Consider the following 72,089-nt stretch of genomic DNA (forward strand, 5'->3'; position numbering starts at 1 on the left):
ATGCCTGTAAATTGGGATTTGTGTCACGTGGCTATGCATCTAGCTGCTGGGTTACTGGCTGGTGAGACATGACGAGTACTTTGAACAAGTTCCATCGACCCACATGTGACTTGGGCAGATGTCTCCCTTTCTGAGCTGCCATTTCCTCATGTCTTAAATGATGTGATCACACTATTGTCTTTCAAGGTCCACTCCAGCATGTGTTATGAATCCACCAGCGAATGTCTCTTACCAAAGACATGTACCAAGACTACGTTGGCACCCTCGGGCGGATATGGAAACGTCTCTCAGTGTGAGACAGAGCTGCTCTGTGGCACAAGTCAAGCTCACCGTTTTACTTGGATGGCGGGCTTACAGAGACCATTTGCCAACCTAACGGAATGGGGTCAGCGGTTCATGGCAACTCCCAATCCTTTGGAGATGTTGGGAGATTTTTTGTTGGTTTTGACACCTAATAAAAAGCAATTTCCTCTTTTCAAAAGGTATTTTCTTTCCCTGTTTTGGAAGTTTAGTGGGTTTGGGTTTACATTTAGTTTTTGTTTTTCAAATTAAAAGGGCATCATCTCTTAAGGCTGAAGATATGGGTAACACAAAGGACACATAGACCAGCCCAGGTTACACCACAAGACAAGAGCAGAGCAAGGGGTAAAACCCACTGCCCCTGGATGGGCCTCATCCCCAGGCAGGAAATCACTCTTGGATCAAAACTCTTGCCAAATGGTCGGTGATGAATGAGTGTTAATACGTCCCAAACATGGATTTCATATCCTTTTGAACACATGAAGAAAAGGAGACTTGGTAGAGTAGATTTTGGCCCAATCTAGCCCATTAAAAAAAAAAAAAAAACTCTAGTTGAGACACAACCCTGAACCAACCTAGGGGACAGCTCCTCTCTGGCACCTCCTGGGAGTAGAGCAATTTTGCCTTTTCTGGAAATGGAATTAAGGGCAGGTATAAGGAGTGGGCAGTTGCACACTGGCCAGCTCCCCTTCCTTCAAAGCTATCGGCTACTGGCTACCTTTAGACCAGACAGCGAACAGCTCACACACCATGTTGTGTCCACACTGTGTGCTCCCCACCACCTTATCATACAGGCCCCTAAAGAAACATTCGCACACCAGCAAAGCCAGCCTGGCATGGGAGAGAGAAAATCAGCAGCAGTCTCACCCTCTTGCCTGGCAATGTGAATACTCCCCAGGTGTATCTAAAGGGCAAGCTACTTAAGCCACTTCCTTCTCTGTTGCCCCAAGTAACAGCTTGCCATCCAGGACAGCATAGTTACCAGAGGTTTGAAGGGACAGCCAAGCTGACACAGTTGTACCTTAGGGGACTTGACAATATCCCAAAAGTTGCACAATAGCAGTAACTGAGCCGTCAGTGCTCCTCCTTTGCCCAAATAAGCCATGATGTTACAGTAAGAAAGGGATCTTATATTTTACCACGCTTGATGATTTAAAATCACTTCCTCAAACAGATATCATCTGATCTTCACCTTGAGGGCTAGGGAGTAGGGGATAGGGGGACACAGAGATTATCACTTATTTTAAGTCATGGAATCTGCAGCTTATAATGTTTTGAGTGGCCAGCCAGCCTTGCCCGGTGCTCCCAGGACACTTCCAGGTGCTGAGGGCTTCAGCTAGGTCTTCAGCTAGGACATTCTAGTTACAGATCCAAGTTCTTCTGCCGTTTGTTTGGCATTCACATAGATCTTGGGTTGGGGGTCATGAACCTGACTCCCCTACTGAGAAAGGAGGACCCAAATCAAGGTTCTCCCACAAGTTCCATAAATAGAAGCCAGTCCTTCACGTGTCAGGGAGAGGGGCTGCCTGGAAATAATTAGGACAGTGAAGGAAACCGAAGACAGAACAATCCAGGTCCTCAGCTCACATCCAGCCATGCGCCAGGAGGATGTTCTGACTACTCAATGACTCTACCCTAGTGGGAGGCCCAGCAGACAGCCAACCCACCCCCCAGACCATCCTGCTTCTGGGGGACCATATGACTGGGGCAACAGGGCTTCCTGTCAGGGTCAGATGCTCCAGGACTCTCCCGGTAAGCAGTCTGTTTTCCCAGGTCTCCACGATACTGAGACCCCAGGGAGCATTAGCGCACAGGATTAGACTGGTGGCAACTTCCCCAGAAGCCCCCTCGGGCCTTGGAGCTCCCCTCCCAACAACGGTCCATCAGCCTCAATAGCACATAGTCACAGAGCCAGCCAAAAGTGCATAGACACCCACTTCAACTGCTCTTACATGGGAGGAAAGACCCACTTGAGGAAAAACAGGCAACTCTGCTGACTGAAAGCAAATTAGCTGGTTATCTGGAAAAAGCACACCAGTTCATATGGAAAGACACGAAGGTTGCTTCTTTTTGCATGAAGCTTCAATGCTCTCAAGGACACACGCAGGTATCATCGCATTAGATGCTATACAATACTCTATGGAGTGCAGGGACATGAGTTCCAGAAAGATGGGGGTGCCTGGGTGGCTCAGTCGGTTAAGCAGCTGCCTTTGGCTCAGGTCATGATCCCAGGGTCCTGGGATCAAGCCCCACATCGGGCTCCTTGCTCAGGGGGGTCTGCTTCTCCCTCTGCCTCTCCCCCCTTCTCATGCTCTCTTTCTCTCTCTCTCTCTCAAATAAATAAATAATATCTTAAAAAAAAAAAAAAAAGATGGATTTGCCCCTGGATACCCCTTGGATAGTTTCACAGCTGGCTCAGTCGAGCCAGAGCTAGAACTTGAGAGTCTTCACTCTCCCTTCAGCCCCCTTTTCCTGTTTCACTCACTCAATCCCTGTATCCACTCAACCGCAAGGTGCTGAGACCCACCAAAGAACTCTTCATGGGCACAAAGAACTCCCAATGATGGGCTTCCCAAATGACTGGACTCCCCCACTTTGCCATCAGGTGTGGATGGAGAATGTTCAGTTACACTGCTGCCTGGAATACTCCTTTCTTCTTCCCATGTCTGCTCCCATCCCTTACTCTTATCAAAACTTTTCCTTAAAAAGGTCTAAAATTGAGCAAATTTTTGACCAGAATAAAAACAGGAGCTCTCAACCAAGGGATAAGTCTAACACAGAATGATTTTTTTTCTTGTTGTATGATGCAGAACATATCATTTAGCTTCCCATCATCTGCTTTCAGCTAAACAATGCAGAAAATGTACCATCAAGAACTGAAGATCAACAAGAAGCTGATATCCAGTCAGGCCTCTCTGGTGTAGCTGCACTAGCTGTTAAGATATTTAGATGTTTCCCTAAAGGCAGTTTTTTTGCTTTGTTTTGTTTTGTTTTCAAAGATTTATTCATTTATTTCAGTAATCTCTACACCCAACATGGAGCTTGAACTCACAACCCAAGATCAAGAGTCACATGCTCCACCCATGGAATCAGCTAGGCGCCCCCCCCCACAAAGGTACTTTTTTAAAAAGCCTGCTAAATTGCCACTTCTCTGGCCACCTCCCAAAACTCCCCCAGCATCACCCACACGTCCCATGATCCAGCCAGTAAAAGTTTAGCTGCTGAACCTGAGGGGACTCAGGAATCTGCTCGGCACAAGCACGTCCTTTCTGATTGGTTGATGCAAGGACATAGGATAGGGCTACAAAAATCATCATCATCATCATCACCATCACCATCATCATCATCGTCATCACCATCACCATCATCATTGTCATCATCACCATCATCATCATCATCACCATCATCATCATCATCACCATCATCGTCATCACCATCATCGTCGTCACCATCATCATCACCATCACCATCATCATCATCACCATCATCATCATTACCATCATCATCATCATCACTTGATAAATCAGAAAAATAAAGTCTAAGAGGAAGAAGCAGCTTCAAGCCAAATCACAGCGTGCCAGAGTTCAGCAAGGTAGTTGGTACATTGTTGAACTGCAGCGAAACCCTGGGTCATAAAGTGATTTCCACAAAACCACAAAATCTCTTCTTTAAACATGTCACCTCCCCCTTTCAGAAGCATTCAACCACCCCGTTTCCTGTTGCGTTTTGGTTTGTTTTTAGCTTCTGCGCCTGCCCCCTCGGCCTATTCCCCACAGGTCTTAGACTGCTGTTGCCTGGCTAGTTCCCACACTGGCCACCCTCAGCCTCATCCCTGAGCCTTGCTCTGTCCTTCTTGGGTCTGCAGTGTCCTCCCAAAGCCTTCAAGGTAAAGTTCATGAGCAACTTCTCCAAGAAGCTTTGCCATGCCACTCAGTGCTCCCTGGGTCCTTTCTCCTTTGAGTTCCTACAGCATCTACAATTTGGAATAATATAAGCTTACCCTCCCTTGTACTGTGTTTCTTTAATTCCGTGCACGTTGATCACTTCTCCTCAGTTACACCAAAAGGTCAAGAACCAATCCTTGGCCTTCTTCTGGACACCCCCCCACCCCGAGAGCACTGGTAAAAAGCTAACAACTTAGAAATGACATGGTAACTGCTGTCGCTTGAAGCAATGCTTAAAATCTAGCCTCGTTGGGGCACCTGGGTGGCACAGTGGTTGGGCGTCTGCCTTCGGCTCAGGGCGTGATCCCGGCGTTACGGGATCGAGCCCCACATCAGGCTCCTCTGCTGTGAGCCTGCTTCTTCCTCTCCCACTCCCCCTGCTTGTGTTCCCTCTCTCGCTGGCTGTCTCTATCTCTGTCGAATAAATAAATAAAAAAAATCTTTAAAAAAAAAAAAAATCTAGCCTCGTCAGTCTGCAGAGGGCCCCTGGATGCAATGCTTCCATGGCACTGGGGCAGATTTTGCAAGACACAGTGGGCATTTTCCATATCCCAGAGCATACTCATTCACGTTGCTTAATCCCCACTCCAACCTCATGAATTGCTGCTGGAATATCCCAAAACCTGCTTTTAAAACCCCAGTGGCTACAGAAACCACCAGCTCGGGTGACAGTCTTTGCCTAAAGCAGAATAAATATATGCATAAACTCACTGACTGTGTAACTGGTCCGGGGAGAAAGACAAGATCTGCCTTTTCCTTTCCTGACAAAATAATTAGTACCTCATTCCAACCTTCCCATCAAGAAGGGGGAAAGGAGCAAAGGAGGCTGACTTTCTTTTTCTTTCTTTCTTTCTTTTCAGCCATTGAGCCTCAGAAGAGGAAAGGTCTCCTCCGTAGCCAAGAAAATGAGACCAAAGACTGCCTCTGTGCCTCCCCTTTGGGAAGGGCTTGTGTTTATTCTCAGCCAGTCTGAGACAATGAAAAGGATGACTGCCCAGGCCAAGTTGAAGTTGATGACCTCAAAATGTCACACAGTAATAAGAAGAGGCTACCTTCAAGACAGCACATCATAAAAGCAAAGGTGGGGGAAGGGTAAGGACGGCAGGAAGTAAATGCAGTCACATTACAAGGGTCCCCTTAGAAATGGAGAAAGCCACTCGGGGAGTGATCCTAGAACCTCAGTGAGCTTCATCCGAGTAATCTGAGAAGCCTGTTAAAAGTCAGACACCAGGCCCCACCCCAGGGATTCTGACTCAACGGGTCTCAAGGAAGGCTCAGAAACCTGCATTTTTAACAAGCTCCCCAGAACACCACTCCCAGAAATACTATACTAACAAAAGGAAAAATACAAAGATGATGGAAGCTCAGTGCTACAGAGAACACTAAAGTAGTCAGAGAATTTAGGAGTCCACGTGACCTGCAGAGAGGTATTAACAAGATGAGTCACATATTCACAGACACACCGGGCTGATCTTCTGTGTGGATGCACCTGCATGAACACTTGGCCGAACCAGCACACCAGTGCTCTCTCTCTAGAAGTTGTCATGACTGGCAGCGGAGCCGGGCTGTGTCAGCTGTTAGACACTGTGCATGTCACCATTGCTTGGATACATGAAAACTAACCGAATACCAGCAAAAAGAGATCTCAAAAACATTTAAGAGCCTCTATTTGTAAAAATGGCAGATATGCAGAGCAGAAGTTATACAATGTTCAAAGGAGCTTTTGTTTCTTTTAATCTTTGCTTTGGCTGATGTATTTGGTGATTTATGAAAAGTCAAAGAAAGCAGCGTATGTGACAATGTTTCTGTCTTAAAACCGAGAGTCAATCTCTTGGCATACTGGCTGCTTTTCTCCATTCTCCATGTTTGAAGTAAATCCAGCCACCAGGGCAGTGCTATTTCATTCACTAAGAAATCAGAAATTATCCTTGGACTCGCCCCACAACCTGGCCTTCCTCAGGATGATGGAGCTGTCGCAGTGCATGCCCTCCTTCCCACCCTCCTTAGTTATGTCCTCCCCCCTGCTCTCCTGCCCCGACTTTGATCTGACCCACCCTTAATCACCATGGGTCTGGTTATCTAAACATCACTGGGCTTTGGAGAAATTACACGACAGAAGCCAAACAGATAAATAAACTCTGATCTTAGGCCTCAACTGGATGATGCTTACTGCTCCCATGGGGATGTTTATCTTGGAGAAGTGCAACTTCAGATCTGGGTTCATTATTTGCAGAGGCTGCCAAATCAGTACATGGTAAGGAGATGGGGAAAAGGACTAGTGGGGACGGCTCTAGTCCAGTGCTCAGGTTAGACCGGCCCAATAAATAGCATCTCCCCTACCTGCCTGCATTCTGGTCCAACTGAGAAATGAGACAAAAACCTGTCCTTGGTGGGATACTAAATTATCACCTTGATTACTGTTATTACTGATAAAATGATGGTAGAGGATGCGACTTTTAAAAGGAACAAATGGACTTCCTCGGTCCAGCTCCTAGAATGCTCCAAGTTTGACCAACCAGTCACCGAAAGAGACTCTCCAGGTTTTAGCACTGAAAGCCCCACATCCCAGGAAACCCCACAGCCTGCGCAAACAAGAATGACTGGTCCCCCCATCTGGGCCAGGGTGTTGTTGGGCAGATTGCTCCCAACAGCATGGGGGAGAAGAGCAGATGGTACTTCCCATGGACAGCTCCTTCTCATGAGGAAGGAAAAAGGAAGGCCTAGGCAATGGTGCCCAATTTCTCCTTCCAAACTCACCAATCAAATTAAGTCACTAGAGGACAAGAGTGTTAAATGGACGGGTCCCTCAAACCATAGAAGGAAACATCTGGAGTGGGAAAAATGCATACTTTCCAACCAGATATAATAAATAAGACCAACACAAATTAACTCTCAGCCATCTAAGAAGACCTAATTGAAAGTCTGAACTATAGACACATTTGAAAAGAAACATAACTTTGTGAGTTTCACACAATTCAACTTAAGCGCTAAAAGTATTGTTGACTACTAATGGTAATGTTTAATAAAGCTTATGTGATGTAAAGACGGCCTGTGGTTGATAAGACCATGGAACTGGTTCCTGCTATTGATTTGTGAGCAGAATATGTGAGATCTCCTGTGCGAGCACTCTATCTCCACTGTGTGGCCAGTCAGAGCACTCTTTCCATCCTGCTGTGGTTACCAGAAATGTTCCAGATCGTCACGATCACTCTGAATGATGACAGCCACGATATGGGGGCAGGATCCCCGACAGACCTGTAATGGACAAGCGACGTGAGTGAGAAACACCTATCCAGTTTTATACAATCACAACTCGGACGTGCTTCTTGTCATATCATAACCAAGCCTATCCTGACTGACATGACATGGCATATCATGGCAACCACCTAAAACATGAAGGAGATGTTAATGGTGATTGCTTCTCTGACAGAGAATTTCAGGCCTTTAATTTCTGCCCCTTTATACTTTTTTATACCTCCAAGTTTGTTTTATTGAGCTTTTTAAATTTGTGATTTAAAAATTTCAACAAAAATGACTGACGCAAAATAATAATAATGATAATAATAATAATAAAATCTGGTAATTGCTTCTCTTTAAAAAAAAATTTTAAAAAATTTCAACAAAAACAGATGCCTTTAGACTACCTGCTTTTAAAAAAATACAGTGGGATGCTTTAAAAGCATTCTATCCTTTTTATATGCAAACCATATGTCATGATGCTACTTTGAATCTGAATTTTCATTCTTATTTAAATTCAGTTCAAAATTCTGTTCTGTGTCGCACATATAAAGAAATACCTTCCAAAAAACTTCCCGAGATCTCTATAAAACATAAAATGTTTTGGTTGCTAAGGAATGCTAAAGCTACTTAGCGAGTTAAGTATACTGTCCAAAATATTCCCATAAATTCCCAACTTGAAAAGGAATTCAGAAATGTTTTACTTTCTTATAAAGGCACCAAGAAATCTACATTTGAAAAGAATAAGTGACATGAAGTACATGCTTCCTATCATTAGACACCTTCTATCCGCTGTTCTCTTCCTCTCTTTTTAGAGAGAGAGGGGGAAAGTGAGTGGGAGCAGTGGGGAGGAGCAGAGGGAGAAGGAGAGAGAGAATCCTAAGCAGGCTCCACACTCAGCACGGAGCCTGAGGCAGGGCTCAATCTCACGACCCTGAGATCATGACCTGAGCCAAAATCAAGAGTCAGATGCTTAACTCACTGAACCACCCAGGTTCTCCATTTTTTTGGACTCTATATGGGAAGATCGATGTTAGCTGAATCTATTGTGGTAATCATTTCATACTGTGGAAGGCTCCCCAACTTAGGATGACTTGACTTACGATTTTTTTACTTCAGGCTATTGCATTCAGTATAAACTGCACTTTGAATTTTGAATTTGGCTCTTCTCCCAAGCTAGCGATATGCGTGCGGTAGAATCCTCTCTCCTGATGCTGGGCGGTGGCAGCGAGCCACAGCTCCCGGTCTGCCACACAATGACAATGGCCAACAAGCAATACAATGACAACCATTCTGTACCCAGACAACCGTTCTACTTTTTACTTGCAGCACAGTATTCAATACATGACATCAGATATTCAACACTGCATTATAAAATAGAGTCTGCACGAGATGACTTTACCAAACTGTAGGCTCATATGAGTGCTCTGAGCACGTTTAAGTTTGGTTTGGCTGACCTATAATGTAAGGTAGGTAAGGTATATTAAATGCGTTTTTGATTTACAATATTATCAACTTGTGATGGGTTCATCGGGGCATAAACCCATTATAAATAGAGGAAGATCTGTACGTGTAAGTCAAACCATCATGCTGTGCATCTCCCTCCTTTTCTTGTGTGATATGTACGAGGAAAGAGCAGGAGAAAGAGAGGCAGCTGGGAAGAGCGGGAACTACAATTATTGGGTAGTTGGTCCAGAGCAGACTGTTCAAAAAGGTGGTGGCCGGGGTCATTACAAAGATCTCAACAAAGCCCACTGCCGAGTAAGAGGGAAACTGCTGGAAGCATTCTACTACTGAACACTGTACACGTATCTTTCTTACTCAAGAAGAGTATTGGGCCTGCAATGCTTCTTGGCAATATTTTTTTAATTTATTTTTTAATTGAGATATAACTAACATACAACATGGTATTAATTTTAGGTGTACCACCTAATGATTGCATATATGCACAAAGATACCAAATGCTTACCACAAGATTACCACAAGAAGTTAACAGCTATCTTTTAAGATCTCCTTCCTGAGCAACCGTGAAATGTACGATACAGCTCCGGGACTCCCCTCGCCGTGCTGACCGTCACATCCCCAGGACTCATTCATCGGATACTAGAAGGCATTTCGTTTTCTAGGTCTGTCATTTCTCTCCCGCAGATCCTCTGCAGCTGTTCTCTCAAAGCCCCTCTACCCTCTCAAACCTGGGAGTCAACAATCCTTCCTCAAAGGGCAGGGCAGCTTTGGCTTCCAAGAGAGGATAACCAGGCAGAGCTGCAGACTCGAGTTTGTGCCACGGATTAGAAGAAGTCGGCCAGAGACAGCTTGGATGAGGAAGTGCCAGTTTGCCTTCTGGGAACCAGACCGGGCTGACAGTAAGGGCCACACACCTTAGGCTCCCGGAGACCCGGAGTCAAGCTCTCTCGCTACAGCTGCGTGGCTGCATAACTTCAGACCAGTGGGAAACCATACTGAGCCTCAGTTTTCCCAACTATAAATATAAAACAGTCCCCACTGCATTTTCAGATTAAAAACAATAATGCAGGGGCGCCTGGGGGGCTCAGTCGGTTAAGCGTCTGCCTTTGGCTCAGGTCATGATCCCAGGGTCCTGGGATCGAGTCCCTAGTTGGGCTCCCTGCTCAGCGGGGAGCCTGCTTCTCCCTCTCCCTCTGCCATTCCCCTCACTTGTCATTCTCTCTCTCTGTGTCTCAAATAAATAAATCTTTAAAAAAAGAAAAAATAAAAATAAAACCAATAATGCATATAAAATACTTAGCACAGTGCCTGGAACACAGTAAGTGTCTCATATACATTAACAGCTGTTACCTATCTTTTAAAAAGCTGTTCCATAACATTAATGTTTAAATACAGGTGCTGATAAGACATCATTATCTGCAAATATCGTTATTGCCATGCTGAATATGCCTTTTTAAGTTGTCGGGGTTTTTTTAAGAGGAAAAGTGAGTTTGCCGTTTTCTCGAATACTTCTGTGACTGCTCTTCGGTTTGAATCCCACAGGTATGTCTGAGGTACCACTACTTCTGGGGGGCAGAATCCAAAACGAAAACCCGCCCGCCTGCCTGCCCGCCTGCCTTCCTTCCATGCTTTCTTCCATCCTTCCTCCTTTCTCTTTCCCTTGTGTTCTTCTGTTTGCACAGTGAAAAACACCATACTTCCTGAGAGACTGAAAACGAAATCTCAGTGAAAGCAAGTTTCCAAGATGCTTGAGCGAGTCTGAGAGCTTTTTTTCCCCTTGCTTGGATGTCCTAAGCATTCTTTTTTCAGTCTTTTACATACTATGTATCCAGATTCTTCCAATACAATAGATTTGCTAAAAAACCAACATGACAGGCCGGCCTCCTTTAAATCTCACAACTTTCCAATGATTCAGGCAGAACAGACCTGCTTTCACAGACAATGCAAAACGCACTCGCATCATTAATTTCAACACATTTTTACTGAGCACTGTGATGATTTGTGCAGGCAACCTGACCCCAGGGAAGATTCGTGAATTGTTGGTCCTCCTGATACAGACATGGCTCCCTCGAGCACATTCAGACAGATGACTTAAGAAGCCCATTGTCACCTGGCAGAGAAAAGGGTAAATGTCCATGGGACAGGGTGAGCAGAGGGAGAGGTAGGTACTCCTAGAATGTGGAACGTGCCAGTTTATGATGACATCTTGACCAAGAAGGCTTACCAGTTAAAAATATCCAACAAGGAGTAGAGAGACACCATGTGGCTGGAGGCAAGCCTTCTTACCTCATAATTAGACACCCCACACGGCCATAATCATTCAAGAAGATTCTCCTTCTAGTCTCGTCTTCCTCTCTCCTACCTAGAAATTTACAGAACATCAGAGCTACAAGACACCTCAGAGCTTGACCACCAAAAACACCATTATCTGTGGTGGTAGGAACACTGGTGACAGTGCTTGAATGCAGATGGCATGACAACCTAACTGATGACTTTGGTCTGACTCACCAAGTGATCTCCAGGAAGGCTGTCCTTCACAGCCAAACACCACCTCTGGGCAGCATGCAACAGCACTAACGCATGGTCATGACCTGATTTCGCCAACAGCAAAGAGCCTTTGCTTTCTTTAACTTGTGTGGCCATACCACAGGTAACTTGTGATTCCTAGGAGTCATTTTTAAATACTGAAAAAAATCTCATGGATCTGTGAGCATCTTAGAGCCTACAGTAAATGTCATTTACTAGTTTAAGTCTGTCATTTGATGGATAAGCAAATTACCTAAGGTCACATAGCTCGTAAGAAAGTCAGGCCCTAGTCCCTCATCTGGTGACCTTTCTGCTGTGCCGCATCCACACAGAAAAGAATGAACCCTCAAACAAAACACCACACTGAAGAGGCAGCCAATTTCAAATGGATGCACATAGGTGTTCCAACATCCATCAGTCAAACCTTGGAGAATTTTTTGAATAGCAAAATAACAGACCTTCAGTGAAGGCTGGAGGCATGCCAGAAATTTCTGGGGAAACAGACCTAAGTACAGATCACCTTTAACTGGCCTGACCCCTGACTGTGGACTCCGGAACTCCGCTTTGCTGTTACTGAACCTAACACGGCATGCTGGCCAGGGCACCTACAGATGTTCTGACAACTCCAGCCACCTCTGCATTCTCTGTGGCCTTGCTCCTGTTGTAACCCTCCTCAAAGGACCGATGCTCCAAGACCCAGCCAAGGCTGCAGGAAGCAGTTAGTCTGGTCCAAAACAAACTTTGTAGCAGCTCATTACCCCTTCCGTATCAGTCCAGGGTAATCTGGACTCACCCAAAGTGAGATATGGGGGTGGACAGGGGAATACGCCGTATTCCAAACTCATTACTTTCATCCTTTAGATAAACTTTTAAAGCCTACCACCAGTCAGACCCCCTCAACATGAAGCTCACTTTAGAAAGTAGATGCAAATTTATATGTAAGTACTTCTTTTGTTTGTGGGGGGAGGGGCATGCCTTCTGTATTTGTAGGGTTTTGGGGGTTTGGGTTTTTGATAGATGGGAAGGGAGAGAGAGGAGCAGAAAGGAAATGGAGCTAGGCCTTGAAGGAGCCCAGAAACATAAACACGGATGGTTGTGCCTTAAGATAAACAGGAACTAACTTGTATGATGCTTGTAAACAGTGACCCGGGCAGGGATCAGTCTGTGTCCATGATTATGATTAAATGAGGTGTCAACTTTGGCCTCACTCTTCATATTGAAAAGTGATTCTTCATACAACTCAGTAGCAAGAAAACAAACAATCCAATTAGAAAATGGGCAGAGGAACTGAATGGGTATGTTTCTGAAGAAGATTTACAGAGAGCCAACAGACACATGAGCCTATGTTCAACAACACTCATCAACAGGGCAATGAAATCAAAACACAATGAGCTATCATCTCTCACCTGTTAGAATGGCTATCATCAAAAAGACAAGAGAAAGTGTTGGCCAGGAAGTGGGGAAAAAGGAACCGTTGTGCACTGTTGGTGGGAACATAAGTTGGTGCAGCCACGATGGGAAACAGTATGGAGGGGCTTTAAAAATATTTAAATACAATTCCATATAATCCGGCAATCCCACCTCTGGATATATATCCAAAGGAAATGAAAACAGGATATCGAAGATATATCTGGACTCCCATGTCCACTGCAGCGTTATTCCCAACAGCCAAGATATGGAAACAGCCTGAGTATCCATCAGCAGATGAATGGATAAAGAAGATGTGAAATATACATACATACACAATGGGATATCTTCAGCCAACACTGAAATGGGAGCACCAGCTTCCATTCTTGTTTTGAGAATTAGAGCCTATCTCCACCCCAACCAGAGGTAGCAATGAAAACCGGGACAACTTCATCCCCACCCAGCCAAAGCAAGAGGCACTCAGATGCGTGAAGCGTGGGAGCGGGGGGCCGACACATCCCGTGGGCGGAGGGACCGTGGGAGGGAATGGGAGCATAGCTGAGGGGACATTAAGAGGGCAGAGGAGGAGAAGATCGTTGGCAGACAGGGAGCAGCCACACTGGACACCCTCTTTGCCAAGGCCCCCATGTGTAACACCCTTCCCAGGCATGTGCAAGGAAGCACGCAAACTAGACACAGACGTCATCTCCATTCCTGTTCCTTTGACAGCTATGCCATCCCTCAATAAAGACTTCCTGTTCTTCCACAGAGATACAGTGTCTTGCCTGAAGAAGACTGGAGAGACTCCGGGAAGACGTGGGAGGTGCCCCCCAGGCATGTTGCAGAGCCAGGGCTGAAGAGGCACCCCTGTCTCACCCTCCACATTCCCCCTCCCCGCGGGGCAGAGTCCCATTAATTAGCCTGAGCTGCCTGGAAGAGCCCTGTGTCTCGGAGGCAATAAGACTAACTTCCCAGGGAACCCTCCATGATTCAATAACGAGAGTTTGAAAGGATGAAGAGAAGGATCCCTCCCACACCTAGATTTTATAAAATATAATAGCAGATACAGTGATAAAGATGTAAATAATAATAATAATAGCTATCATTTTTGAGCACCTACTATAATGTCTGGCACTGAATACACATTTTTTTACTAATCCTTCCACCATCCTTATGAATTAAATGCTACTATCATCCCCAATCAACAGATGACAAAACTCAGGTTCAGAATTAAAAGTATCTTGCCCAAGACCTCGAGTGCTACTAACTGACATCCCAGCCAGTCTTCCTGTAAAGTCCCTGTTCTGTTTATTAGAGCAAGTGCTCACATGTATGTGGACTTTGGAGGAATCTGGGCAGAAGCAGGCTGAGGGCTCAAGGGAGGCTTTCCAGAGAAGGTTTCACCCAAACTGGATCTTAAAGGATGACTATGAATTATTCAAAGAAAGGGTAGGCTGAGGAAAGGGACCATCTTCACCAAGGGGACAATCCAGGCAAAAGCATGATGGAGGCAGGAGCCTGGTATGAACTGAACGTGCCGAGGCAGCCGATATTCTTAGAGCGTAGCCTTGAGAGAGGCAGGCGGGAAGAGCAGATGAGACAGAAAGATCTGGAGAGCCTATTTGTGTTGGGCCTTGTATGCTGTGTTAAGAAGTCTGAACTTTATCCTACAGGCAGTGTGGAGCCATTAGAAAGTTCTAGAAAGGGGGGCGCCTGGGTGGCACAGCAGTTAAGCGCCTGCCTTAGGCTCAGGTCGTGATCCCGGCGTTCTGGGATCGAGCCCCACATCAGGCTCCTCTGCTATGAGCCTGCTTCTTCCTCTCCCACTCCCCCTGCTTGTGCTCCCTCTCTCGCTGGCTGTCTCTATCTCTGTCAAATAAATAAATAAAATCTTTAAAAAAAAAAAAAGAAAGAAAGAAAGTTCTAGAAAGGGGAATGATACAGTCACATCAGCATTTTAAACAGATCACCATGGCAGATGTGTGAAGGGTAGATTTAACAGGGACAAGATTAGAGGCAGAGATAAGTTGGTAAATTGTTACAACAGTAAGTTGAAAATTAATAAAGACCTGAATTGGGATGTTTACAACAGGAATGGAGATGGGGGACAAATTCAAAAATAAATTAGAAAAATTGTTGGGTCTTGGCTGATTGTTTAGATGTGTATGACAAAGAGCCACTTATGGCATCCAAGTCCTCAGGAGTCGAGCTGCTTTAAGGAGACAAGAAGTCAAGTGTGGAAGATGTTGAGTTGAGATGCCTGTGGGCCCTCGTGTAGAGATGGAGCAGAATACACACATCTGGTACTGCCCAAAGGAACTTGCCTACATCTAGGCAGTAAGCGAAGTCATACATATGCATGAGCTCTTCCAGGAGGAAGGGCAGTGGGCCAAGGACAGGTTCCAGGGCACCCAAACACTGAAAAGGTAGACAGAAGAAGAGGTCCTAGAGGAGACAGTTAGTAAGTGATTGGAAAGACATGAGAAAAATCAGGAGATTGTAGAGTTCTGGGAGCCAAAGTGCCATACTTAAAGAAAGCAAGGGATACCAATAGTGTCAGATTCTGAAGAAGCTGGAGAAAATTCAGGATTTAAAAAAAAAAAAAAAAGTCCCCTGGATACAGCCATTAGGGAGACATGGATGCCATCCAAACAGCAATGTCAGTATGAGTCTGAAGGAGAAGAAAGCAGCCTTGGGAGTTAGAGATTGAGGAAGAGCGTGTGGGACCTGGGTGTTTTTAGGATGGGAAAGAATGAACTATGTTCAGAGACTGAGAGGAAGGAACTGTTAAAAGAAAGACTGAGGACATGAGCCAAGATGGGGAGGAGGGGAAGGCATTGACTGACACAGCAGGGCCTCGTGTGGCAGGGGATGTGGCCAGAAGCGCCGGCCAAACAGTTGCCCCGAACATGAAGCCCAGGTGAGCTCTGAGACCACAGAGAACAGCTGTAGGCTGTTAGGAAAGTTTAGAGGAAAAATAAAGATATTGAGGAAAACCATACCTTTTGGCCTCAGTTTTCCTTGATGCAGTAGGAAGCAAGCCCTCATGAATTTGAAGTGATATTAATCCGCCCCCCCCCCAGTGGTGTGATTAAGCCCAGCGGTCCTCAGGAAGCACGGAAGGGGGTGGGGAGGAGCTGGAATGCTGTTCACTAAAGCCTTAAGAAGCCCTGGAAGATACTAGATGCTGGCAAAGAGAAAGGTTAAGAAGCTCCACGTGGGGCAGTTCCTGGAGACGGCAAAATTCATTTGACTGGAAGCCCCCTCAAGAAAAGACCATCCTGAAATTCCCACCCTGGTTTTAGTCCTAGAGAGAGACAAGATTCCTGGAAATACCCTGTCCTCCAATAAGTTGAGCTTAATCATGCTAATCATTAGAAGCTGCTAGTTTTGTCTTATCCATTCTAGAACTATTACACTGAGAAAACAAGTAGGATCCCAGCCACCTCAATGGCCCAGGAATCTCCCGCCTCTCTGGCATGTGTAGGATTTCTTTGCTTGCTTTCCATTTTGGGTGCTCCTAGAGGCCAGTTTTAGCCAATGCATAACACTTTGCCCTTCTCCCCACCTCATCTGCAGGTCTTATTTCTCTTCCAATAAAAGAAAACGTTTCTGCATCAGAGTTTCTAAATCAAACTCTTAAATCCACTTAGATCCATGCGTCTCATCCCTCCTTGACCCACAATGCACGCGCCTCTACTTCCAGGCTGACTCCTCAGCTTCTGGCTAACCTGCTTTCCAACACTTGCAAACTGCACCCTCTGGAAACCCCACGTACATCTCTGAAAGGCACTCCCTCCACCAACCTGCCTTATCTGAAGCTGCCCCTTCCCCCAAGGACATCACTCCCGTAGAGCTCTCTACAGTGTGGAGTGCACATCTTTCTACGTCCCATACTGTGGAGCTGGGGGATATCCTCCCAGCTGTTCATGGGCATTTTTGAAAGTTCCTCCCATCTGATTCTCACGCTTCCCACTCTCTGCCTCTCCTCATGGTGCCCCAGTCCTGACCTCATTTTGCCACTACACTCAACAGCCTTTGGCAACTGGCTCGCTAGCTTCTCCCCACCTTAAGCACTGCCCTCATGCTGAGGACAACCCTCCCAGCACTCTGGCTGTGTTGTGTGCGTCTTCATCCCCCGGAACTGCTCCACCACCAAAATCTTAGCCTCATAGACTCAGGGGCCATCTCCAGTGAACACAGCCTGTCTCGCTGCACTCTTTGCTCTCTTTCCCTTCTCTGGTCTCTTTTACAACATTCTCGAAGTGATGCATAAGCATAGCTTTGAAGTCAAACAATGCTATTAAGGGCTTAACAAACATTTAAGACATTTTCCTAAATAGGCCAGGTATACCCTATTTTAGCTTTTTATATCTTGACATTACCTATCTTTTATGTGGCAGAACGTCAACCACCTCTCGCCATCGCCCTGGGCTCCTTCCTGCCCTTGGGCTATGCTCCCTGAGAACCCCCAACATCCCAACCAGGCATGTTCCCCAAGATGGCACAGATAACTAAAAATTCACAACTGGGAAGATATGCCATTTCAAACGTATGGTTTCCAGTCTCAGCTGAACTGCGGGGTCTGCTGGGATACCTATTTTCTGCCCCTCCCCCCACCGGCCAGCTTTCTGGCCTGGTGTCTGCTGTAAGGATTCCAGCTTTAGCACTCTGCTCAAACTGTCTACCCAGCACCTCTTGTCTTCCCTCTAACAACCTGCCTTGCCCCTTACTTCACAGAGAAAACAGATGCCCACCGGTGGGAGGTCGCTCAGCTTCAAATGTGTCTGTGCCTACACCTACCCTTCCTTCTCTGGACCTTTCTCCTCAGATGAATCCATCCACTCACCTCTGCTTTAGATCCAAGCCATGCAACATTCGTTGCCTCTCTTTTTTCTGGATCTTCCATCTCTGTCTCCTTCTCTTCAGATTTTAGCGTATAAATGAGTCTTTAAAAAAAATCTTTCAAAACAAAGTCTCTATGACTCAAGATCCCACTTCCGGGTGATGGTCTTCACAGCCTGCTGTGTGACAAACACTCCTCGCTTTCCATTCCCTTTTTTTTTTTTAACCAAAGTAAAGCATAAGCATAGCTTTGGGTGTCAAACAAGGCTACAAGGCTTAATAAAATTTTTGAATATTTTTCTGTAATCCCCATTTTTCTTTTTTTTTTTTTTAATTTACTTATCTGAGAGGGGATGGGCAAAGAGAGAGGGAAAGAAAGCGTCTCAAGCAGACTCCCCGCTGAGCACAAAACCTTACTCAGGGCTCTATCTCACCACCCTGAGATCATGACCTCAGCCGAAATCAAGACTCCACACGCTGAAGTGACTGAGCCCCCCAGGAGCCCCTGTAATCCCCATTTTTCTAAATAGCCCATGTATACTCTTGTTTAACTTTTTATATTTTGACATTATCTTTGACCTTCCTACTATGGAAGATGAGGATTCAGTCCCCTTTACCAACCCCTCCCCTTCCCCCACAGGGCACATGAATGTCACTTTCCCTCCCTCCATGGTCCCCGTATGTGACATCATGCTTAGTGGGGAAATTATTATTCAACATTTACATTAATATGTCTATAAGTTTTTCACACATTTGTAAATTATGATTATGTTTTTCCTTTTCCTTCAACTTTTTTTTGTATCTATCTCTAATTCAGCCCCCGTTTTCCAAGAGAAAGTAAAATTCCTCTCATTTCAGTGAAACACATCGGGAAATCTACCCCTTGCTATTTTTTCTAATAGAATCCCAGATGGAAGGATCATGCTCCAGGCCACTGTCTCGCTGCTGTCCCGGCGCTCCCTTCATCAAGGTCCCTACTAATTTCCTTGCCTTCCCTCAGTTTCATCGTCCCTGACTCCTAGACTTGAAGTCTTCCTATTTCTTGTTTACATCCTAGTTTTGGTGGAGCGCGCCCTACAGTAGCTCTGTAAAAAAGGGTGCAGAAAGGCACATTTTTAGAGACCTGCCTTTACTCTTGAGGGTGATGTTCTCAGGACTACGGTTCTAGATTGGAAATCACTTTCCCTCAGGCTGTTGAAGGCAGTGCTACACCATCTCCAAACTCTTGAGAAGTCTTATGCCCTCTGTACAAGGCCGGCTTTTTTCCTTTCTGATAGCTTCCGCAAACTTCTCTTGATCCGTAGGGTCCTGCCGTGTCACAGCTGTGTGCCTGGCGTGAGCACTGCTTTACATCAGCTACACTCGGCGCTCATGGGCCCCCTTGGACTGGAAATGAAAAACTTCAGAAGCTTTGGGAATTTTGTTCCTTTTTTTTTCTACAATGAACCCCCTCTATTTTCATTTTTCTCTCTTTCTGTAGCTCCTAACAGTCAGGTGTTGGACCTGTGGACTGATCCCAAATTTCCCCATCTCTTCTATTTTCTACAACTTTCTCCTTTAGTTCCACTTTCTGGAAGGTTTCCTCAACATTATCTACAGACTTCTACAAGTTCTGCAATTGTACTGTGTTGTTTTTTTTTTAAGATTTGCTTTATTTATGGACCTGTGGACTGATCCCAAATTTCCCCATCTCTTCTATTTTCTACAACTTTCTCCTTTAGTTCCACTTTCTGGAAGGTTTCCTCAACATTATCTACAGACTTCTACAAGTTCTGCAATTGTACTGTGTTGTTTTTTTTTTAAGATTTGCTTTATTTATGTGACAGAGAGACAGCCAGCGAGAGAGGGAACACAGCAGGGGAGAGGGAGAGGAAGAAGCAGGCTCCCAGCCAAGGAGCCCGATGTGGGGCTCGATTCCGGAACGCCGGGATCACGCCTTGAGCCGAAGGCAGACGCTTAATGACTGCGCCACCCAGGTGCCCCCAATTGTACTGTTAATTGTCAAACACCCTTTTCCATTTTCCAAATGTTTCTTTATCTAACATGCCATTCTTTCGTCATAGATACATTGCCTCTTTTCTCTTGATCTCTTGGTCATTGTATTTTGGATTTTTATTATGTCTCCTACACTGTCCCTACTTTTTTCCCATTTATTTGTCAGGATCTCCACCTTACATATTTTAATCTAGCCTCAAACCTTTGGTGATTCTTGTCTTGTTTTAATACCTAATGGAGAGGAACTCAATATTAGAAGGTTTTCATGCATGGGGAGGATGAACTTCACCAGAGTTTGAGGAGGGGCTTGATCTATCTATTCCGTTTGGTCTATTCCATCTGGGGCCTATTCCATCCAATTTTCCCAGAATATAATCTCCAGTCTCCCTAGCTGGCTACCTGCACTGACTGGGCTCAGCAGCAGAAGCGACTACAAGAATCTCACGGGTAGTATGCGGAGTTTCACGTCTTGCCCACTTTCAGCACACTACCTAAATGCCAGAATACATCTCGGATCTTGGGGAGAGTGGGAGAGGAAGCAGACAGAGGGGAAGTTGCCTGGCTGCCTGAAGACAGAGTGACTAGTGTGTTCTTTTGTCTACTCGTTCTTTATGCAAACTTGCCCCCAGCCTTTCTGCATATGCCCCTTCCTGGTGCCTCAGCTTTTAGAAGGACCTGTTGCCTCTGATTCCTAAGCTTTTCAGGACTTGCACAACAAGAAAGGGTGTGTTCCTTATTGATTTCACCCCTACAGACAGTTCGGTATTAGCTTTCTCTGAAGGAAAGGAAGGCAAGGTGGGAGATAGGAAGAGGGAAGGGAAAGAGGAAAGAACAGAGGGAGGGAGGAAAGGAAAACATTTACTGAACAAGTATTATGCACCAGAACCTGTCTGTGCTGGCCCTTTACATAAGGAAACATATTTTAATCCCAGCAACAACCCTCTTAGGTGGGCACTGGTATCATCATTCACATGGTACCATTGAGGAAACCCAGTTTGGAGGTAGGAGCTAACCTGGCCAAGGACATACCACTAGTGAATGCCTGCATTCAAACTCAGGGATCTGCGATCCCCACAACCCGTGCTCCTTTCTCCCACCTCCTACTAAGACATATCCAAGACCTGGGGTCTATAGGCCATCTCCCAAGTCACACAGTGTAGGCATCTCCACTCTCCCTTCCATCCTCTGGGTCCCCCAAAGCCCTGTGAGCCTTCTAGGCCGGTGGGCAGAGTATTTTACATTCTCACTGGAAGGGGCCCAAGGCGCTGTGTTCTCAGCTGCTTGGGCTGAGATCTGAAGCCCAGACCCAGCCACTGACGTCACTCAGAGTGCCCTCCACTTCCACCAGGCCGTTTATGCTGGCACAGCCCGAGAGCAAGGTTGGCGGGAAGGGGATCAGCCCAAACAGGATTAATAAGAGGCAGCTGGGCTTTAAAAGCCTTCGTGACAATGTAAAGAAACGAAGTCAGATGTTTTTGGAAAAGACTTCTGAATAACTATGTCCAGCTCCCCGGCTCTTTCATTGGCTCAGGTCAGACATTGGCCTACAGGAGTTGGTGTCCGAGGGCTCAACTGCACCCAGGATGAAACATTTAGACAGGCTTCACTCAGCTCAGCCCCCGAGTGCCCTAGTCCCAGGCAGAGCTGGAAAAGGTCTGGAGGAAGTGGGTGCAGGGGGAGGCCAGGGATCAGCCCCTTTGTAGATTGACCTAAAGGCCGCGCTGGATACCACGGCAGAGGTGTACATTACTGAGACAAACCGAAACCTCCGGGGACTAGGAGAATCACAACTAAAATCCAAGATCTGCCAGGCACCTCCTGGGCAATGTATTATGTTCTTTCACACGATTTTCTTCCCACACTTCATCAACCCTTGCCTGGGCTGTCTTCTCCTCGAGCCTTTCCAAATCTTTCCAACCAAAAAGGAAAGGTCTTACCTACCTCCTCTGTAAAGCCTTCACTGGCCAAGTCCTTCCCCAGGACTGGGACCTACTAGTATTTTCTGTCCATCCAGTCTACCCGTAATCATATGATTGACGTTGAAGATAATCTGCCATTTACATTAGTCCAGGACTCCCAGGGAAAACGCCATGAAGGAAATTTCTTGTTGAATTCAGAGCCAAAGGGCACTGTCACTTGTGAAGAACTAGCATTTTCTTTCTTTTCTGACAATGAGATCTTTGTAACTCATTGTGTTTCCTTCTTTGCCTACTGAGAAGCTCCAAGCACAAGGATGGTTTAACTCAGGTTTGGAGTCTGGGGAAGGTCTCTGCTCTATAAGGAAGTGACATGTAAGCTGAGACCTACAGGATGAAAAACAGCCAGATGAAAATTGAGGGGAACATCATTCCATTCTGAAAAAGCAGCGTGTGCTAAGGTCCTGAGGCAGAACAGAACCCAGTGTTCAAAGTGACTAGAACCTGCTAAGGAAAGAAGATGGTGGTGCTAGTGTAACTGTAATGAGTTTTAGACCCGCCAAGACAGCTGGGCCGGTTTTTGCAGGTCCTGTAGATATGTTAAGAAATCCAGATTTTAGTCCAACCGCACTGGGAAGCAAGAAGAGTTTTGAAGAGTTTTACGTGCAACCATGACACGAACCAATTTATCTATTGGAATTATTTCTCTAGCAGCTCTGTGGAAAATTCACTGGAAAAAGACAAAACCAGAAACAAGAAGGCCAGTAAAAAAGCTAATGCAGGTTGAAGGATAAGAGATGATGGCGACCTGGCCTGGATGTCTGAGTGGGCATGAAAGCAGGTGCACAGAATCAGGACATGTTTTGGGGACAGAATCGACAGAACCGACAGAGCATTTAGGTTATGTAATGCACCATAAAGAATAGCTTTGGAGCCAGGAAGAACTGGAGCTAAGAAGCAGCTTTGCCTGTCTGAGCCTCACATTAGTCACCTGTAAAATGGGCATAACAACACCTACCTCAAAGGACAGATGACAGCTTAAGAAAGATGATGTGGTAGGAGAGCTTCCGGCCTACTCCGTAATCTGTAGAGGATCTGCTTCTAGACCCTGCAGTCGGCCACAGTCAAGGACCATGGAAGTGGGAGCACAGGCAGCCACCCCACTAGCTCAAAAGCCACCTCTTCTTGTCACTCTTCCCTTCCCCCAGTTCCTTATCTCGGAATGTCTACTGCAGGAATTTACACTTTCAGAAGCTACAGCTCCCCAAAAGGGTACTGGATGGGCAAGGAGCAGACTAACCACAAGGAAGGAAAGTTTGGGGAGGCAGGGGCATCTGGAGCAAAAGAAGGCATTCAGTGTACTCTTGGTAACTTTTTCTTTTTCCCAACAGCACCCTCCCTTCTTCTTCCCTTTCTTTCTTTTTCTTCCTCTGCCCCTCTCCTCTCTTCCTCTCTTCTCCCTTACAGTCAGTGGCCTCGGAAGCCCCCTGTCCCCAGCACCAGGACTCAAGACTTAGAAAGTCCCCCTCTGACTAGTCTCCACCCCACTTTTCTCATCACTGGGCTCACAGCCAAGGTCAGTCAATATATGAGTATCTGGAGATGAGGGAGCCTCCAAGCTCGCTCGCTCTCTCTCTCCTCTGGGAACCTAAAGAGCTCAATTTCCCCGGCTTTCCCAGCACATTTTCCACCAGCTTAGGGCCACTGGCCGTAGGAGGCAGCGGCTTCAGCGCACCAGCCTGAAGCGGTTGCATAATTCCCGGCCAGGCTCCCAGAAGCCTCACAAAGCCAGGCTTCCAAAATAACCCCAGTGAATGAGCCCAAATAATACGTGAAATTGTATCGGGCCTGCTGTGCCCAGAAGACTCACACAGAACGGGAGGGGCGCTCACCGGACCAGGCTGCCGACACTCGATATCTTCTCACCACCACGGGCGATTAGAAGGGGATTAGGATTAGGTGGACAGGGGGCAACTCCAGTGCACGAGGCGGGAGCGTGACCGGGCAGTGGCGAGAGGGTACGGGCAGTGGCGAGAGGGTCCCGCGAAGCGCTGCGCCCTGCCACCCGGCCCAGCGGCTCACAGTCTGGACAGTTGGGGTGGCTGCCATCTGTGTCACACAACCCCAGGCCACAGCTCCTCCGATCGTCTCTACATGGTGCGTGAAGACACCGAGGCTCCGAGCTGTTGCATGGCCGGTGCGTGTCCACGCACCGCGGGAACTGGGCCTGTCCTTGGTCTTCAAGCCCAGGCCGCAGTAGAGACCGAGTGGGGGCGGGGGCAGGGCGCCAGGCAGTGAGGTTTTCTGGATTTCTCTGCGTTATGTTTTCTGTGCACGGATTTTCAAGTCCCTCATTCTAGATCCAACCATAGTTTCAGAGCCCAAAGAGCAAGGAGAACAAGCTAGGCAGTGGGTGGCAAGCCCTCTGGGAGCAGCGGAAGGAAGTCACATGACACGGAGTGGGTCTCCGAGGGAAGCGTGCCTGCGGGCTCTGCCCTTCGCCCTTCTCACCCCAGCCGCCCCCGCCCCAGGCGCCCTCTGCGCACCCGCCTCCCCGCCTACTTCTGCTAAGAACATTGAGGGTATCGGTAGGAACGCTCTAGTGGGGGGTGAGGAGGGGCGGGGGCGGGGGGGGGGGAGTCCCTTGCAAACTTACCTAGGTCATCCCAAATCCACCGCTGGCTTTCTTGCAGTTCCCCGGTGCGGAAAGGACGCCCCTCCTTAATGCAGGCACTTCTAGCAAAAAGGCACTCAAGATCCTGATCTCCTTTCATTTTCCTAGTTTTGAATTCCGCATCACCCTCCCAGCCTCTAACCTTGGCCGCGAGTTATTTAAAACATAATTTCAAGGGGCGCCTAAGTGGCTCAGTCGGTTAGGCGTCTGCCTTCAGCTCAGGTCATGATCCCGGGGTCCTGGGATCCTGTCCAGTTGGGCTCCCTGCTCAGCAGGGAGCCTGCTTCTCCCTCTCCCTCTGCTGCACTCTTGTGCTCTCTCTCTTTCTGAAATAAAAAATAAAAATAAAAAGAGTTTTAAAAAAATAAATCTAAAACATCATTTCACAACCTCAGGGTCCATCCACAGATGAATGGATAAATAAATAAATAAAATGTCTCCACTAACTGTGAGGTTCTTGAAGGTCAGTAGGGTCTCTGAGCCTGGTGCCTAGCAAAGTGGTTGGCACGTGGGAGACACTGGGAAACCAATGGTCCCACTAGTCACTTCCCTCCTAGTAAAATCAGAGAGAAAGAGAAAAATAGAGAGCAAGTATGGTACAGGATTTAAGGAGGAAGGAGGGAAGGAAGGAAGAAACAAGGAAGGAGGGAGGAAAGAAGGAACAGAGAGAAGAAGGGAGGGAAAGAGAGAGAGAGGACTAGAAGGGGAGGGAGGAGGAAAACAGAGGAAAAGGGGGGAAGACTGCAGTGAAGGCTTGTCTAGGGAGCTAGCTCCTTGAAGATTTGCTTCAGTTGACTCACAAATCCTTCCAGTGCCATCCCGTGCCTCCTGGGCTATCTTATTCCAACAGTTTGATTCATTCCTTATTTTGAGGGGCAGCCAAATACCTCCCCCCTTCTCTTAGGAGGCAAGATCTAGGACAGATCTTGTTGCAGAAAGAGAGGCACTCAAGAGTGATCTTCACTTGTAATTAACTACCCAATTAAATCCAGGCACTCAGCCATCCACCCAAATTGGGGCTGAGGGTTGTAATCCACCATGCATTTTGTGAGCTTGCAGAAGCTCAGACTAGCAGCTGTACTGTGTTTAGGGTTAGGGTTTTTTCTTTTTCTTTTTCCTTATTTTGGGAGGGTGGGGGGTGGTTTTGTTGTTGTTTTTAAAGAAGGGAGAGGAGAAGGGGAAACTGGGTGGGTAGACGCTGAGTGATCAGAGTGTCCCTAAGGATATTGAGCATTAGGGGGAAATTACCTTCCTGATGACTCAGAAACAGGAAGTGGTGACCCAGAGGCGTCACACGAAGGGGAGGCATGCACATATGTGATGACATCGCTTTCTATTTTTACGAGTGTGGGGTACAGGAGGGTGGAAAAAGGAGGGGGAGAGAGAACAATCAAGGGATAGGACAGTGGGTCTCCTGCGTGTCTTTGCTCACATCCTCACATCCCCAGCCCGTATTCCTGCACTTGGGACACAGGGTTGGGGCCCAGGACAGCTTCCTCTCTTTCACCCTCAGGCTCTGACTGAGAAGAAAGAAGCTAACCAAATTCATTTCATGCTCTTCTGACCAAGGACAGAACAAGATTAGCAGGCAGGTACCCTCAATCCTGCAGATGCCACCATGCTGATGATGGAAATTGTCTTAGCAGCCGAAGGAACCGTGATCTAAAACCCCCTTAGTCCTCACCAGCCCCCATGCCCACACTTCATCACTTGGGCAAAAGGGTGCAGCAAAGAGCAGCCAGCAATCTGGTGCCCTGTGAAGATGCGGGGGGGTGAGGGGGGTTGAGCACAAGAATGTGTTGGAAAGCATTCAGAACTTCACCAGAAAGTTTAGCAGCTTTGGGGGCGGAAGGGGGAGTGGGGGGGGTGGAGCAAGACTGCAGAGCTAAGTCTAATGAGACTTTGGGACTGGGAGAAAACCCAGGACCAGAAGCCCCTTCTTGGTCTTCTTTCCCTAAAGAGGGAAACAAAGATCAGAGCCCTAGTCCAGGTAAACAGGCCAGTTTGGCCCCCATAAGACCAACCAAAGGAGTAGCCCCGTCTCTCAGTCTTTGCCAGGGTGCATCCGTCCTTGCCTTTGCGACCACAGTGGACGCTGTCCCAAGAATGCCCTCACTCTGTAGAGAAGCTGCTCTGTTTGTGCAGTCTTATCCTGCACCCCAGGAAGCCCTGTGTGGGGAGCCCCAGCAGAAAGCAGACAGGCAGAAGACCCAGCTGGAAATTAGTGGAATGTAATTGACAGTCATGCGGGGCAATTGACACCCCTCCTTCCAGTTCTCCCCATGGGAGTTCAGGATGCTATCTGCAGTGGGGGAGGGGAGCAATTGTAAATTTTGTAGAAGTTGATAGACCTAGAGAACAGAGCACATCAAGTCCACCAGCATGTTCAGAGGAGCCTGACCGTGGGTTTGCGCACATTTGTCTTTCTCTCCTGCCTCTTCTAGGGGAAACCAAACCACCATACTGCTTAGCTAGCCTTCTGTGTGAACAAATCTATGTCAGCCAATCTGTATAAAAAGACCAGTAAGCTGCTAGGCAGCTAAATGGCTGCCTAGACGTGTGTGCCCCCAGAAGCCGCTGTAGAGGGAAGTGGAAAAGGAAGAATCATAGTTCAATGTCTTATCTTTGGAAGGGATTGATGAAAAGTCTTTCCAGTGAGTCCTCTGTCTAGGAAAGTCTGGTCCTAGGGTATAGTCTTGTCTGCCTAGTAGCTGGGGTGAAGGGACTCCCTGGGCAGTAAAAAGCGCTCAACAGGACAAACGTTAGAGGAAGGGAAACAACTTTGTTGGTACAATCAGAGGTGTCACCTCATCTGGTCCCCACCCTAACCCCACGCAGAAACTGAAGTTCAGAGAAGCTGGGTAACTAGCCCCAGACTTCAGAACTAGTAACCAGCAGAGGCAATGCTTGACCCAAGATCCCACCAGGCCCCTTCTCCAGCGTCATCTCTGAAGACAAAGTAACAGAGCTGAAGATCCGGGGCAGTATATGAGGTGCCATGGCAACCCTCCTCAACAAATGCCTCTCTCTGCTCCTGTCGCAGAAACTGAAATTGGACCTCTGCATGGTCATTCCTGGTGGTGTTAGAAAGGTTTTCTAGGTTTCGCTCAATTAGTCATCACAGAGCAATTGCACTTCGGCTACTTGACCAAAAAAAAAAAAAATTTTTCAGAAAAAAATCCTAAATCTGTAGAGACCAAAAAGTAGATTAGTGGTTGCCTCGGGCTGGGGTTGGGTGGAGTGGGGAGTGACCGCTAATGGGTATAGGGTTTCTTTTGGGAGTCATGAAAGTATTCCAGACTTAGACTGTGGGAATAGTTGCACAACTTCGCCAATATTGTAAAGCCCATTGACCTGTGTGCTTCAAATGTGAACTATATCTCAATAAAGATGTTTCAAAAAAATAGAACCTGTCATGAGGTGTTTAGAATGTAATTGTAGTGAAAAGACATATGTAAGAAGACAGCATATGCCAAATAGCAAGAGACACCAGAAGAGTTCAGAAGAAGGATCAATTCTAGTTGACATATCAGAGAAGGCAGATTGGCTCTATTTTGATAGATAAAAGGGAAAAATCCATTTTTCCAAGTTGAATTTCCACATTGGACAGACATGAGCCTGGGGGCATGGAAGGTACGAACATGTGAAGGAAGCATGTCCAGGAAATGGTGAGTCAACTAATGACATACACACACACAGAGATGACTGACAGTGCTGTATCAGCTACCTACTGCTGGGTAAGAAATACCTCTGAACTTGGTAGCTTAGCACAACAGCAACCATTTCATTGTTCGCAAGTCTGCAATCTATACCAGGCTTAGCAGGATGGCTCATCACCACTCCACAATCAGCTCATGGTTCCACCAGGTCTGGAAAATCCAAGATGGCTTCATGGCTAGTCTGGCACTTCAGCCAGGATGACGGCAGCTAGCCAGAAGCTAGATGTCCCTCTCCCCCCACCAATACTTCATATTCCAGGGTTTTTCTTCCCCCAAGAAGCTACATCCTAGAGGAAGCTGGCCCAGGCCTTCTTGCACAACATTTAAGACAGCAAGAGAGCAGAAGAAAATGCTGCAAGGACTCTCATGGCTGAGGCCCAGAACCTTACCAACATCACAGCCACAGCATTTTACTTGTCCAATCAAGTCACATAGTCGATCTAGACTCAGTGAGGGAGGAGTCTACACCAGGTGTGCAGTCAGGGAAGCCTTCATTGGGTATCTATCCCAAATACCAAGTAGTAAGCCATACACTTGCCTCAGAAGAGCTTACTGTCCAAGGACCTGACTAGGTTGAAAGGTATTTAAAGGGAAAATATGTCTAGGAATGGAAGACTGGGGACAGAGCGTAGAGGACATTGAATACAAAGCTCAGATTTCATTCAAGAATCCTTAATTAAAGTGCAAAAATCCCTAGGAGAGGTGATATTTTAAGCCTTTATGAGCCAGTGTCTTAGAAGAAATTGATCATGTGTGTGAACTAGGCAGAATAGAACCCTAGGTCTATCTAAGAAGTCAGATAAATTGCAAGGACTGTGTGTTCCCATCATCTAGGTCAGACACCACCACCACTTTAGAGAGGAGTGTGGTTTCCATGCAGGTAAGGTTTCCGTGTCTGCATCCTGGACACAGGACACACACCATAGGTGCTAAGTAAGAGTTTCTGCTCACATGTCAGCTTTCTTTCCCTCTTCAGTTGTCCTACCCGTCCTTCCTCAAGATTTGTGTGCATGGCCACATCGGTGGGCTATAAAATGCTGAAGCTGGAATCACAGCTTTGAAACTGAAATAAAGAAAAACAAGGGCCATCAGGAAAGAATTCTTACTTCAGACTGTAATACAGAAATAAACAGCAAAGAGAAGACTAAAACCACTGGTCCAGCTGAACTAATTACTTGGATAACTCCTGTTCCTTTTCTGCCCATCTCTCCCCCCACTTCACAATTCACTCCTCTGAAACCCCGGGGTGATGCTCTGGCCCCACAGTTTTCCTGAGGCCCTACTTCTCCTATAGATGACTACCTACAGCCCCGGGGGGTTGAACAAAGCCATGAAATGCTGCCAGTAACACCTGACAAGTTGCACCAAGAGCTGCAGCCCACCCATTTTCACTAATGGGCAACCAAACTTTTCCCCTCCAGAGTGAGGTCACTCTATTGTGACTTCCTCAACATAAAGCCATTCCTGGGGACAAATAAGACACCTGTAAGTTGGCTGGAGTACACACGGATGTGTCTCAGGAACCCTAGCAAAGTAGGGTGAACATCTTCTCTACTAAGAGATTGCTCCCAGGATATCCATGTTGGATCAAGAGCGTCCCATTCAGATAGGCGGCCAGTGGTCCTCAGCACAACCTGGCCAAGTGTGCCTTCTCTTCCCTCCCACTTCCCACCTTGGTGCTGCCCTCCACTGCCTAGCATCCCCGCAGGTCTTTACCCACCCCCCACGAGGCCCATAGTTTTCCACCGGAACAGCCCCCCATTGAAATTTTCTGCCCCCACCACAAAAAGTTTACCTACATTCTGAAATCATCTTCTCACCTCCACTATTAAAATTCTGATTCCCAGATCTGTGTGCTTTCTGCTAGCTATGGGTATGAATGAATACATATTTGAGGAGAAGGCTCCCGAAAATACAAAGACGTGAATATGTGCTAGGGCACTTCAGACAGTTTGGAGGACAGGCAACGAAGGCATTTGGAGGCTTGTAATGGATCGGGACCTCCAGATATTTTTCTTTTCCAAAGAAAAGTTGAAGCAGGAAAAAGAAGGGGTGAGGAAAGGTTATGGACTCCTCCCGAGCCACCCCCGTCATTCCTCTGTAAATATCAACCACCTTCCATGCACACGGAATTACCGATCATACAGTCATGCGACCAAGAATAGGAGCCACGTGCCACACACATAAACAAGTCTACAGTGCATTCCTACTCTAAACCATTTTGAAATACCCAGAGGTGAGGATTATTTCCAGTCGAAATCATCTCAGACGTCACTTACCAAGTCTGACAACCCCGTAACTTTCCACTTAGACAATGAATGCTGACTTAGGCCTGGGGGGCCACAGTGAAATGCCAGCAGCTTCAAAAGAAAGAAAAAAGGGGGAAAAAAAAGAAAGAAAAAAAAAAAGAGAAAGAAAAGAAAAGAAACACTCACACTTGACAAGGAGCACCATCTAGAGGAAATATAAGGTAAAGCTCATCTTCCAGCAAATACAGCCCCAGGTGTTCTCCAGTAGTGGGAGCTAACTGCTGCCCCGCGCCTCGGGCCACACTAACAAGAGTCCAGATCTAAAGATACTTGTAAGCCCCAGTGACCCGGGCTGGGCAGTGACACCTGAAATCCCGTGCCCAGATGTAGGCATCCATGTGGCAAGTTGGAACAACCCCAGAGTCCAGAAACTGCCAATAAGACACAGTCGAAAATAGGACAAATAATTCCACCTACATGAGGTTATTAAAATAGTCAAACTCCTAGAATCAGAGTAGAATGGCGGTTGCCAAAGGCTGGGGAGAGGGGCTACAGGGAGTGATTGTTCAATGGGTATAAAGTTTCCATTATGCAAGATGACCGAGTTCCAGAGATCTTCAGTACAACATTGTGCCTATAGTTAACAAGACTGGATTCTACTTAAAAATTTGTTAAGGGGGCACCTGGGTGGCTCAGTCGGTTGAGCATCTGCCTTTGGCTCAGGTCCTGATCACAGGGTCCTCGGATCGAGCCCCACATTGGGCTCTCTGCTCAGCAGGGAGCCTGCCTCTCCCTCTGCCATTCCCCCCACTTGTGCTTTTTGGCTCTATCTCTCTTTCAAATAAATAAATAAAATCTTTTAAAAAAATTTAAGACGGAAGATCTCACAACAAAAGAAAAAGAGACTAGATTTGTTCTTGGAGATGGGGAAGAAGGGAAAATGAGACAATAATGCCCCTAAGGGCACTTCTATGATCTAGGAAAGCAGAAAATTGAAAATCCCTGTTTCCAAGTCTTAACACGAAGATTTTTTTTTTTTAAGATTTTATTTATTTATTTGACAGAGAGAGAGACAGCCAGAGAGGGAACACAAGCAGGGGGAGCGGAAGAGGAAGAAGGAGGCTCCCAGTGGAAGATCCTGATGTGGGGCTCGATCCCATAATGCCAGGATCATGCCCTGAGCCGAAGGCAGACGCTTAACGACTGAGCCACCCAGGCGCCCCTTAACACAAAGATTTTTAATTTGGATAATTAATATCTCCACATTTAACCAATTGAATTCAGTGTTTTCTTTTGAACTGTAACCTTTAGTTTTAAGAGGACATTAATTAGCATTATCTGACTTTTATTCAGGATTCCAATCCCCACCTTCTAATTTGGGATTGTGAGGAAGTGCGCCCACCAGTGGTGACCCGGAAGATGGGCCACATGACCTGGCCTCCTTCAGCCCCCTGAGTGGCAAGGAGAGGGAAGGATCCCCAGGGTCAGGGTCCTGAAGGAGTTAGAAGCAAGCAACAGACCCACTACCTCCCAAGCCTATCTTGTCACTAAAAGGAGACTGAAGAAGTCCATTCAATCTAATCACTCTTTTTAGTGATAAGAAAAACTGAAGCTTAGACTTCTCCGTGTTTTTTAAAGTAGGTTTTATTATTCAGGCAGGGTGAGGCCAACAGACCAGAGACATAGGCCATTGAAAAGGTGGTTTCTTATCCATAGTTCCCAAGAGGAGGGAGCATGCTGTGCTGTGAGGGGGCCACACAGGGAAGCACCAGGGGCGGTCAGGAGGCCGAGGGAGCGAGGATCACTGCAGACAAGAGCCTTTATTGTGGTTTCCCAAGAAAAAAAGGACATGACGGGGTAAGCAGCTTTAGGGTTGGCTAGTTTGGAAAGTTTCGGCGGGCTCTGGGATGTAGGAGCTGCCGCTGGGGTAATTAGGGCAGGGGGAGAGAGGCCTGGATGTCAGAGCTCCGCAGAGTGGGCAGTTGGAAGTTTGGGCTCTGGATGGGTTGCTTTGCATATGAAATGTGTGCTCTCAGGTGAGTCCTTTACTGTCTCTGGGATTGGCTAGCACTGGGGGGGCACTCATTCCAGAGCCAGCGAGCCCCCTTAGGCGCCAGGCATTCCTTCATACAAAAGCATTTAACCTGTAGTTAAAAGGTAAAGATGCATTCAAAAAGAGATTGCAGTAAGTCCATATTTGCAATCAAGAGGTCATCTTATCAGAGGACAGATGTGAGAGACAGCCTCCCATCTCACTGCGCATGTGTGATTTTAGCTACTCAAGTGCTCTGGTTATTTTCCTGTATTAAGCAATCAGAATCCTGTTAGACCAGAACTAAACACAGGGCTGCTTCTTGCCCCTGACCTAGGGAATGAGCCTGACTCAAAAGGAAAAAGACGATATTAAAGGTTAAAAGGGAAAACTTCTTAGAAGTCTCCTCTTTTCATCCAAAGGTCCCAAGTGAGGCGGGGCAGGGCCTGGAGGACCGAGAGGGCAAGAGAGCTTTGGTGGGATCTACTTTGCAAGCCCCGTTATGTATATTCCTTATATTCTGTTTAATTCCCTGTGCTCACTATGTCATAAAATTCACTATTCCTTCAAAGTCCTGGCTCTGCCTAGCTCTGGGAAGGGAGAGTTAGCTGTGGACTAGCAAATTCTTGAGGCTAGAGGACCTACCCTAAGATGACTGGAAAATTTAAGAAGCAAGATTGAGATCGCTTCCTCAGTAACCCCTCCTCACCAGGACCTTCTCCTTCCATGTATGAACCCTGAGGTTCTGGACTTCGATTTGGGGAGGAGATGCCCTTCTTTTGCAGGTATGGGACATAGAGCTACTATGGAGGGGCAGTGACTCACTCCTGGGGGAGGGGGACAAATGGGAAGGCAGTGGGATGCCACTGCCCCTAAGCTTCCCCGTAAGCTTCACAGGGAAGACTGGGGCCCACAAGGATCCCAGAAAGGAAGGGGAGCTGGGTGTACCATAAGATTCATTTCATTTTCTTTGACATTTTTCAAGGGCCAGCCGCAACTTACTATTATTTTGAGTATAGAATCCAAGAGTCCAGTAGAAGTTAATAACTGAAGTCACAGATAACTCCTACAAATTACTTTAGAGGCTAAGAAAATTAAGCTTCTTCTTTAAAATCTGAGGGTACGCACTCTATGCCTACCCTACCTCCTGGGATAGCAAGTCTGAACTGACCAGGAAAATCTGAATTATCATTTGCAGTCAGAATATAAGCCGAGCAAGCTCTGCCCCAGGTACAACTGGGATATGGCTGAAGCAGCTGGTAAAGAAAGTGCAAGGAACAAATCCCTAATTAGTGGAAAATCAGAATCCAGGAAAGGCAGATGGAGCAGGTTTTAGAAGGAGAGGAAAGGATCTTTATGTAGGCCAGTGATTCCCACCCTTGGAACATGAAATTGCGGAGGACTTTTAACAAACACGGATGCCTGTCTCCGACTCCCAGGCAGTATTCGATTGGTCTGGGAACTGGGATGTTCGGAACCCTCCTGGGTGGTTTTGTTAGTGGCCTAGAGCTGACATACCAGTCTCCACGAATTGAGTGGTTTAGGAAAACAGAAATTTCTTCTCTCATGGTTCTGGAGGTGGGAAGTCAGAAATCAGTCTCCCTGAAATCGAGGTGTCAGCAGGGCCCTGCTCCCTCTGATGCTCCGGGTGAAAATCCATCCCTTGCCTCTACTGGCTTCTGGGGGCCCCCAGCATACCTTGACTTGCAGCCCTACCTCTCCGCTCTCTGCCTCCTTCGTCTCCCCTTGTCCTCTGTGTGTCTACTCTCCCTCTGCCTCTGACTAATGACACGTGTGGTGCATTTAGGGCCCGCCCGGACAATGCAGGGTTGCCTCCGCACCTCGAGATCTTCAGTTTAATCACATCGGCAATGACACTTTTTCCAAATCAAGGTAAGACTTACAGGTTCCAGGGATTAGGACCTAATATCTCTGGGGACATTTTCCAGCCTCCTACAGTGGCTTGAGTGTGCAGCAAAGTTTGGGAAGCACTGAAATCAGCAGTTGTTCCCCATGAGGCCCTCTCCCAGCCCAGATACACCTGTTCTTGGCTCCACTCGCCATCTTGTGTTTCCAGGCACCCTCCCTGCTCTGAGTCCCCGGGGCCCCTAGAACACCCAAGTCCCCAGCACAGACACCTCACCACCTCACTCTGGGTTTCTCCAAACACTGTGTGTCCCATATCCAATACCCCGCCCCTCCCACACGACCAGAATAAATCTCACTCCTGCACCTGCGCGTCCAAAAGTGCCCGGCTCCTAGATTTGAAATATCCCGCGAGTAGGAAGGCATGCAGAAAAGAGGTTCGGGGAAATATCGGAACACTTTTGATATTTTAACGCTCATTGGAGATCTAAAGTCACTTTCTTAATTTAGAAATGTACTGGCCACAAATTACTTTCCTCACAAAATGCTTACGGAGAATGCTAATTTCTGATGTGAAGACACGGGAAAACAGACAAGACTTTTATAGAGAAAAAAATGCTTTAACTCTGAAAATAGAAAGTAGCTTTATTTTCTGGAATTGTTAGTGCCTTCATTCGGTACAGACATCCTCCCCTATCTGCAGAGAGCTTTGTCAGGGCTGAACAACCACTTGGCAGAGCGTGTCTGAAGTGAACAGGGTCCGTCCGTGGCACTGCCACCGCTGCTGCTCGAGGCTCCAACTGTCGCTACGCCTTCTAGCCACCGTCCACGCTGCTGTGTCCCATCAGGAAAGGAAGAGCAGACGTGTATCAGATGCCAGGCTCTGAGGCCAGATACTCTGCCTGGGTTCTCTCACTTGATACTTTAATCACCATCAGGGGGACAATACCAATATTTGTGGCCATTTTATAGATGGGGAAACTGAGGCTTAAAGATTTGCTGTAACCTGCCCAAGATCTCATAGCTGAAGAGTGGTGGAGCCTGATTCTGACCAAGCCTTCCAATTCTAGGGTCTGTGTTTGGCTGCCTGTCAGTGGAACTGAGGTAAAGGGGCTAGACTTCTACTGTCTTGGCTTCAGACCTCCAGGACCTGCTTATGACTGAACTGAAGAGAGGAGTGAGAGAAGGAAGTCCAGGAACTCCAAGGTGGCCCCCATGATAAGAGAGGCCACAGCATATAGGCAAGGTCGTTGCTGGTGAAATGTGGTTTCAGAGCCCAAAACTAAATAGGATGCCACTGCTGTCAAATGTCAAAGGAGGATGAGGGGAAGAATTAAGAAGAATTTTCTAAGTGATGTCACCAAGATGGCAACACAGGTCCTTCCTGACCTGCTCTCCTCACAAGAATGACTAGCAATGATTCAAGGACAAGACACCACTGAGAGAATCCTAGAACACAGGGGTGACGCTGAAGCACCCCCTGCACCGCAGGGACCGAAACAGACTGCACTGGAAGGGGAAGAGAAGTAGCTGGGTGCTGACTGACTGCATGGCCCCTCCCCTGGCCAGCACAACACTTGCAGTGCCGAGAGATGTCCCCATGCCTCCAGGTCCTTCAGTGGGAAAAGAGACCCAGGGAAAACAGCTACCTCCCCCCTCCCCAGCATTGTGGGTTGCTTTGTGGAAGCCTTTACTCTGATCTTGCTCCCCAGGAATTGTAGGGAATCCGTGGGGCTCAACCATGGGGAATCTGACTATGGCAGAGGGGGGAGGGGCTTGCAACAACCAGCACAAGGATCTTAGCAGACAGAGTTCATACCTGCCATGCCCAAGTAGTGATCCCACCCAGCGGTTTTACTCATCTGCAAACCGGGTCAGGGCACACTCTGACCAGGGAACTTGGAGAGATATGGCTCTGCCTGATTCAGATCCTCACAGGAAGAGTTTGCCAGGCCTCGAGGCCAGTCAGCCCACCCCCAGGCAAGAAGCAGAGTGACAACCCCACCTACTGTGCAGAGTGTCTTCTGGCCCCATCTGGTCAGAAAGGCAGGTGACAACTCCTGGAAGCCGTGTGGCCTGGCAGCAGTCCAGCCTAGAGGTGAGCAGACAGAGTTGACCGTCCCCAGATCAATGCCACTATAGGGCGCAGAGTCTTCCCCGGCTGCACATGGGCAGGTGATTAACTCATAGCCAAGGCTGAGGGTAGCTCCCAGCTGCCCCCAACCAGAGAGCCTGTTTGGTAAATTGAGAGCAGCCTGGAGTGGCTTTCCCCCTGCTGCCCAGGCAAGGGGGCTGCAATACAGCCCCACATGCTGTAGAGAGTGTATTCCAGCCCCATCTGAGCAAAAGGGCTGGAGACAACACATAGAAGCCACGTGGCTCATTGGTGCTTGAGCTTAGTGAAGGGCTCACAGTCTGCAAAGCAAATCCAGTGGCCCTATTTGGCCAGGGAACCTGGCTTGAGTAAGAGAACAAGGGCTTTTACTAGCTGCTTCTCCCACTGCACCTGGGCAGGGAATATAATTTGTAACCTCGCTCATCTCCGAATACAGCCTTCAGTGTGTCCAACCAGGGAACCTAACCAGAGCACACAGGAAGCTTTGTAGCCCATTCCACAGCCTGATGCACAGTGGCATCTGAACAGACTGCACAGCCCTGTCTACAGGGTAAAATCAGTGGCCTCCCCTGACCAGGGAATTCAGTGCCCATTCTGGCCTGAGTCAGGTCCCCAAACAATGAAGTGTACAGGCCCTGGTTGCTGTCTTGCTTCCTTGCCCTGGCAGGGAAATTCATAGCCCCAAATACTGCAGAATATAGTGCCCAGTCCTAACCATCTACTAAGCCTGATCAAAGAATCCAGACAACCACAGAGCCCACCCTACAGCCTCACTCTGATAGGGAACCAAGCCAGTGGCCCTATCTGACTGTTCTCAGCCAAAGACACATCCCCTATCTCTCTCCTCAGAGCTTGAACTGTTGCCTCACCCAAAAATAGACCATAATAGTAGGTTCCACCTGTCCAAAGCCAGAGCAGACACACCCAGAAGCCCAAACTGAGCTGACTGGTGAAGAATGGTCTCTGCCAAAGCAAACCTGTGAAATCTGGAAGAGAAGCCTGATTATTCAAATAGACACATACCAATGTAAGGAATTAAGGATCATAGAAAAGCAAGTAAACATGACCCCACCAGAGGAAACTAGTAAGGCCTCAATAACTGACCCTAAAAAAAATGGAGTTCTATGAACTGTCAGACAAAGAATTCAGAATAATCCTCTTAAGGAAGTTAAGTGAACTACAGGAAAACCCAGACAGACAACTAAATGAAACAAAATTAGGAAAACAAAGCATGAACAAAATGAGAAATCTGACAAGAAGTAGCAACCATCCCAAAAGAAAGAAAATGAGAAATCCTAGAGTTGAGAAATACAATAATTGGACTGAAAAATTTGAGTATTTCAAAAGTAGACTCAATCATGCAGAAGAGAGAATTAGAGATCTGGAAGATAGGACATCAGAAATTACACAGCCAGGAGACACAAAAGAAAAAAGAATAAAAAAGAATGACAAAAGTTTGCAGGAATTATGAGACACAATGAAAGAAACAATATTTGCATTACAGGAATTCTAGGGAGAGGAGAGAAAGAGAAAATTTCAAAAGTATATTTAAACAACAATGGCTGAAAACATCCCAAACCTGGGGAGGGAAATGGACTTCCAGATCCATGAGGCCCACAGGAGCCTAAATATGGTGAATCCAAATAGGGCTACTCTAAGACACATTATAAAAGTTGCCAAAAAGCCAAAGGCAATGAATTTTAAGAACAGCAAAAAAAAAGGGAGAAGTGAGGGCACGTATTGCATGGTGCACTGGGTGTTATACGCAAGTAATGAATCATCGAACTTTACAACAAAAACTAGGGATGTACTGTATGGTGACTAACATAACACAATAAAAAATTTTTATTATAAAAAAAAAGAAAAAAGGGAGAAGTTACAAACAAAGGAACCATCTTATGGGAAGCGGGGGGGTCTATCAGTGGATTTCTCAACAAAAACTTTTCAAGCCAGGGGAGAAAAGGATGACATATTCAAAATATTTTTTTTCATCGAAGTATAGTTGACATAGAACATTACGTAACTTTCAAGTGCATAAAGTAGTGATTCAACAACTTTGTATGTTAATGCTATGCTCACCACAAGTGTAAGTACTATCAGTCACTATACAACACTATTACAACGCCATTGACTATATTCCCCAAGCTATACTCTTCAACCCTGTGACTTATTTATCCCATAGCTGGAAGCCTGTACTTCCCATTTTCTTTCACCCATTTTGGTCATCCCTCATGCCCCTCCCCTCTAGCAACCAGCAGTTTGTTCTCTATATTTCTGCTTTCTGATTTGTTCATTTGTGTTTTTTAGATTTCATATACAAGTGAAATCATATGCTATTCATCTTTTTCTGACTTATTTCACTTAGCATAATACCCTCCAGATCCATCCATATTGTCACAAATGACAAGATCTCATCCTTTCCTATGGCTGAGGCATATATATATATATATATATATATATATATATATATATATATACATATATATATCACATCTTTTTTTATCCATTCATCTACTGATGGACATTAAATTGTCTCTATTTACAGATAACATGATTTTATATAGAGAAAATTCTAAAGGCTCAACCAAAAAAAACTGTTAGATCTAGCCAATGAATTCAGTAAAGTTGCAGGCTATAAAATCAACATACAAAAATCAGTAGCATTGCTATACATAACAACAGAATTTCTTAAAAAAAATGAAATTGATCCCATTTACAATAGCATCAAAAAAATAAAATATTTAGGAATAAATTTAAGGAAGTGAAAGATCCCTACTCTGAAAACAATGAGAAATCTAAGAAGACACAAATAAATGGAAAGGTATCTTGTGTTCATGTATTGGAAAAAGTAATATTGTTACAATGCCAATACTATTGAAAGCTATATATAGATTCAATGCAATCCTTATCAAAATATTTTTATAGAAGTAGGAAAAAACACACCTAATATTTATATAAAACCTCAAAAGACCCTAAATAGCCAAAGAAATCCTGAGAAAAGAAAAAAACAGAAGGCATCACACTTCCATACTTCCCTTTCAAGTTATACTATAAAGCTACAGAAATCAAAAACGATGGTATAGTCATAAAAACAGAAATGCAGACCAATGGCACAGAATCAAGAGTCAATAAATAAACCCAAACATTTATGATCAACTAATACTTGACAGGGGAGCCAAGAATACTCAAGAGAGAAAAGACAGTCTCTTCAATAATGGTCCTGGAATAATTGGATAATCACCTGTAAAAGAATGAAACTGGACCCATATCTTATAACACTCACAAAAATTTACTTGAAATAGATTAAAGACTTAAATGTAAAACCTGAAACAATGAAACTTCTAGAAGAAAACAGAAGAACAAATTTCCTTGACATGGGTCTGGGTGATGATTATTTGGATATGACGCCTAAAGCGAAGCAACAAAATAAAAATAAATAGGACTACATTAAACTAAAAAGTTTCTGCACAGCAGAAGAAAGTAGAAAGACAACATACAAAATAATGAAAAAAATATTTGCAAGTTGGAGCACCTGGGTGGCTCAGTCGGTTAAGCATCCAACTCTTGGTTTTGGCTCAGGCAATGGTCTCAGGGTTGTGAGACTGAACCCTGCACTGGACTCTATGCTCAGCACAGAGTCTGCTTGTCCCTCTCCCTCTGCTCCTCCCCCTGCTCTCTCACTCTCCCTCTCTCAAATAAATAAATAAATAAATAATCTTTTAAAAATATTTGCAAGTCATATATCTGATAAGGGGTTAATATCCAAAACATATAAAGAACTCATATAACTCAATAGCAAAGAAAAAATAACCCAATTTTAAAATGGGCAGACAACCTGAATAGATGTTTCTCCAAAGAAAATTTATGAAAGGCCAACAGGTACATGAAAAGATGCTCAACAACACTAGTCTTTGGGGAAATACAAAGAAAAACCACAATGAGATATCCTCACTTGTTAGAATGGCCATCACCAAAAAAAGAAAAGAAAAGAAAAGAAAAAGAAAAAGAAAAAGAAAAAGAAAAAGAAAAAGAAAGAAAAAGAAAAAGAAAACCAAGAGATAGCAAAAGCCAATGTGGATCTGGAGAAAAGGGAATCCTGTGGGCTGTTGATGGGATAGTAAATTAGTACAGCCGCTGTGGAAAACAGTATGGGGTATCCTCAAAAAATTAAAACTAAAACTATCGTATGATCTAGCAATTTCGCTTCTGGAAATATATCCAAAGGAAATGGAACACTAACTAGAAAATATCTGTCCCCCATGTTCACTGCAGCATTACTTACCATAACCAACACATGGAAACAACCTAAGTGCCCATCAGTGGATGAATGGATAAAGAAGATGTGGTCTATATACACAATGAGGCAATCCTACCATTTGTGACAACATGGATGGAGCTTGAAGGCATTACGCTAAGTGAAATAATTCAGACAAAGAAAGACAAATACTGTATGATCTCACTTATATGTGAAATCTTAAAAAAAAAAAACAAAAAAAACCCTCATTGAAAAAGAGATCAGACTTGTGGTTACCAAAGATGGAGGGTGGGGAGCAAAGGAATTGTAGGAAGTTGGTCAAAATGTACAAACTTCCAGTTATAAGATATATAAGTACTAGGGATGTGAAGTACCACATGATGACCTCAGCTAACACTGCTTGATGGTCTATAGGAAAGGTGTTAAGAGAGTAAATCCTAAGAGTTCTCATCACGAGGAGAAATGTTTCTTTTCTTCTTCTTTTTTTGATTGTACTGTATGAAAAGGTGGTGTTAGCTGACCTGAACTTATTGTGGTGGTCATTTCACAATAATGTAAATCAAACCATTATGCCATATGCCTTAAACGTATACTTTGAGGTCTATATGTTAATGAACAAATATTTAAATGAAAACTTAAAACTTATACAGTGATGTGTGTCAATTATTTCTCAATAAAATGGAAAAAATAAGCATATATTAGCTATTTTAGTTTTTTGTGGATATGCCTTATTAGATTAAGCAATTCCTTTCTATTGTTTGTTTTTATGAGTTTTTATTATTAATGAATATTGAAGTTTATCAAATGCTCTTTTCATATAAACTAAGATGATCAAATAATCTTTTTTCCTTGATTGTACTTATATAATAAGTTTCATTATGTAATAAGTTTCATTCATTGATTTAAAGAAAAGAATTTTCTAGACTAGAAATCAAAGGATCTGGGTCCTGGTCCTGGCTCTGCTAAAAATGATGGATAGATAGATGATTGATAGAGATCGATATAGATAGATAGATGATAGATAGATAGATAGATAGATAGATAGATAGATAGATAGATAGATAGATAGATAATAGATAGATGATAGATAGATAGATGATAGATAGATAGATAGATAGATGATAGATAGATAGATAGATAGATAGATAGATAGATAGATAGATAGATGATAGATAATAAGAAATTTTTAAAAATCCTGCATAACCCTCCACAACTAACTGCATAATAGAAGGATGGAAACAAGAACCTGCATCTATCAGCACCACCTGAGGGGGGTGGTTTTCATGAATACAGATTCCTGGCCCCAACGACAAACCTGCTCAACTCATTTCTCTGTATATGTAGCCCGGGAAATTCTGAAATGCAGGTTTGAAGTCAGTTGGTATCTCCAGCTTCTTCCGGGCTGTTTGACAAGGTTCTGACCTTTCCCTCCTGGGACCAGCTGCAACCCAAGCTGGTGCCTGACATGACACAATTTTTCCACCAGAGGGCAGTGTTGGCTCAAAGTTTCCCCACACATCACTCCTTGGCCTTCAGGTTTGCATCCTGCCCTGCAGTGGTTTTAGGATATTTATACACCTATAGTAACTTTTTAAAAGTTTCTAAAAACTACCCATTTCCCATCACTTGTTTGAATTGTATAAAGTACACACCCACCCATCCATTCCCACCCCCTGAAGTCAGTAACTCTTAATATTTGTATCCTTCCTAACTTGCTCCTAAATGTACACACACAAATCCATGGTGAATTTATACACATGCACGTACACACAAACCTTTTTCTTCAAACGTGGAGTCATATATTCTTTTATCTACAACTCACGTTTTCACATATATGTGCTACATATCACATACATATGATACATCATACACATCTTTCTTCTAAATCCACACGTGTTTCCAGTGGCTATGTGCTATGCCACGGGACGGTCATCAAAATGCTTATTAATGAATTTCTAGGCTTTTTTAGTTTTTCCGTTACAAACAGCACTCCAGTTACCATTGTGGAGGATAAATCATATCATCTTGGCATTCCTTCTGTGGAATACAAATGTAGGATGTTAAATGAAAAGATATATTCATCTGTCTTTACTTCTTGTAGTTTGAGTCCCTGTTTTATCAAACATTGAATAGCTTTAAAATATATTTTGATAATACTAAGCATTAAAAGATTATACAAATACCCAAAAGAAATTGTGTTTTTTTAATTCAGCCTGATTCTGTTGTTGTTGTTTTTCTAAGCGAAATAAGTCAATCAGAGAAAGACAATTATCATATGATCTCACCCATATGTGGAATTTAACAAAGAAAACAGAGGATTATAGGGGAAAAGAAGAAAAAATAAAACAAGACAAAATCAGAGAGGCAGACAAACCACAAGAGACTCTTAGTCATAGGAAATAAACTGAGGGTTGCTGGAGGGGAAGGAGGTGGTGATGCGGTAACTGGGTGATGGGCATTAAGGAGGACCCGTGATGTAATGAGCACTGGGTCTTACATGAAACTGATGAATCACTGACTTCTACGTCTGAAACTAATAATACACTATATGTTAATTAATTGAACTTAAATTTTAAAAAATAAAATAAAATAAATTTTAAAATAAAATAAAATGTGTCAAAACCTCAAAAAAATAATGAAGTTGTCTCAATTATTTTCCCAATTCTGGGCATTTTTGAGACAGGAATTTTCTTATGGTCATTAAACCATTCCATAAGTATGAAAAAATCTTGTTTAAATAGACTACACATCTACTTCGCCACTAAAAAAAAAAAAAGTGTTTATGTTGCTTGTTCTATGTTACCAATGACATTTTAAAATTCTAAATATTTACATCTGTGTTACTCACACTCCTTATACACAAAATCGGAAAAGCAAATACACAAACCCCTGGTCCCACAGTGGTGCTGGGAATTACTTCTGTTAAAAATTGTCAGATGAGGATTTCATCTTGCTTGCCAAGCACCAGCCTTTGTGGGTTCCTCTGAGCCCTTCTGTTCTAACTGGCCAAAAAGGGGTCATTTCGTTCAACTGCACCTGCTTCTCACGGCACACATGGAAGCTGGGTTACTGCCAAATCAGACCCAAGGTCTAGGCTCTGGTGAAGTTCCAATCTGAGACAAAAAGCTAGTTGTGACTGTGAATGGGGAGGACCCTCTGTTTAAAGAGCCATTTGGGAGATTTTCTTCAAAAAAGGCTTTGAATGTGATGCCACTGTCCCACTAAAGGGCAGGTCCAGGACCTCAGCTCAATTTATATCCAAGAAGGCAGGGAAGATGGACCCATGACATTGAGACTTCAAAATCCCCAGCGCCCTCTGAGTGCCCAGCACCAAAGGCAGGCACCTAGAACAAAAACTAATCTGGGCTGCACAGTTTGGAGAGGAAAAAAAGCATGAAGACGTTTGTAAGAGGTATGGTTTTACATCTGAGCAGATTAAAAGTTCTATGAAAATGTGAAGTGATACTGGATTTGGCGCAAAATCAAAGGCAGAGCGGTGGGGGGCAGCAGAAGCTGGCTTGATTTTTTCCTAAAGCTCCGGATTTGAGTTTTCCTGGAGAGAACCACAACCCTCCTCCCACCCGTTCAGCCTCGTGGCGGCAGCTCTCGGTGTCAGCTTGCTCACTGACGTCCAAACTCCTGCCCTGCCACGTCAGCTAATTACAAAAGATAGAATAAAAGATACAGGACACAGGGGTAGCACACAAGAAGTGAGAGGAGCTTTAGATTGTAGCTTAATCACTTTTACCATCATCTTGCTTTGCAAAGTTCATTTTAACTACTTCTCTTGCATATAACTTTAAGAGAGACTATCTGGTCAACTGAAAAGACATGTCTGCACCTGCAACAAAACATAATATGAGATTAAAACGGAAGCTCAAAAGCTGAAGGAACAACCGGAAAGAGGTGATAAATTGCCCGCTCTGGGGCGGGGAGCACGTGAGTCTGTGGCGAGAGAGAGGTGACTCCACCTCGCAGCATGACTGTCCCTCAGGATGAGGACAGAATGGTTATTCGTGTGTGGATTCGAGCAACAGTTTCGCTGACGCATCTGTCCGCACGAAGGCCCATGAAGCCAGTGTGGCTTGCGTGGCCATGTCTGGAGAAGCAAGGTATGACCTACGCAACAAGAACTCCAGGAGTAGCCAGGTCTCTCCCAGCTGGGCTCAGAATTAATTCAAGCCGTCCCACAGCCTCCTGCCCCCAGAAGGGGTCAGTCTGGATGGCAATGTGCCAAGACACACGCTGCTTTGCAGACAGAAGGTATTTGATAAGTAGGCACAATGCCTAGATTTTTTTTACCCAAAATTAATTCACCTCAAGGTAAAAAGGCCCATTCCCACTCTGTTCTCCAAACATCTGAAAGTATGGGGCTTTCCCAATTAAAATAAGAAGGAGTTTCTAAACTACAAAAGGGCAAAACTTAGGATCTGGGCACTTTCTTAGTAAATCTCACCCTTGAAAAGATCTTTTGCAAGACCCAGGGCCTTTACCTTGATTCTAGCACCCCTGGGGGAGTCACACAGAGGGTCTGCTGAGGCCTGAAAAGTGAAGAAAACGTTGATGTGAAACAGGATAGATTTGTGAGGTTGTTGGGAGCAGGGAGGGAAGGGAAGAGGCTGGGAGGGGAAGAAAAGGGATACAAAAAGGGGAAAAATCCGGGGTGCCTGGGTGGCACAGCGGTTAAGCGTCTGCCTTCGGCTCAGGGCGTGATCCCGGCATTATGGGATCGAGCCCCACATCAGGCTCTTCCGCTATGAGCCTGCTTCTTCCTCTCCCACTCCCCCTGCTTGTGTTCCCTCTCTCGCTGGCTGTCTCTATCTCTGTCAAATAAATAAAATCTTTAAAAAAGGGGGGGGGAGTCCTTCCCACAGCATAGAGCTGCTCATAATTGGCTCCTTTCATACAGTCACTAAGACTTTGCGATCATTACCCCATCACGTAAGTTTGCTATGAGTTCATCTTTTTAACAGGTACACTGAGTTTTCTTTAAAACGTAATAATGATAAAATTTCTGATCTTTTAGGGTCAATCTTGGCGCTTTGTCAGGTGGCTATTTTTCCAGGATGATGGAAGTTGGCATGAGTGTTCAGCCCATTTCCAGGTAAGGCTGACCACAAAGGCCTTTGTTCACCCAGGTTATTCTCAGCGGGCCCCAGAGTCTGTGCATTGGAAGAACATCATCTCAGGCCAGCTGGCTGGCTTTCCAGAAGAATTTGAATCCTGTGACATCCTCCATTTTTCAAAGGTAAAATCTTGAGGTCTTTCTAAGATCAAACACAGGATGTTGAAAAGGTGAAGGGTTGCAAATGATGAAATGTTCTGGAAACTTTCATATTCTGGGCTTTTGAAACAATAAAGGGGAGAGCTTCTGTAGTCTTTAGTCAGATCCTAGTTCTCTCGGCCTTCCTGAGAAAGCAAGCGCGCTCTGATGCTTAAAGACGGTGATTTGCTGGGCTACCGTGAAACTTAGGGCCACGGCAGGTAACTCTCAGCCACCTGGGCCTGCCACCTGTCAACCATCTTGGGCCACGACATTCTCCTTATTAAGAAGAACGTCACGGGCCAGTTGAGTGGCTCAGTCGGTTAAGCGGCCGACTCTTGGTGTCTGCTCAGGTCATGATCTCATGGTCATGAGGTCCAGCCATGTGTAGGGCTCCACGTCCTCCATACACAGAGGTGATACACCACATGCACCAAGGGTCCACATTTACCAAGGGTTTGGGGCTTCTGTAACTATTCTCTCTTTTTTTTTTTAATTTTCATTTAATTTCATTTTTCAGTAATTTCTACACCCAACATGGGGCTCAAACTCAAAACCCGGAGCTCAAGTCACATGCTCTACTGAGAGTCAGCCCCACGCCCCTCTAACCACTCTTAGTAAAGCTTTATGTTTTCACCGTAAGAGGTCTAACACAGATTTCCAAAGATTTATTGCCACATACTTCATTTCTTGATCTCATTATACACAGTGTATTTGTGACTAGTAAATACAAATATAATTGGTTTTTTACATCAACTTTATACTCAGAAATCTTGCTAAACTCTTAACAACTTCTAATAATTTATCTGTAGCATCATTTGAATTTTGCACATAATCATATAATCTGTGGATAATGACTATTTCGTTCTTCCCTTCCAGTCCTTTTTTTTTTTTTTTAATGCCTTTTCCCTACATTCCTATACTGGTTAGGACCTCCAGCGCAATGGTGAAAAGAAGTACTGGAAGCAAACCTCCCATCTTATTCTCAATAGCGGAGGGAAAACTGCCTACATTTTGTCTTCTACCTTTACATTGTAAGTTTTTCATGAATACCCTGTATTAGTTATGAAATTTTCCTTCTATTCCAAGCTCACTAAGGATTTTATTTTGAATGTTGAATTATAATCAAATATATTTCTGAATTTATTGAAATGATCCATTAAATGATAAATTACATTCATTGATATGCTTTTTTTTTTTTTAGAGCAAGAGAGAGAACCCCAAGCAGGCTCCGCACTCAGCAGGGAGCCCATCGCAGGGCTCAATCTCATGACCCTGAGATCATGACCTGAGCCAAAATCAAAAGTCAGACACCTAACCAACTAACCTAACTGACTGAGCCACCCAGGCACTGCATTGATATTCTAAAATTCAACCAAACTTGCATTTTTTGAGTAAATGCAGGATTCAGTGTTGACTCTCTTTGTATGCTCTGGAATAGTTTCTGTGGGACTGGAATTACTTGTTCCCTAAATTTTTGGAAGAACTCAGTTGTAGTCATTTGGGACTGCTGTTTTCTTGGAGGAAAGATTTTTTAACTACTGATTAAGGATCGTATACGGATTAAGAGGTTAGACCCGAAGCTAAGCTGCCTGTGAGTAATTTCCGGCTTTGCCTCCCACTTGTCTTGCAACCTCAGGCAGGTTACATGATCTATGGCTTGGTATCCTCGGCAGTAAATAGGAATGAATAACAATATCACCTACCTTAGATGATCAAACATATCTAAAACACCGGGGTATTGCCTGGCCCACAGCAAGTGCTATGCACTTGGTATTATTATCACTGACTTGATTTCTTTAATAATTATAAAATTACTCAAGTGTTCACTTTATTCTTTTTTAAATTTTTGAAAATTTTAATAGAAACACATAACAAAATTTGCCATCTAGACCATTTTTCAGTTCAGTAGTATTAAATACATTCATATTGGACAACCATCACCATCTTCCATCTCTAGAATTTTTTTCATCTTGCAAAACCTAAATCACTAATAATAGCTCCCCATTCCCTCCCCACCCCCCACCAGCTGCTGGCAACCACCATTCATTCTACTTCCTGTCTAATGAATTTGACTACTCTATGTTCCTCACATAAGTGGAATCTTATAATACTTATGATTTTGTGATGGGCTTATTTCATGTAGCACCATGTCTTCACAGTTCATCCATGTGCTAGTATGTGTCAGAATCCTCCTTCCTTTTGAAGGCTGAATAATATTGCGTTGTGTGTATATACCACATTTTGTTTACCCACTGATTGACCCATTGATGGGCATTTGAGTTGTTTCCACCTTTTGGCTATTGTGAATAACACTCCTATGAACATGGGTGTACAAATACTTCTTCAAGTCTCTGCTTTTCACTCTTTGGGTTATAAACCCAAAAGTGGGATTGCTGGATCGTATGGTAGTTCTACTTTTAATTTTTTGAGGAACCACAGTACTATTTTCCATAGCAGGCTTCACCAATTTACATTCATACCAACAGTGCACAAGGCTTCCAATTTCTCCACATCCTTCCCAACAAGTATTATTCCATTTTTTTAATTTTTTTTCCGTTTTTTGATAGTAGCCATTCTAATGAGTATGAGGTGGCATTTCATTGTGGTTTTGACTTCCGTTTCCCTAGTGATGAGCGATGCTCAGCATTTTTCCATGTGCCTTTTGGCTACTTGTATATCTTCTTTGGAGAAATGTTTATTCAAGTGCTTAGCCCATTGTTTAGTCAGGTTGTTCGTTTGCTTTGTTCTTGAGTTTTAGTTTAGTTTATATTCTAAAACAAAATTTTTTTTGGAACAAAAAAAATTGTTCCATTTTCACAAAGTCCAAGTTGTCCAGTTTTTTTCCTTTGTGGACTATGCTTTTGGTGTCATAAGTTTTCCCTTTAATTCTGAATCAGTTTGGATATACTGTATTCTTCTAGGAATTCAACCACTTTATCTGTTTCCGAATTTATGGTATCTACTTCTTATCTTATTAATCTCTGGGCATTGAGTGCTTAGGGTCCCATTTTTCGTTCCTAATATTACTTCCTTGTGCCTTCTCTTTTTTTCTTAATCAATCTGGCCATGGGATTTTCAACAGTATTAATATTTACACATAACATCTGACTTTGCTGAAGCTATCTTTCTGCCTTTGTTTTCAGTTTTCCTTCTGCTCAACTTTTTCATTTCTTCTCTTCCTTCTTTAGAATTATCCTCTGTCCTTTCTCTGACTTCTCAAAATGAATGCTTAGCTCATTTATTTTCAGTCTTTCTTCTTTTCTATTATAAACATTTAGGGCCAGAGTTTTTCTTCTACGTTCCACAAACTCCAAAAATGGTATTTTATGATAGTTCACTTGTGACTATATTCTAATTTTTATTTTGATATATTCTTTAACCTAAGAGTGCATAAGTTACTATCTATAACATTTTAAATAATATGAATGGCTGAGACTACACTAGAAATAATAGTGATAGAGAAATGCATCTGTGGACTTTATTTAGTTATCTGTGGCTCCAGATTTTAAAGCAAGCTCCATCGTGAATTAATAGTTAGGCAGCACTTTTTTAAATATTCAAGCTGAATCTAGAGAGGGCAGCCTTATTTTGGTATCAAGAATAATCATGGCATGTCTAGCTGGGTCAGTCAGTAGAGTGTGTGACTCGATCTCAGGGTCATGAGTTCAAGCCCCGCATTGGGTGTAGAGATTACTTAAACAAATAAACAAATCTTCTTTAAAAAAGGAACAATCTGGGGCACCTGGGTGGCTCAGTCATTAAGGGTCTGCCTTCAGCTCAGGGCGTGATCCCAGCATTCTGGGATCGAGCCCCACATCAGGCTCCTCTGCTAGGAGCCTGCTTCTTCCTCTCCCACTCCCCCTGCCTGTGTTCCCTCTCTCGCTGGCTGTCTCTCTCTCCGTCAAATAAATAAATAAAATCTTTAAAAGAAAAAAAAAGGAATAATCTTTCTTTGAGATTATTATGATCACAATAGGGAATGCTGCTATGAACAATTTTGAACAAATTTTAAATGTGAAAAAAAAAAAGATTAAGCATTCTGTCCAGAACATCCTTCCAGGTTATCTTTGCTTTTGTTGTCTTCGAGTTATTTATAACTCCATAAGTTAAAGAAATTTGATAATAATGCAAAAGATTCTATCTGTAGAAATGCAGATTAGTTAGGACCAGTTGAATAAAATTGATTATTGACCCATTTTGCATCTATTTTAAATTCATTTCAGCCTTCCTTAACTGCTTCTGTATTTGAGTGTGTGTGTGAGACAGTGTGTGTGTGCGTGTGACACACTACTGGGAATTGTCCTTTGAATCAACTACAACTTCTTACTGGTTCCTTCACTAATTTAATGAGTTAAATAAGCTGAGAGCATGTTCATTTAAAGAAATCAACTGCCTAAAGAAGTATGTTAAAAATTTTTTACTCTGAACATTTATTCATCTCCCCTTATAAATATGATAATTTTTGTTTCAGATGTTTTAAAACTGTGTTATTAGATATATATAAGTCTAGAATATTGTGTCTTCCTGGAGCATTTAAACCTCTCTTTATGAAACCCTCTCTTTCACTAATAATAGTGCTCCTTGACTCAAAGTCTATTGTCTTTGTAGTAAATAATAACTTTAAATTAGTGTATGCGCACTTCTTCTTTTCCATCCTTTTATTTTCTAGTATTTCTGTGCATTTGTGTTAGATGTATCTCTTGGGGAAAATATATATATATATACATATATATATTATATAATGAGATTTTTTTGTTTTCATGTAGTTTAAAAATCTGTCTTTTAACTATAGAATTTAGTCCATTTAAATTTATATAATTGTGGGTATATTTGCATTTATATCTACAATCTTGCATTTATATCTACTTATTTTAGTTTTTCTATCTTTCCTGCCTTTTTTTCCTTTCTTTCCTTTCTTGCTTCTCTTGTGATGAAGATTTTTTTTTTGCTCATTCCAGTTATTCCCTTCTACTACTTCTGTTCTTTAATTAGCTCCCTGTTATGAGCTGTATTGTGTCCCTCAAAAAATATATGTTAAGATTCTCACCCTCAGTACCTCAGAATATGACCTTATTTAAATAATGTCATTGTGGATATAATTTATTAAGTTAAAATGAGGTCATACTAGAGTAGGGTTGGTCCTTAATCCAATATGACCGATGTTCTTATAAGACAGAGACACACAAAGAGAACAGCATATGAAGATGGAGACAGAAATTGGACTGATGCATCCACAAAACAAGGAGCACCGTGGATTTCTGGCTGCCATCGGAAGATGACAGAGAGGCATTGGAACAGATTCTCTTCTGGGAGCATTCAGAAGAAACCAACCATGTTGGCACCTTCATTTTAGACTTCAAGCTTCCAGAACCATGAGCAAATAAATTTCTGTTGTTCATGGTACTTTGTAATGGCAAATCTAGGAAACCAATATACTACTCAAGAAACTATAACATGTGTACCCAACTTAGCAAAGTCAATAGTTAACCATTGTCTTTGCCATTCTCCTGAACAACACAAGGACCATGGGATATTTTAACAATGTTTATTCTTCCTCTTAACATAAATTACTGTTCTTTCCTTTTTTACATTTTGGGTTTTTTCCCAATCCCATAAGACATTATTTTTGTGGTTGTTATATACATTCATGATTTGTTTAACCACCTATTGACCATTTTTTGTTATTATTGTTTATATTCCTTTTTTGCATCTCAAACTTCCTCTCTGGGGTCACTTTCCTTGCTTCTGAAGTGCATTCATTAGGATTTGCTGAGGAAAAATGCTCTTAGTTTTCGTCAGTCTGATAAGGTCTTTATTAGGCACAGAGTTCTAGGTTGGCAGATGTTCACTCTTAGCACACTGCACATATTATCCCACCTTCTTCTGCCTTTCGTTGTTGCTGATGAGAATCCTCTTGAGAAGTCAGCCATCAGTCAGTCATTGTCCCCTTTGGGTTACTATCTTTCCTGAATGGCTGCTTTTAAGGTTTTCTCAAATTTTACATTTGTCAGTTTCCTCTGTTGTATCCAAGTGTGGATTTCTATTTATGTTTTATTATTGGAATTCGTTGAAACTCTGGAATCTGAGAATTAACGTCTGTATCATTTCTGCAAAAGGGTCAACCCTAGCTCCTCAAATATTGCCTTGACCTCATTCTCCCTCTCCTCTCTTTTTAGAACTTCTGGAACTTAGATAAGATGTATGTTACACCTTTTGCTCTATACTCCCTTTCATATTTTCCCTTTGTAATTCCATGTGCATAATCAGTCAGTTCTTAGGATGTGTCTTCCAGCTCACTAATTCTCTCTCTAGTGTCCAGGCTGCTGTGTTAAACCCATCCACTGGGTTTCCATCTCTATATTTTTATTTCTACAAGTCATAGTTGGTTTTTTTCAAATTGGCTTGATTTTTATATTATCCATGCCCTCCAGTCCAAGACTGTCCTGAACATAGCTATAGTTGAATGCTTTGGGTTTATTATTCACTGCAGCAAAAGAAAATACACATCATGGGGAACCATGAGGCATCTCAGTAAAAGGGTGGTAAAAAAGGCCTAAGATAAGATTTGGGCTGTGGTTGGGTGGTTTAGGGGTGGGGGATCAGGAAGCAGAGTATGCTGTCAGGAAGCAGGATAATTCTAGGTATCAATAAATCTTATCTAGAAGCAAGATAGATGAGAGGCCAAGACTAAAGTTATAATAACAGTCACTCATATTAGCCAAGGTGGGGGATATTTGGTCATTTTTCTATGAGGACAATTTCATATTTGGTCATACATGATTATGGTGGGGTCTTACTTTTGTCTGGATCCATCCTGGTCACAGATTGACTTTATCTGATGCTGCTGTTCCGTGAAATTGTTTATGTTCAACAGGACTACCCGGCCCAGCAGTGAGTGCCAGGCCAGCTCTTAGATGTCAGGGACTCCTTTTCGCTTTCTCAATGGACTCTTAACTCCTTAAGTTGTCATCCTTCCTTTTATGTCTTTATACACATTAAACACATTCGTTTTATATTCTGAGTCAGATCATTTCAATGTCTAAAATTTCTATGGACCTAATTTTGCCATCTGTTGTTTCAACTGACTCTTGTTTATGGTGCTGTGTGAGTGCACACGCTTGTGTGTGTCTGTGTATGTGTGTGTGTGTGTGTGTTTGACTTCTGCCATAGTCCTTGGAACTTTACCTGTGTGAATTCTGAGTCTTGAGGGTGGGTTCCTCCAGGGGACATCTGTGTTTGCTTCCATCAGGAACCTGAAAGCACAACAATCTATAAACATTTTTAACTTAATTATCACCTTGATGTTCAGATCATCTTGATAATGTGAATTTGTGCTGCAAACTTATGTGAGTGATAGTTTTAAGCTTGAGTTTTCAGGCAATATGTTGTTTACTCTCTGCCTTAATGCAAATTAACTTACCATAAGTTAAATCAGAGTATGGATTTTTTTCTAACTCACTGTTGCACAGATCATGTCACTGCAGAGTGTCCCAGATCTATGTGGCAAGTCTTCTTCTAGATTCTCCGTAGATGGACCCTAGGCTTTATCTCCTGTCCCTTGTGCCATGGAAACTCAAGCTCACAGGATTTAGCAATGACTTCTGAATGAAATCTGCCTTCAATATTCTACTTACCTCTCTGGATTCCTGCTTTTACTTGTCTGGGTTACTTTTTTGTTGTTTTATTTCATTTTGTTTTGTTTTGTTTACTTCCGAGGATTCTATATTTCCTTTACAGGTCACTGGTGCATTTAAAAATCTTTTAAACTATTTTATCCAGACTTATCAAACAAGTTCCCTATGAGAGGAAACAGGTCTCAGAAATCCGTGATAAAATCATCTGTACTCGGCACTAGGCTTACTTGGAAGTACATTTTAGTTCAAACCCAACGTCATTCCACTGTATCTCTTCCTTGAGACCTGAGAATGTCCTAGACCTTTAGAGTCAGAGGGGCCTTAGAGCTCGACCAAACTCTTCCTCTTATGGAAGAGAAAATGGAGGCCCAAAGAATCAGCACTAGTCATCTCTGGCTGAAATCAGGCTCAGGCTCTGACAACAAAGCCCAAGTTCTTTCCTATCCCTGCAAACCACCCACCCACACTTGACCATTGGGAAATGTTTCCTGGAGAGAAAAGTGCTGGGCCCATTCAATTTTACAAACATCTGAACAAATGTAGGTATTTTGTTTGTTCTTTGTTTGGGAAACTGGGCCATTATGCTAAGAGGTAAATGCCAACTGTATTGTTTTCTCTCTTCCTGAACTTGCACTCTAACATGGAAGAGGGACCTACCCGGTGGCTCTGAGGCAGGAGAGGGTGGATGTCTCTTGAAGCCTCAGCTAGTCCCTCTACCTGGAAGACCAAGCTAGGATACAGGAGAAACTGAGATGACAGGGGAGTAAAGACTGGAAAAGTTGGACTGAATCAGCGGTTAGCTGGTTCTAAAAGCAGCAGGGACCCATGGAGGGGTTTCAAGGAAGAATGGCATGAGTATAGTCAATTTGAAAAGATGCTGCTCATTACCACCTATCAGGGGTCACCAATGCTCTGCCATTAGTACTTATCGTATTGTGTTCTCTAAATGTGTTCTCTAAATACATCGTCTCAATGGAAATGAACAAGTACATATGGATGGGATCTGTATTGTTCACATTGGTAGAAAAATTTACTTGCATAAACTTTTTCCAACCAATCTTTACAACTGGCCTCTAAGGCAGGGTTTGCAGAAGCTGATGTCTGCTCAGTCTGGGGAAGTCATACAAAGGGATGAAACAAGCAGTGTATACACCAAAAGCAGGAGAGGCCTCCAGCAAACAGGAATAAATGCCCTGCTGGCGGGTGTGGCTACGCATATAAAATGCTTCCTTTTGTGTGAAGCAGTTTGGATGAAACCAAGTTAAAGTTGTGTATGCTTACACAGACGAATTTAGGAAGAATTCCCCCAAGAAAGCGACCGAAGTGGCCACCTGTTGAAGAAAGTGATAGAAACAGACAGATGAGAGGTAGGGGATATGATGGGCATATAGGGGGCATATACCTTTTTATATGTTTTTTTTAATTTTTGAGCCATATGAATGTATTATTCAAACTTTCAAATTAATATAACATAATTTTAATAAGCAAATAAGAGGAATTGTTTAAAAGATTGCCATTCTCCAGCACCATCGCTGTCACACGGAAATGCATGCCTAATGTTGCCAGTTCTCCCAAGTTTTAAGAAATGCCAAAATTTGAGATCTGGGTGGTTTTTTTTTTTCACCTTCCCTCATTTAAAAAAAAGTGTTTAATATCACAGAATTTAAACATACGGAAAAGTTACAGAAAGTTACAAAAATTCCCATGTACACTTCACGAAGACTCCTCAGACATTAAAATTTTACCACATTTGCTTTATTCTTTTCTCTACCTATATGTGTGTGGGGGAAGTTGTATAGATAAGTAGGGAGGGAGGGAGGGAGGCAGACAGATATTTTTTCTAAACTGAGAAGTTGAAGATATGATTCCCCTTTCTACCTAAATACTTGAGTATATGTTTTCTAAGTACATTCTTTTATAAAACCACAGTGAAACTATCAAAACCAGGAAATTAGCACTGATACTTTATTCAGATTTCATCAACTTCGACTTTTCCAATAATACCCTTTATCACAAAAGAAAACCCTGGATCATGTTTGCATTCAATTTTCATTCCTTTTTAGTCTCCTTTATTGTTTTCATTTTTTTTTAAGATTTTATTTATTTGAGAAGGAGGGAGAGCACAAGCAGTGGGAGTGGCAGAGGGACAAGCAGACTTCCCACTGAGGAGAGAGACTTAAGCAGGACCCTGAGGTCATGATCTGAGCCGAATTCAGGCATTAAGCCAACTGAGCCACCCAGGCATCCCTACTCTCCTTTAATAGAAAACAGTTATTCAGTCTTTCCTTGACCTTCACAATCTTGACAATTTTGAAGATTATAGGTCTGCAGTAGATTACATTTTCCAAAAATGATGACAATATTTCTAGTCCCACATGCTCTTCCAGAACCTTCTTACTACTCTCCATTGAGAGGTGGAGTCTATTTCCCCTCTCCTTGAACTTGAGTGGGATTATTCCTGCTTTAATCACTAGAGTATAGCAGAAATGATACCATGTGACCTCTGAGGCTAAGTCGTAAAAAGGGTATGGTTTTTTCCTCTTTCTCTGTATATATATATATATCTTTTTTTTTTCTCTCTCTCCCCACTTCCCTTGGAACCCAGCCAAGGAGCCACATGTTAAGACCCCATATAAGTTTTTCTGCCATCAACCCCAGTCAGGGTCTCAGCTGACAGCCAGCATCTACCACCAGACAGGAAAATGAATGAGCCTTTAGAAATTGCCAGCCCTCAGGCTTGGAGTCTTCTGAGACCCACACATTATGGAAGAGAAACAAACCATCTCTTTTGTGCCCTTTGTGAATTCCTAGCCTACAGAAGCTTTGAGCATAATAAATGATTATTTTATACCACTAAGTGTTGGGGTTATTTGCTATACAACCACTGTAACCAGAACAAAGCCTGTGGTTTTATTTTTTTTTTAATCCTCAATTTGTAGTTGTCCGATGTCAGATTTGTTTTTAATATTTCCATTTTTTAAAATATCAGCTCAGGGGCGCCTGGGTGGCTCAGTCAGTTAAGACTCTGACTTCAGCTCAGGTCATGATCTCGGGGTCCCGGGATGGAGCACTGAGACAGTCTGTAGGGCTCTGCATTCAGCAGGGGTCTGCTTCTCCCTCTGCCCCACCCTCCACCTCCCCACTGAGTTCATGTGCACCCTCTCTCTCCTAAATACACAAATAAAATATTTTAATTAATTAATTAACTAATTAAATATCAGCTCAGATTCAAACACTTCAAAATACAGTGTGGACCAGGCAATGACTCTTTCGATAGAATGCTAAAAACACAATCCATGAAAGAAAAACTAATTAAGTTGGAATGGACTTCATTAAAATTAAAATTGCTGTGTGAAAGACCCTGTTAGAAGAATGAGAAGACTAGCCAAGGACTGGGAGAAAATATTTGCAAAAGACACATCTGATTAGGGGCTTGTATCCAAAATACACAAAGAGCTCTTAAATCTCCACAATAAGAAAACAAACAACCCAGCGGAGGTGGGTGGGGGGATGGGGTAACTGGGTGATGGGCATTAAGGAGGGGATGTGATGTGATGTGATGTGATGAGAACTGGGTGTTGTATGCAACAGATGAATAACTGAACTCTATCTCTGAAACTAACGATACACTATATGTTAACTAATAGAATTTAAACAAATTTAAAAAAATGCAACCTAAAAATGGACAAAAAATCTGAACAGATGCCTCACCAAAGAGGATAAACAGACGGCAAATAAGTATATGAAAAGATGCTCCACATCATCTCCCATTTGCAAATTGCAAGTTAAACCAATAATGATAATACCAGTAGACTGGCTAATTGATGAGAATGAGATACCACCAGAATGGCTAAAATCCAAACTATTGACAACTGCAAATGCTAGCGAGGGTGCAGAGCAAACAGGAAGTCTCATTCACTGCTGGTGGAAATGCAAAATGGTACAGCCATTTTGGAAGGCAGTTCAGCAATTTCTTTTTTGTTTTATTAAAGATTTAATTTACTAATTTGAGAGAGAGTGAGCGAGAGAGAGAGAGAGAGAGAGAGAGAGCCCATGAGCAGGTGCAGAGGGAGAGGAAGAGGGAGAAGCAGAGTCTCCACTGAGCAGGGAGCCGGACAGGAGGCTTGATCCCAGGACCCTGGGATCATGACCTGAGCCAAAGGCAGATGCTTAACCGACTAAGCCACCCAGGCTCCCCAAGTTCGGCAGTTTCTTACAAAACTAACCATACTCTTATCATATGATCCAGCAATTATGCTCCTAGATATTCACCCAGGTGACTTGAAAGCTTGCATACAAAAACCGGCACACAGATGTTTATAGCTACTTTATTCATAACTGCCCGAAACTAGAGGCACCCAAGATGGACTTCAACAGATGAACAGATAAACTGTGGTACATCCAGACAATGGAATAATACTCAGGAATAAAAAGAAATGAGCAATCAAGCCATGAAAAGACACGGAAGAACCTTAAGTGTGTGTCACTGTAAAAGGAGCCAACTTGAAAAAGCTGCATACTACATGATTCCAGCTCCGTGACATCCTGGGAAAGGCAAAACTGCGGAGACAGTAAAAAGATGAGTGGTTGCCAGGGATTCAGGGGAAAGGAGGGATGACTAAGTGAAGCACAGGGATTTTTAGGGCCATGAAACTATTTCGTATGATACTATATGTGTGGATCCATGTTATTATACATGTGTCCCAAACTATGGAATATACTACAAGAAGATGAACCTGGAACCAAATAATGTACTTTGTTAATAAGCATGCATCCATATTGGTTCATAAATTATAACAAATGTACCACACTCATCCAAGATGTTAATACTAGAAGAAATTGTTGGGGGGCAGTAATTAATATAGGAACTCTGTACTTTCTGTTCAATTTTTCTGTGAACCTAAAATTCCTCTTTTAAAAAAAGTCTATAAATCTAAAACAAACTAACAGTGCAGGTCAAATATACCATCTCTGAGGGACCAGCATTTGGTAACCTTTGTTTAAGAGAAATGAAGGAGCCGCTAATGTACAGACGACCCCCATTTTCAGAAAAAAAGACCAATATAATAAGTGGCCATTACAGTAGTTAATCGTCGAGTCAAGACTAGACTTTAGGCCTCCTTGTCCATTTCCAAGTTCTTTCCAACCCACCTTGCCGCAACACGTGGGTCCTCATCCTGCTAAGCTAAGGCTTAAATAAAATTGGGTTTGCTCTGAGTTGTATGTTACTACAGGAAAAACTCCACTTAATAAAAGAACGGGCACCATCTCCAAAAATAAGCTGTTACAAATTCTAACGAAGCACCAAATACAACGATTAGTATGATCAAGAATGCCTTCCCATGACCAGATCCGGAGAGTGTATCTTGCCCCTGAGCAATCCCACCCCAATGTGATATGTTCTCCAAAGTTTGGTGTGAGAGACACAGCCAGGAACTACCTCAAAAATGGTCATTTTTCTTTCTATGCCTTGCTCTAAGAATCTTGATAACTCATAAAAATGAACCATGATCCTTGAGTCATTTCAGAAGGAAGAGTGTAGCTTTTGCTTTAGGATAACAAAGCTCTGGTGCATGCGTATACATTTAATATCCCTTTTACGTGTGTGCTTGACCACATCGATCTACTTTTTGAGAAGTTACTGCAAATTCATGGAGAATAAAACACCAATCCTTTATATGTGTCCAGTGCTTTACGTCTTAAAAAAGAACATTTCCATGGGCTCCGCCCCCCCCCCCCCATGATCTTGCATAAACCCAGCGATACAGGTCACTGTGTCCATTTACAAATGAAGAAACAGAAATTCAAAGAAGTCATACGACTTAACCAAGTCCCTACGGTAAATGGTGTCATACAAATTTATGGCCTGGTCTCCAAGATGCTGCTGTTCAGCACCCACCTCGTTGTCTTTCTAATCAATTCATTAGCAAAAGGCCTGCCTCAGTCCAAACCAAGATGTTGCCCAGCCCCCAATTTTCTGCCCCTGGAGCCAGCATGGCAAATCTGAAATCCCTTGGACCCTTACTATTCAAACTGCGGCCTGAGGCTACACAACATTGGCATCCCCTGGGGAGCAAGCATCTGGGGAGTGCAGAATCTCAGGCCCCATACCACTGAATCAGAACCTGGCATTTTGACAAGGTCCCAGGTAATTCACAGGGACACTGAAGTCTGAGGAACTCTGGACACTCAACCCTTCAGGTAAGGCATGGTCTCCATTCAGAACTGCCCTCCATCAAGCGAACATCGGAATTTGAGAGGTAGTTTGGGCCAGACAGCTAATGCCATCAAATTAGCTTGCTCCGTTGTTTTGCAGAGGGGCATCCTGCAGCGGGAAACAGACAGTGGGCAGGCGAAGCTGGGTGCTTGAAGATCAGCTCCATCAGGGCAGCTCGGAAAAGTGTGGGGAAGCTTTTAATGCGCAAGGGTAGCGCCGGGACCGAGGAGAGACACCACTGTAGGACCAGAGTCAAGACAGCAAGCAGGCCAGGAACCGCTTCCTAAATTTGTCTACCAAACACTAGATTCGGTCTTTTGTGCGCGGTCGGATGACAAGTACATGGCCTCCTGCATCTCCTTCCTTTCCCCCCAGGGCTGGTGGAGCGGGATGCTCAGTCCGCGCCCCCGGACGAACTAGAAGGCCAGAGTGGAGCACTTCGGCGGCCACCGCAGGACCGGAACTTCGCAGCGCGCGGCAGCGGGGCGGGAAGGGCAGGCGCAGCGGCTGTGCAGCCCGTGCTAGTTTCTACCCCAGAAAAGCTACCTCCGCAACTCGTGGGTAAAATGCAGCTGTTTTTAAATGAGGAGTAATGTAAACGCTGTCTTTTCTAGAGCGCGGTGTCCAAATCTCAGATGCTGTAAAATGAAAAATCGCACAGGGACAGACTTTTTTTTAATTTGATTATAATGCAATGTGTATTGGCTAACATTCAGATAGCCCTTCAAACCTGTGCTTTAACGGATACTATGATCTAGGATCGGGTTACAATAAATATTTACGTTTTCTAAAAGAGGGTCTAATTAACATAAACTGTTAAGTACCAAGGGAAATCGGATACCGGTAGGAAAAAAAAAAAAAAAAAGGACAGATCGGACGAGGAAGCTTGACAAGCCAAGCATTTAAGCGCCCCGGGAGGGAGCGCAACACCGCCAGCTTCCCTCCTGGAGTCTGGAAACGGCCCCGGGTGGTTTTGCGGCTCTTAGACTGCAGTCGGGGAGATGAGGCGCAGGAGGCTGGGTGGGGCTCCGCGCGCCACCCGCCCGGCTCCCCCGCCGCCGCCCCTGGCCCGGGCGCTCTCCGCCACCGCCCCGGCGCCGGCCGCCGTCAACAGCGCGAGGTGTCGGGTTGCCGCCGGGCTCCGGGCCACAGCGGGAGGCTGCTGGAGTGACAATGACGGCCCCAGGTCGAAGAACAACAACTGTCTCCCCCCCACCCCACCAGACCCCAACCTGCGGCGCAGCAGGCAGCAGGAGGAGGCGGTGCGCGGCGTAGGGACGCGGACCCCAGCGCCGCTGGGAACAGTGAGTCCGAAAGGAAGCGGTCCGCAGAGAAAGCGGGCGCCATCGTCTCGCCCTTCGAAGAAACGCCTAGCGAGGTGGCCATGATTTCAAAGCCGTCCCTGAATTTTTTTGTACCATTCCTGACAGCATCCTTATTGTTGGCCGAATCGCAGGAACTTCGCCATCAGGCCATCGGCATCCTAGCCTCTTCGGGTCTAAGACCTGCAGGTCTAAGACCTAGCCACCGGCTTTTCTCGGGGTGTCCTGTTTCTAGAAATCTACTGGGTTGCGATCGGAGCTGGAGGGGTGGGGGAGCTGGGGGGGAGCGGGCCCATTTGTTTGGGCTTCTGTTAGGTCCCTATTTTCCCCTGGGTTCAGGAAGCTAATTAGTGCAAGCCCCGGCCTAGGAGTGGTATGGGCGCCACCGCTCACGGGAGGAAGCTATCTGTGAGGGGACTAGAAGACCTCGAAAACTCCAGATAAGAGAGCCGGAGCCACCCGCTCTGTGGACTTCTGGACGTCACTCTGGACGGTTCCAAGGTAGTGCACTGTGGTGTTCGAGACTCAACCCTGGAACTCCGGCCGACTTTGAATAGGTACAGAACTTAGGCTCACGGGCCTTAGTTTCCCCAACTGTACCGTGGAACATCAGCTCAAAAGATCCGGAGAGGGATTGAGGGAGTTAACGTTCACATCTATAAACACACCGGAAGGGTGCCTGGCACAGTGTAATAACTATTATTAGCAGGATTGTACGGCAAGTTTCTCTAAGATTTATAAAGTGGACATGTCATTTTCCTACAGAGTATTTGTGCCTGTTTCAAGGTGTATTTCAAAATATACACTTAAAGGTATGGCTATTCCGTTAAAATAATAATAAATGAAACATACATGTGAAAATGCAAACTGTAGGTAAGTTTTATACAAATATTTTTGCTGTCACAACCACTGCTTATCTTTTTTCATTTTAAAAATCAAATCATCCAGTAAGTTCTGCCTTGCTGGGGGAGCCCACCTTCTACATTTTCTGATTCCCTATCCTTTTGTAATTTTGCTACAGAATTCTTTCCTAGCAAATCAGTACATTACTAGTAATAAGCCTGCTTCTAAGCAGTTCCCTTCACTGAGGTTTCCCTTGGGAAGAGGGAAGAATAGCTTGGAGAGTCTCCACCTAGGGTTCGCCTGGGTCAGAGGCTGGAACCCAGTCAGACAGCTGGCCTCCTAACTCAAAAAGCACCTGATTTAGAATGGGGACTTATTCAGTCGATGCAAAGGAGATAATTAACTTTTTTAACCGATGGGCTGTTTTCAAAAAATTGAGGTGCGGTTTTAGGCTAAGCCTTGATAGGTTCATTGCAATCAAGTTAAATAGAAATTACTCCTCTTTCCTACAGAATTAAAGTGAGACTTGAGGAATCTCCACTGGGAAATCATGTGATGCCCACAATGTGAGGATATTTTGCTTTGTTGTGCCTAGCTGAAAACTACAAGAATTTATCCTTTCACTCCACCATCCTTTCACAGAAATCAGGGAGGGTCCTCTCCAAATCCTGCCTCAGATGGTCTCTATCATTTTTTAATTGGGGGGTGGGTGGGTATAAAAACATACCCCAAAAAAGTGTATAAAAAATAAGTGTCAAGCCTAATTAACGGTTGTAAAACAAACACTAGGATAATAGCCACCCAGACCAAGACTCTTTCTCAGGAACTCTCACCAGTCTCTTCTGGATCATACACCTCTCCCATTCCCTCTCTTAACCACTATCCTGACTTCCTGTACAACACTCATTTATCTGCCATACATATATTTGTATTGCCTAAGGGTGCCTGCCGAAACAATACGCCATGGTTAAATTTGGCCTATTCTTAAAACTTTATACAAATGAAATCACTTAGTGTGGGTATCTGGCTTCTTCCCTTCAATACTATGTCCTTAACATTCCTCGCTGCTGTATCTGTGGTTCATTGATTTTTATTGTTGTGTAGTTCCATACTTACCATTTACTTATTATTCCATACGTACTCTTCTATCTCATTCCATGCTGTGACTATGACACAATCTGTGGACACCTCGGACCTATTACAAACAACATCGGTCTGAACATCGACATACTGTCTCACGGTACATATGTGCACACACGTCAACAGCTTTATTCGCTACAATTGTAGTCACAGGGTAATTTGGGCCTCCAGCCTTCCTGGAGATTGCCGTACAGTTTTCCAGTTTTTACTCCTACTAGGACTGTATAGACAATGCCTTAGCCAAACCTAGTATTGTCAAGTTTTCAATTTTGGCCAACTTGTTGATGATGAGCACTTCTTCTTATGTTTATTGGATGCTTAGATTTCTTCTTTGTTAAAAGAAAGTCGGTTGCCCACTTTTCTAGTCTAATTGTTGATTTGGAAGAGCTCCTTCCACATGGCTGGATAGCAGTCCTTTCCCATGATGCGACGTGAAAATCGCCCATGATGGCTTGCCTTTTCACTAGATTACAGCTACCTTTAGTTGACCAAAATGAAGTCCAATTTCCCAGTCTTTCCCTGTATAGATTGTTCATATTATAAGAAACCTCTCCCTGCCCCAAAGTCCTGACAATATTTTTCCATGTCATTTTTTTAAAAGTAGTAATGTTTTGCTTTTCACGTTTAGAAATAGTGGTAAGGTTTTGGAGTTAGTGCCTTAAAACTGTGCTTGCTAGATGTCCTTACATCGCAAGACAAATATCCTCAGGATTCTGGTTGCGGCTGCTGTAACCATTGGTTTTTCTTGGCCCCAGACTGCCCTAAGTGGGAAAGGCCCAGGCGGCCGAGCACATTTCATTTTCCGAACTGCGGCAGTAGCCAAGCAGAACTCTGAAAGCCAGATGACGCAGACACAGGAGCTCCCGGTTTGCCCCTTGCGTCCTCCGGGCAATTCTCAGCCGTTTGGCCTGGCCCAGGGTGCCCCACCCGCCGTGCTCCCGGGGGTGGGGCTGGGAGGGCGTGGATGTGAGGGGCGACCATCCCTGCTGCAGCCTGCACCCGCGGTCCCCAAAGGCAGCTCTCTTCCATCCGCCAGCAGCCATTTCTAGGCCAAGGAACTCTTTGGGGCCAAGATTGTGGCCCATCCAAAGCCCACCCTCCACCGTCACTTCTTCATGCCTTTGCTTCTCTCCCACGGGATCATCGCTAAACCTGAAGTTTCCCGTGAGACAAGGAGAAGGAGGAGGCCCAGGAAAGAAGGAGCGGTTGGTGAGCGGTCCCTCGAGCCGCACACCCAGCATCGGGTGCCTAGGGACAATCCCCCCTCGGCCAGGGGCGGGGAGGAGAGAGCCGAGGACTAAGCTGAGGAAATCTCATAGTGATTTCCATTTTTCTAGCAGGGTCTGCCACCACTCGCCGCCTTTCTGGAAGAACTAATGCCTTCCTTCCCCTCTCTTCCCCCAACATACCTTATACCAAGAAAAGAATCTGAAAGGCAAGCAACACACTTATTACAGGAATATTTCTAATAGTTCTTAAAGGAAAAAACTTGGAAGAAACCTAAATATCCCACAAAAGAAATGTAGCTTTAAAATTTGGTATAGGGGCGCCTGGGTGGCTCAGTTGTTAAGCGTCTGCCTTTGGCTCAGGGCATGATCCTGGCGGTCTGGGATCGAGCCCCACATCAGGCTCCTCTGCTGGGAGCCTGCGCCTTCCTCTCCTACTCTCCCTGCTTGTGTTCCCTTTCTCGCTGGCTGTCTCTCTCTGTCAAATAAGTAAATAAAATCTTTATATAAAATAAAATAAAAATTAGTATATATATCCATAGAATAAAATGTACAGTCATATTACAATATACAGTATAAACAGTCATTCATATAATGTTATGGAATAGTTGACGACATGCAAAAATTTTCATAATATAACGTTAAGAAAAAAGCTAGTTAGAAAACCACATATCCAATCCCTATTTCTTTAAAGGGAGTTTATTAGACATATATGAAAAAGAGTAAATGGAGAATATCAAAATTTTTCTCTGAGCAGAGGAATTAGGAGATCTTAGTTTTTGTATGTACTTCTTTATTTTCCCTTGTCTTTGTTGATTGTATGCTACTTTAAGAATCCAGCTACATTTGAAAAAAGGAGGGAGAGATTCAAGAAGTTTACAAACCCGCTGTGGCTTGTTGGCGGTGGGGAGCAATCTGTCATCAAGGCTGGTATCGATATAATCAACTCGAGGCCAAGGCGGCATCCCTAGAAAACTCAGTTCAGGCAACTTCTGGTAATTCAGGTGTCAGCTTTAGAAACAAAACAAAACACTGCTGCTTCCTGTTTCAAGAAAATGGGAATTTGCCTTTCCAATCCTAATTGTCCAAGTGTCAACCCCACACAGCACCCAGACGGAGGAATAAAATAAATGTCCTCCCTGTTCTAGTTATTCGGTTTTTCCTGCTCAGCTTCCTCCATCTGAATAAATGCACTCCCTATGAAATAAAAGCTAAGCCCAGTATTTACTATACTCAAAGGTTGTTTGACACCCCGCTATCTTCGAGAGAAAACGCCCAATCTGCAAGGCTACACACAAGAGCGGGGACCCTCCCCCTTCCTGACCCTCCTCCCCTCCCTGGGAACAGCCTCCCCGCCTCCACTCACCGCAGCTGGTTCCGCACCCAGATGAGCAATCCCTCCCTCCCTTCCTTCCTCCCCCCTCCCACTCCTCCTCCCCTCCCTCTCCTCCCTCCTTCTCTCTCACTCTCTCTCCCTCTCCCTCTCCCTCTCTCCCTCCCTCTCTTCCTTCCTCCCTCCCTCCCTCCCTGTCCTGGAAGCCCAGTCAGAGCCCCATCCGTAGGACTTAGCCAGCAGAGGCAGTAGTCACCTCTGAGCTCTGCCCAACCGCCCTGCCAAGGTCACCACTGATACCGGTTTTAGATCCAAAAATCATTTTTGTCATTTTACTTGACTACAGAGTAGCATTTTACATCGTTTCTATTCCTTCTTACTTCATCCCCTTCCTCCGGGGGTTTCCAGGCCAAATGCCCAGTCTGGTGTTTCTGCCTTTCCTCTCTGATCTCTCCCTTCCCCCTTCCAGTTCCTCCAGTTCCTCCACTTCCTCCAACCTATTTTCCTGTGGCTTTTTTTATTTTGAAAGTTTTCAAATTTACAGAAAAACTGAAACAGCAGTACAGCCAATATGCACATATCCTTCGTCAAACTATTCCACAAACCATCGCTGACTCTTAGCATTTTGTTACAGCTGAAAGTTTATAGGTCTGACTTCATCACAACACTTCCAACAAAGCCACTCTCCTGTGATCATGGCTAAGAACATGCACATTACTTCTGCCACATCATCTAATACGTGTGCAAATTCAAATGCCCCCCATTGTTCCAAAAATGTCTTTTATAGCTGCTTTTTTATCCAGTATCCAGTTGAAACGCTGCAATGTATTTGTGTGTTTGGTGCTAATGTCTCTTTCTTGTCTTTTAATGGAGAACGGCTCAGCACATTTTTTTTTTAATGTCATTGACTTTTTTGTAGTCTTCAGACAAGTTGGTTTGTACATTTTTCCTGCTCTGAATTCCTGACCTCTTAACCTTTGGGTTGCCTGAGAATTTGGTTTTGGACTTCTTTTCTTCTCTATTTACATGCATACCTTTGGTGATTTCATCCAGGATTGTGGCTTTGGGTAGCTTATTTATGCCAAGGACTCCCAAATGTATCTTCTCAGCCTGGGCCTGTCTCCTAAACTCCTGACTCCAACTGCTTCCTAGGGGTCTCACAGACATTTCAAGTTTTGTAACTGTACCCCTCGTCTTCTCCCCAAAATTTCTTCTGCCTGTGGTCCTTCTCTTTTGAATTGATGATAACTCTATCTCTCCATTTATTCAAGCCGAAAAAAACTTAGAATCCTCCTTGATTCTGTGTCTCACCGTGTCTTACACTCCACATCCAGTCATCTGGAAATCCTGGTCACTCGACCTTCAGAGTATACTGGAAACCTGGCCGATTTCCCCCGCCTCCTTTTCTTCCACGCTGGGTCCCAACCCCCCACCCCACCCCGCCATCGGTGCTCTAGACCGCCATCTAGTGAGTCCTCCCGCCGCCCCTGTTCTGCTGCCGCCTAATCTGAACACAGAAACCCGCAGCTCCTTTACAAACGCCAAGTCGCATTATACTACTCCTCTACTCAAAACCTTCCGATGTGCTCAGCTGTCCTCAAAAGTAAAAGCCAAAGTCTTTTGCTAGCCTCCAAAGGCTCCCGATAACTCTCTGACCTCATGCCTGCAACCCGTCTTTCCCCTCCCTTCCATGCCTGCCTCTCCACCTGTTCGCAGCACACCAAGTCCGATCCGGACTCAAGGTCTTTGCACCAGCTGTGCTCATGCCCTCCAGATCCCCTGGACTCACTCCCTCGCCTCCCTCGGGTCCTCGCTCAAGTGGCCTCTTCTCAAAGAAGCCTATTCCAACCGTCCTTCTCAAAGTTGCAATTGCCCCCCTGCGTGTGCCAGTGCACACACACACACACACACAAGCACACTTCTGATCCCTTTAAATATTTGTTTTCTTCACGCTGGTTTGTTTTCTCCATATTGTATATCAGCTTCTTTTTTAAAAAGATTTTGTTCATTTGAGAGAGAGAGTGTGTGTGCACACCTGCAGGGGAGAGGGGCAGAGGGAAGGGAAGAAGCAGACTCTCGCTGAGCAGCGAGCCTGACATAGGGACTGAGACCATGACCCGAGCCAAAGGCAGGCACCTGATGGACTGAGCCACCCAGGTGCCCCTGTACATCACCTTCTAACATGCTCTACAACTTGCCAATGTGTTTATTTATCTTCTCCACCCCTCCCTGAATGTTAGCTCCCTGGGGGCAGGAGTGGAGGTGACCTGAGGACCTCAGCAAAGACCTGAAGGAGCCGTGAAGACATCTAGAAGCAGACAAGGGGTGTGGGTAACAAACTGTACACACACACATAAGAAAAGCCAATGTCAGGCACAGTGCCTGGCAAGCGCTGAATGAGTATTGGCTATTATTAATATTTAGTCTACCCTTCATTCAAGATGGAAAAATAATGCTGAGAATATGATGAATGGTTTATTATTAAGCCAGCTATATTTCTTAAAGCCTACTTGGCAGGGAGGCACTGGATAAAGGGGTAAATATCACAGGCTGAGAGTCCACATATACTGAATCATGCCAAGTGGCTTCAATCAGGAGTTTGGCTCTCCCAGGCTGAGCAAAAGTCCTGCCCTCTTGCTTCTAATGTGTGCGCTCAGTCACAGTTTTTCTGGGCCTGTCTATAAAAATGAGGAAGGTGGTTGACAAAAAGAATGCATAGAGTTTACTAAATTAATGGTCAGTTAGCCTTTGATATGGGGAACCTCCTGGGAATTAGACAGAAAACAGCAATGGGGCGCCTGGGTGGCTCGGTTGGTTAGGCGTCTGCCTTCCGCTCAGGTCATGATCTCAGGGTCCTGGGAAGGAGCCCCGCATCAGGCTCCCTGCTTAGCGGGGAGTCTGCTTCTCCCTTTCCCTCTGCCTCTGCCCCTCCCCCACTTGTGCTGTCTCTCAAACAAATGAATACAAATCTTTTAAAAAATAGCAATGATTGTTAGGACTGGCAGCTCCTTTCTCTGGGTTAGCTTGGTTTGACACTGTTTGACACAAATATTTAAAGGGATCAGAAGTGTGCTTGTGTGTGTGCACTGGCACACGCAGGGGGGCACTTGCAATTCTGAGAAGGGTGGTTGGAAATTGAGCACAATTCTGGCATCTCCCTCCTGTCTCTGATCCTGGACTCCCAGGGAGATCAAAAGGAAATGCAAAGCAAAACTTCTCGAAGATTTAGATGTTTAATAGTCTGCCTGACTGATCAGAGCCAAACATTTTATATCCTTTTTTACAATCCCTTGTTCTCCAATCTCTCCAAATTGCCTGAACTTGAGAAAGGAGAATGTATTACCAGCTTCTTATGGGGTAAATTTGTTTCCCACACATCCTCTACTTTACCCCAGATAAGCCCAGAACCCACTGGCTACAGACAGATCTACTCCAGTCCTGCTCCAAGCAGGCAAGGCAGCCTACAGCATCGAGGTCCTGGAGAAAAACCCAAATGACAGCAGAGGCCAAAAGGAACCCTGCCAAAGGAAGCTGGGTGAAGGGCTCTTGGCACAGTGAGAGCCTTCTGGGCATAATCTCCTATGTAAAGCGGACCTGCCTAAAACGTGAGACCTCTCCGAAGTCAGCTTTTAAATGAGCCATCCTACTCTCTAATGCATCGACCCAGCGTCAGACTGTCTGGGGAAGAGGCAGAAGGGGAAAACGCACTTGGTTATCGGGATAATTTATCTACGTGGCACCAAATATCAACATGCTGCCTGTGCCTGTGTGCTCTTTGTCCAGGCAGCTGCCCGTCAGCTGCCACGTCTGCATGGAGAATGTCCGCTGGGGAAAGGGTAATGGGCTCCGCCGGCCCTGGGCTCTCCCCCCAGTTCATATACCCTTCTCCTAGGTTCTGAGGGAAGTATCCACAATTTCCCTTGGGGGAGATCTCAAAAGATTTTCTTTAGCATCCACCCAGAGTTAAGAAGCATGGAAACCCGTGGCTGTATCACAAATTAAGTTTCTTATATGCAAAACACCCAGCAGGAGGGGGCGGCCCTACGGAGGGCTGTGCACAAGGTTGTTGCCTCAGGGAGAGACAGATTATGAATGTCTTAGGACTCAATTCGATAGAGGCAGAACCTTCTGAATGACGGCTTGGTGCCCCATTCACATTTTCCATTCCAACAGAAGCTGGAGTATCTGGGACAGATGGTGTTTAACTGTAAGCTCACACCACAGCTATTTCCTTCTGGTCTAGTCCTTACTCACCAACACCTTAGATAGGTTGCTAGTTTTTCCTAAAGGATGTGCTGCAGGGTGCCTGGGGGGTTCATTTGGTTGAGAGACTGACTTTTGGTTTTGGCTCAGGTCATGATCTCAGGGCCATGATCTCAGGGTAGTGGGATGGAGCCCCCCCTCCAGCTCTGCGCTCAGCAGGGAGCCTGCGTCTCTCCCTCTGCCCCTCCCTCAGCTTGCTCTCTAAAATAAATAAATCTTTAAAAAAGGATGTGCGTCAATTCTTTTGAAAATTAAACTCATAAACCTAATTCACTTAATTGTGTTATACAGAAAAATTAGTTAAACAAATTCAGAAGCCTGGGCTGGCTCTCTCAGGCAATAGGACACTCCTGGAACACGGTTGAGCAACCTGCAATGATTTTAAGGAAATAAAGAGGTTCCGGTGTCTTGTGAAGGTGAATTTTCTGTAGAAAGATTCCATTTGGAATGTTTACCACTTTGGACACCCCCACATACATACATTCAGTGAAGAGGTGGCCCTATATTCTGTCCGTGCACATAGAAATGTTGACATCTTTCACATTTACAGAGAATAACAATAATGAGAGTAGAACATCATTTGTGGTTATTTGCACGTTGGCGACCTCTTAAGTAAGGTATGACTTGGAACCCTGGCCTCAGCCCCCAAAGTAGTGAGTGCCAGGCCTGTCACCGCCTCGTCACTAGGCGAGTGACTATAAACAAATTACGGGACCACTCTGAACCTCAACATCCCATCCCTGGAACTGAGATAATGACGTCTGCCTATTTATCTCAAAGGGACATCAATGAGATCATGGATGCCCAAGCTGAGCAAGACACCAGACACTAAAAACTGCCGCAAAGGCTCTGTCTGACCCCCAAGGTCGGGCAGTGTGCGTGAAACTCCTCTGGGCGGGCTCTGGGGACGCCGCGATGCACCTGATCACATCCCAGGCTTTGAGGCTATCGCGAGGGCTCATCCAGACTCCGGGCAGCCAGTTCGCGACAGCGCAGCTGCGCCCTGGCAGCGCGCGTCTGGGCCGCCTGGGCTGCTCCCGGGCTCCGCAGTACAGGGCCCCAGGGCGCCGGAGCCGCCACCCCAGAGCGCGAAGGCTAAGCCTCCGTAGGACCCGCTCCCGGCCGCGCTGTTTCTTTGCCCTGGGTCCCTGCAGGCCCTTCGAACGCACGCACGCACGCACAGCCGCCGGGGCCGAGCGTGTAGTTTTCCGGGAGTGGCGGATCGCTGTCAGTCTGCGGGCGGCCGGGGGGCGTGCCGGGTGCACTGGGCGCGCCGGCGGCGGGCGCCGGAATGTTAATTGAAATGGAGCTGGCAGCGCGGCGCTGATAAGCGTCGCCGAGCAGCGCCGCGGCCTCCGAATCGGTGCGCGCGCCGCCCGGCCCCGGGAGGCCCGCACCGAGGAGCCCCGCCGTCCCGGCCCCAGGTTCTCGGGTTTACTCCGGACGTGTGGCGGGCGAGTGGGCCGGAGGCGGCTCACCGGCCCCCGCGGTCTGGCGGGACTAAACGTCTCCGCCGCGGGAAGGCGGCGAGGGGGGTGGTGGGGAGACGACCGGGAGAAATTGAGAAGCTGGCTGTTCTATACACCATCAGTAAAAGAAATCTCTTCGGCCCGCTCCCTTCTCCGCTCCACGCAGGCTCTTCCCCTAACGCTGAGATTTTCGCGCCGGTGTTCTGGGGTTCGCGGAGATCGTCTCTGAAAGTGATCTCAGGCAAACCGTTAACTTGGCCCCAGGATAGCCGTTTGGGAAAAGCTGGCATTCGATCCTTAGCTCACACTGTACACTCGAAGTACACACTCCAAATAGATTTAAATGTAAACGGAACCGTGCAAGTACTAGAAGAAAATATGAGTGAATTCCTCTTTAGTCTTAGTGTAGGGAAAGGTTTTCTCACCTTGACTCAGATCCGGAGACAATAAAAGAGAAGAATAATGCAAGGGATTACATTTTTAAATGCATGGCAAAAAGCACTATAAAAGAAGTCAGAAGACAGCTGACAAACAGGAATAAAATATTTGCAACATATAGCACAGATACCCCAAATCGCTGATACATAGAAAACTCTTAAAAATTGACAGAATATGGAAGAAAGATACAATTTAAATGGATGCGTGTTTTTTGATATTTGTATGTATATTATACATGCATATGCATATCTGCATACATAGACCTATGTAAATATCCTTTAAAATAAAAACAGATGTTCTATTTCACTCATAATTAGAGAAATGCAAATTAAAACAACACTGAGATATTTCTCACCTATCAGATTGATGAAAAGTAAAAGGTATAATACATTC

This window comes from Ursus americanus, chromosome 13 (assembly GCF_024610735.1).
Source record: "Ursus americanus isolate L20-20 chromosome 13, mUrsAme1.1.p, whole genome shotgun sequence".
In the NCBI taxonomy this organism is placed as follows: Eukaryota; Metazoa; Chordata; class Mammalia; order Carnivora; family Ursidae; genus Ursus; species Ursus americanus.